This window comes from Apodemus sylvaticus, chromosome 5 (genome assembly GCF_947179515.1).
Source record: "Apodemus sylvaticus chromosome 5, mApoSyl1.1, whole genome shotgun sequence".
NCBI classification, from domain to species: Eukaryota; Metazoa; Chordata; class Mammalia; order Rodentia; family Muridae; genus Apodemus; species Apodemus sylvaticus.
The window spans coordinates 112272-173219 of record NC_067476.1 but is presented as its reverse complement, the minus strand read 5'-3'; the positions used below and the strand labels follow the sequence as shown (position 1 = coordinate 173219).

The 60948-nt window shown below is 38.5% G+C and overlaps 1 long non-coding RNA gene across 1 annotated transcript; it reads left to right on the top strand.

Moving 5' to 3' along the window:
• The first annotated feature begins 1859 nt into the window (after positions 1–1859).
• Positions 1860–27676, top strand: LOC127684065 (uncharacterized). The gene is made up of 3 exons (XR_007977728.1): positions 1860–1918; positions 21187–21422; positions 26816–27676. It is a non-coding gene; the product is annotated as an uncharacterized LOC127684065 (long non-coding RNA).
• Positions 27677–60948: the final 33272 nt, after the last annotated feature.

Here is a 60948-nt window from a genome sequence, read left to right as displayed (position 1 = left end):
TGCCTGTCTCTAGTTCCTAGTTTCCTTCTATATTTATTGATTTGACTTTTCTGAGTATTTCACATAGTAATAAATGAAACTACCTGATGTCAACTTTTTGCCAACTGTCTTAGTCAGAATTTCTTTTCCTGCACAGAACATCATGACCAAGAAGCAAGTTGGGGAGGAAAGGATTTATTCCGCTTACACTTCCATACTGCTATTCACCACCAAAGGAAGTCAGGACTGAAACTCAAGCAGGCCAGGAAGCAGGAGCTGATGCAGAAGCCATGGAGGGATGTTTCTTACTGACTTGATTCCCCTGCCTTGCTCATTCTGCTTTCTTATAGAACCCAAGACTATCAGCCCAGGAATGGCACCACCCACAAGGGGCCCTCCCCACTTGATCACTAATTGAGAAAATACCTTATAGCTGGATCTCATGGAGGCATTTCCTCAGCCGAAGCTCCTTTCCCTGTGATAACTCCAGCTTGTGTCAAGTTGACACACAAAGCCAGCCAGTACACCATCATATACAGATCTTGTCTACTGGCCCTAGTATCTGAGGACCTGAAGAAATAGAGCTGACTCCAGTCTGATACTATCAACAGCCTTACTTCAATTTCAATGTACTTTTATGCATGAATGTACGAACAAAGAAAGCAATGATCCAAAGAAGGTTGTTTGAATTAAGAAAATCATGATTAGAGAAACATGTACATAAACTTCAGTAAGCACATTCAAAATATTAACAGTGCATCCCTTTCCCAGAACTTCCTCAGGACAGACCAATTGAAGCACATGCACCTGGAATGTACTAGAAATTACATCAGAGACGGCACAAAAGAGGTTGGAAGGCCATATCCAGATTCAGGGTATATTAATCATGATGAGTTTTATAGACATGTTCTGACATCCAACAAAAATAAAATAAAATAATCAAAATGATGAGGAATTTTAACATTACTAGTTTTATATCTTAAGAGGGCCTCTTGTGAAAATTTGTTATGATAAAAATGGAAGTGTGAATTCAGAAACTTTTAAAAAAATAATTGTGGTTGTCCTGCTGATAGACAATATGACAGATTTTGTTTGGCTCAGGCTTTTTTTTTTTTTTTTGTATGTTTTTTTCCTGGAGTTGAGTTTATACTCAGACTTTTGTGGTAGCTGAAGGCTATCTCCTAGTCAGTTTGATGGGAGATGGGTTTTGGCAGGGCCCACATCAAATGGGAACTTCTAGGTCTCATATTTTTCCCAATTCTGCTTCCTGGATCTGCCAAAATAATATCAAATACTATAAAATTGGAAAACAAAACTTTTAGCACTAGGTAGATCTAAATGTCAATTATGTCTCTATCTAATTAACTTTTTTCAACCTCAGAATTCCTGGGTATCCTGAAATCTCAGTTATGGCTATACTACAACCTCAAATCAATATAATAAAAAATATGCATACTGCAATATCTAGGGTCTTATAGTCCTCAACATTGGTTGAATTTTACAGTAGAAGAGTTGTTGGTCAATCAGGTATATTTTATGAATTTAATTTTGCCTCATCTCATTTTAAAAGCTTTTAGTATCAAAGCACTGCTTGGAAAAATACTGAAAATTAATAAATATGTTTTGATGCTACCGTCCCAAGTATAAATATGACAAATTAAGAAATATCAGCATTTAAATCTTCACTAATAGGTCCGTAATAGATATTTTAGGCAGAGGCAAAATAAGAAAGAACTCCTTTTTATAGATCTACTTGTCATAACAGTCATATCTGAAGATTCACTTAATGTCTCTAATTATAAATGAAAGCCACACATTAAACAAAGAGACCATGGAGCTCACACTTCCTTAATTAGAGGTTCACAGGGATGCTAGGTTTCTCTACGCTAGCTTCATTTTCATTACTACGCATTGACATTCTCCGGTAACCTCACCATAGGTAAGTTTTCTTCCCAGCCATGTACTTTGTAACAGGTTAGCAACAATTCCAACTTCATGCTCCATTTTCTCTGCCTCCTAACCCTAACCCTAACCCTAACCCTAACCCTAACCCTAACCCTAACCCTAACCCTAACCCTAACCCTGAGGCAATTTCCTACCCATGCACTTTGTTATTTCCTCAACTTTGTGGCTCCGACCTGCAAGGTACTTCATGATGGGAGCTACACTTTGAATATCAACACTTCAATTGCTCTCCTGGCTGAATACTATCTATGTCACTTGCAGGGGAGGATTTTAATATACAGGTCATCTTCTTACATTAAATAGCTGGTCAAGACTATGGACTGAGTTGTTTCAAAAATAAATCTCATCACACCTCACAGGCTTTTATCATCATGAAACTGAAAGTTTCTGATCAGGTTCCAAGTCTCCTCTTCCACCTTGTTAGATGTGATGGGAAATGTTGATCTCTGTGATATGCCCTAAACTGATAATGGCATTTATAGTGCTATGTCTTTCTGCAGAAGCTGTTTTCTCTACTTCTGAGATTCTAGCTTGTCCTGTGCTCTGTACTTCTTTTTTTTTTTTTTTTTTTTTTTTATTATTATTATTCGATATAATTTATTTACATTTCAAATGATTTCCCCTTTTCTAGCCCCCCCACTCCCCGAAAGTCCCGCAAGGCCCCTTCTCTTCCCCTGTCCTCCCACCCACCCCTTCCCACTTCCCCGTTCTGGTTTTGCTGAATACTGTTTCACTGAGTCTTTCCAGAACCAGGGGCCACTCCTCCTTTCTTCTTGTACCTCATTTGATGCTCTGTACTTCTTAAGCAAATGCTGCCTTCTGTGATTCCTTTTGAGAATTACTTCATGCTGATTGGTCTTTGTGATTCACTACATTCTACTCCCTGACCCTCAGCTGTCTTAGAACTCTCCTTGTATCCTTACAGCCCCCTGGTTAAGACTCAGTTATACAGTACAACTCACTTGGCCAAGGCCTTTTTTTTAAATCTTAATTCATTTTACAATTTGACAGTGAACTCCTGTGTCCATGTCGAATCTCTGTGCATCTCCAACACATCTGTGCTTTGAGCCCAGTCAAGATACTAAGTGCTTACTTCACTGGTTGACATATTAGAAAGAAGCAAAGAAAAATAATATTTTTATTATAGATTTCATCTTGTCCCACGTGTTATATTAGCATAGGTTGAACAAAGACAATTATTATTAAGTTTTTCCCTTAGATCTTTAAAATCTAGATGGAATAAGATACAAAAATATAATCATGGTAATTATTTTTAAGAAAAGTTTTTAATATAGATTTAAGCATGAGCATGAAGAGAAATCAAAGGGCTGGGAATGTATGTCAGTTTGAAGAGTGACACAGCATACCCAAGCCTTGGGTTTGATCGCAGAACCATATAAACTGAATGCAATGGTATTAAGTCTGTAGATATAGCTTCGGGGAGCAAGAGGATCAGAAGTTCAAAGCAACCCCTCAGCTATATAGCAGATTCCAAGACAACCAGGGATACAGAAGGAGTAGGAGGAGGAAGGAAGAGGGGGAGGAACAGAAGCAGGAGGAGGAAAAGGAGGAGGAAATTTATGAAACATCTATGAAGCCAGTATCTGTTTTATTTTCTGCCATGCTGTATATTAAAACCAGAGACTAAGCTGGGCCGTGGTGGTGCAGCCTGTAATCCCAGCACTCTGGGAGACAGAGGCAGGCAGATTTCTGAGTTCTAGGCCGGTCTGGTCTACAGAGTGAGTTCCAGGACAGCCAGGGCTACAGAGAGAAATCCTGTCTCGAAAAATCCAAATCCAAAAAACCAAACCAAACCAAAACAAACAAAACAAAACAAAACAAAAAAACAACACAGACTTGCTTTTGGATGAGCAGTGCACTGCAGAACATGTTCCAGCCTCCAAAGCATTGTGATTGTTATTAGTGCACATTGTCACATAGGCTCTTAGAAACACATCAAAATGAAATTTTTACAAGAATGTTTGGAGAGCAATGCAAGCTTCAAGTTGAAGAGTATCCCTAATCTGAAATCTAAAATCCAAGTATTCTAGAATCCAAAACTTGGAGTGATGACCATGAGATTCAAATGGTTTTTGAGTTTTCTACATTTCAGGATTTCAAATTTTAAGATTATAAATTCTCAAAATAGTAAAGGATGAGAAAAGAGACCAAACCTGAAACTACCAAAACTGGAAATTCTTTTAGCTCAAGCCTTTCAGATAAGGTATATTTAACATGTACCATTAGTAATAATAGCTAAGTGAATTTCAACAATTATTATTTTTAATACAGTATTAGCTGCTTACTATACATTGAGGTTTCAACACTGTCTTTCTTATTTTTCACACTTTACTTAGGCGTGAGTACTGTTTTTTTTTGATATAATTTATTTACATTTCAAATGATTTCCCCTTTTCTAGCCCCCCCACTCCCTGAAAGTCCCGTAAGCCCCCTTCTCTTCCCCTGTCCTCCCACCCACCCCTTCCCATTTCCCCGTTATACTGTTTCACTGAGTCTTTCCAGAACCAGGGGCCACTCCTCCTTTCTTCTTGTACCTCATTTGATGTGTGGATTATGTTTTGGGTATTTCAGTTTTCTAGGTTAATATCCACTTATTAGTGAGTGCATACCATGATTCACCTTTTGAGTCACACATCAAAACGATCATCCACCATGATCAAGTAGGCTTTATCCCGGGAATGCAGGGTTGGTTCAATATACGGAAATCCATCAATACAATCCACTACATAAACAAACTCAAAGAACAAAACCACATGGTCATTTCATTGGATGCTGAAAAAGCATTTGACAAAATTCAGCATCCTTTCATGCTTAAAGTCTTGGAGAGAACAGGAATTCAAGGCACATACCTAAACATAGTAAAAGCAATATACAGCAAACCGGTAGCCAGCATCAAACTAAATGGAGAGAAACTTGAAGCAATCCCACTGAAATCAGGGACCAGACAAGGCTGCCCCCTTTCTCCTTATCTTTTCAATAGTGTACTTGAGGTACTAGCTCGGGCAATTCGACAACATAAGGAGGTCAAAGGGATACAAATTGGAAAGGAAGAAGTCAAACTATCATTATTTGCAGACGACATGATCGTCTACCTAAGTGACCCAAAGAACTCCACTAGAGAGCTCCTACAGCTGATAAACAACTTCAGCAAAGTGGCAGGTTATAAAATCAACTCAAGCAAATCAGTGGCCTTCCTATACTCAAAGGATAAGCAGGCTGAGAAAGAAATTAGGGAAATTACCCCCTTCACAATAGCCACAAACAGTATAAAGTATCTTGGAGTGACTCTTACCAAACATGTGAGTACTGTTTTAACTATTCTTTGAAGGAGATACTAAGCCACCAGAGAACAGTATTAACTTGTCCTTGAAAGACAATTCTGTATGTAAGCATTGTGGGGTTGGGAAACAGGATTTTTTTCTAAACAATTGTTTTTACTAATTCTTTAAAGACTTCATACAATGTATTTTGAGCGTATTTGCTCCTATTCCTCCAACTCCTCCCATGTCCTACCTATCCATTTTCCCTTTGAGGGTTCTTCTTCCATACCCATCACATCCCGTTTATGTTACTTGACTAGTCTTAGGTGTGGAGCATTCTTACCATTAAGGAAAACTGATTCCTCCTCTTCTGGCAAGTAGCAAATATCAATAGCACCCCAACTAATAATGAGACCATGTAGACAAAATCCTCTTTCTTTCTTTCTTTCTTTCTTTCTTTCTTTCTTTCTTTCTTTCTTTCTTTCTTTCTTTCTTTCTTTCATTAGGCATATTCTTTATTTACACTTCAAATGTCCCCTTTCCTGGTTCTCCCCTTCCCTGAAAATCCCATAAGCCATCTCCCCTTCCCCAATCAACCTACCCCCGCTTCCCTGTCCTGGTATTCTCTACACTTCAGTATCAAGTATTTCCAGGACTAAGGACTTCTCCCCCATTTGGTGTCCAACAAGGTCATCGTCTGCTGCAGATATGTCTGGGGCCATGGGTCCCTCCATGTGTACTTTTTGGTTGATGGTTTTGTCACTGTTAGCTCTGGGAGTACTTGGTGACTCATATTCTTGTTCCTCCTATGGTGCTGCAAACCCCTTCATCTCCTTTGGTCCTTTCTCTATCTCTTCCATTGGGGACCCTGTGCTCAGTTCAATGGTAATATCCTCTTTCTATACTAAAATTTTTGTCTGATTTGAGCTTGCCAATGTCTTGTGCATGCTATAACAACCATTGTAAGTTCATATGTGCAACTGCCCTGTTGAGTCTGGAAAACATTACTCCCCTCATGCTTTCTACCACCACTGGCTCTCCTAATCTTTCTGCCCTCTCTTCTATGAAGATTTCAGAACCGTGAGTAAGTTGTGTATGTTCTTTCTAGGACTGAGAGCATGCACAGTCTGTTACTCTCGGAATATTGATACAGTTATTCTCTATGTTAATTGTCAGCTACTGTAAAGAGAAGCATCACAGAGGATTTTTGATGTATCTTTTTAATACTAATGTAACTTCCTAAATTATTATGAGTCAAAGATGTCATCTTTGTAATCTTAGTGAAATTGACCAAGAAGAGAACCATAGTCTAGAGTGAAGGAACGATCATAGAGGTGGAAGGCTTGCTGTGTTTTGGAAAGGTCTTAGAAGCACAATTCTTCTAGGGAGTACAGAAACCACTGGGAGTGAAAAAGAGAAAATGAAATGTTTTTGAACAACCAATTCCAACCCTGTACAATCTTCAGCCATACAGGAGGCAGCAGCTTTTGGAATCCTGAGAGTAACAGAATTTAATGGGTAGCACTGAAGAGAATAATTATTGGGTTTCTTGTTTAGAAAGTGCTATAGTGTTTAGAAATATCGGGAGAATGACAAAGTACCTAGATCCTTCATCTTCCTCCTTTGCTGAGGCTAAAAGGAGAGAATAAATAACAGCTTGGAGAAAAGATCAGTGAAGGCCTTGCCTGCAATAACAGATGGACAGTACGAGGCCAAGGGAAATTATAAATGCTACAGAACCTCATTCCTCATCCTTTGAACTGAAGGTCTATTCTGACCAGAGCATTAAAGATCAACTGCAGCTCTTCCCTTGAGCACAGGTGCTTGCTTTACTTATCGTCCTGCTGAGCAAGCTAGCAGGGCACTGAGAGCTTGTCAGCAAACACATTGCAGCCTTTCTCTCAGGGCAAATCTATAAACTTCATAAATGTTACATTTATCTATCAAGACCCACAAAGTTCATATTATCCACAGTAGGGTATTTACTTCTCCTTCTTCCATTAGGAATAGCATCAAGCATAGTGAGCTGGCCAGATCCAAGGTGCTCAGGACACACAGACAATTGTTTCCCTGCCTCTCACTAGTGATGGATAGAAGTAACTGAATTTTTCATCCAGAGCTACCACACTCCTTTAGATTGTGCTGTAAGATGACAGGTCTTCTGCCACTGCAGTTTCTTGAGCATGATGTAGTGAGGTCATTTTCAGCTGAGTCCTGAAGCCCCGTGGAATCCATCTTGGAAAAATCAATCCATAGGTAATGGCAATAAACATGGTGCTGAGGGTTTCAATTTTATGCCTCCGTTCCTGCATGTACTTCTTTATAAAAGAGCTAACTAACATTACATTTGTTTGTGGTGACACAGGCTGTTATGACTGAAGATCTTCCTTAAAATAATAGTGTTGGTTCTTGTGATGGTGGCTAATGTTCACTTTCAACTTTCCTGGTGCTTACATATCCTACATTATACAACACAACATAACTTAACACAACATAACAGAATGCAACATAACGTAATATAAAAATAATGTAACATTGAACCTAACAACACAATATAAACATGATATAACATTATACATTTAAACGTAACATAACATAAACTTATCATAACATAAACATATTCTTAAATGGAAGCAAAGATTTACCACGTAAATCTATGAATGAATAAAAATAATGGAAGGATTAGTAAAGTCCAACAAATATCAACATCCATTACTGATGAGCATCTGTGAACACAGTGTAATGAGATGTCTCAGGCACCCAGTCGTCATGCCTTCCTCACCATGATGGTCTGTTCTTCAAATATGATCTGCAGAGTCCAGCCTGGCATCACAGCGTAAACCACAGTAGGCAATGAAAAAAGGTGGATATGGAGTCAGCTATTGTGGCCAAAGCTTCTTTACCTTTGGCAATTTCTATCTTCAATTGCATGGCCAAAAACTGCTTACTTTTTGCAATTTCTACCTTCTTCAACTCTTTACTCTTCTGTGGCCAAAAGCCACTGGTTTGTGGCAATTAACTCTTGCCCATAGTAGCATGGGTTTAAGAAAATGGTTTAGTTATCTGAGCTCTTTTCTTTCAGACTCAAGTACCCCTCACTGGCGATGAGAAAGATTAGAGTTCATTAACTCTTCATGAGCCAGAGAAAGAAAGGGATTAAAGGGAGAAAGTCAAACACACGTGTGGGCGCGCACGCATGCATGGGCACACACACACACAGACACACAAACACACATACACACACTGTTTGGCCAGGCTATGTATATATATATTCACATATGTACACTTTTGGTGGATGAAACAGGTCCGAAAAGCCACAGTTTATCACTTTATTTCTTTTCTCTGGTGATTAATATTATTTTTGCTGTTGTTATTGTTATTATTGTTATTCAAAAATTTTTTACATAAAATTAACTCATATTTAAAATGTTAGACAAAAAGGGAGCTACAGAAGGATGTGGAAAATAACCTCAAAGTAGTGTTTCATTCTGTAAGCTTATTATAAGTTCAAATTAAGAATTTCACATGGCCTTGCTTTACCATAGTGAACACTTGTGGCTTCATCCTTGCACCTGACTTAGAATGAATGTTTTTCCTTGATCACAAATATGTATCAATCTTGTTTCTTTCCTTAGTGCAACTAATGAAAACTCATCGTGTTCCATATCATGCAGTATTTTTGTTGTTGTTGTTACTATTCTGTGAGGAAGGGGCATATTCTAGTCTTGATTCTAATGTCATCATATCTTTCTGGCAAAAACAACTAAAGCCATATCCTTAAGCTTTCTTCCTAAAATTATTGGAATCAAGTTAGAAATTCTATAAATTCATTAATTCATCTAAATAGCATTAATTCATGAATGATGTGAGAATGTCATTAAAGTCATATCAGCAGGGAGAAGCAGTCCTGGATTCAAGTCATTGGGGCTGTGCCTCTCCAGAGCGCACCCATGGCAGCCATGAAAAACTGGACCATCTCCAGAAAACTCGCTTGTTTCCCATAGTCTAGATGGCTTCTGTCAATGATCAAAATACACTCTTTTTCCTTTAAGCTGCTTTCATTAGCTATTTTAACACCAAAACAAGAAAACTCACTTACTCAATATTTGAACTCTACATTGCTTAACATCTTATTATTAGGGTAATTTTAAAAATGTAGTTTTCTATGTTGTAGACATGCTACAAATAAAAGTACTATGTTAAATATGAAGTGCTGAGTAGTTGTTAGGTCAACTGGCTACTATTCTGGCATACTCTAATTTATAAGTAAAGGTGATCTTATTAGCTATCTCTTAACTGGCTATCACATAAGATGATTTCTATAAACACAGTTTACTTTCTTTGGCCATATTTTATAATTAATTTTATTTTTTAATATTATAATGTAATTACATCATCACCATTTCCCTTTCTTCCCTCCAGTCCATTCTTGTAAGTGGTGATTCTGATGCTCTGATCAGGAATCTGTGTGTGAACCCTGAAGTTCCTATTCCCTGATTGGTTCTTGATTGATCAATGAAGATGCTAGTGGCCAATGACTAGGAAGAAGAGGCAGAACTCCTAGTTTGCCACAGACAGGATAGTAGATGCAGGAGAGGAGAAAAGATTCCTCATACTTCAGAAGAAGGAAGAGCCACAAGTCATGTAAGATCTAGGGTGGGGTGGCCATTGGCTGTTTCCCCTACTGGGCCTCGGGGAGCACAGTCTCAGAGCAAACTCCCTGATTCTCAGGCTCCCATAATCTTTACGTTGCATCTTCTGCAACATTCCCATCTCTTCATGTCCTGCAAAAGATTTTTAAAGGAAATATTTCTAGAGGCAATCACCATGATCTATAAAACACAGAACTAGGAAGAGGGGAATCACTAGGTGGGCATGTCATTTAGGGAAAAATTCTGAGAAGATCAGTTTTATCTTAAAGATATAGATCAAACCTAGGTGTTGTCACTGTTAAAGTAAGATGAGGTTTTGATATTTCATTATAATTTACAGTTAGAACCATGCCCTTGCCCTGTAAATATTAGTAAAATGTATAAATAGAGTAATATTTGTTGAATTGAAAGCCAGGGTTATTCTCTATATGAGCATTGCGAAGTCTGTTTAGAATATTACATTGATCTGAAGCGTTCCCACAAAGAAGCACACACACACACACACAATCACAAGTACCATCAGGATCAGCACTACCACCACCTATGCAGAATCATGTTTGCTGTTCCCTGTCATGGACATTATGATAAAAATTCACAAAATGGGAGTGGAACTGATATGTATAATCCTACCATTCAGGTTTTATTTTGCATTCTGAGTATTCTGTGTAAACTTGAGTCATGGGTTATATCTTCCCAGTAGGAACCGTGGTATCCACCTCTCCAAGTCCAATGGTATCTTTTTGGTCTCATTCCATAAGCCTTGGTTTTGAGTCTGTTGTCATTTCTTCTTTTACTTGAAGAAGGTTATTCATCAGTGTATGGGTTAGATGAACAAAAATCGACAGGGAATTCTTGTGGACCTGGACAAACAGTGGCAGAAGAAAATGAATAGGATTGCCCTAAGGTGACAAGTCAACTGTCAGTAGCAACCTCATCAGAAGTCTGTCCAATGCAATCTGTACCAAAATGTCATGACATGTATGGCCATTAGATACATTTTACAATCACACAGAAAAGTAAAAACAAGATATAAACCTATGCTGTATATGTCATACCACAGCCACTCTCTCCTCACCCCACAAAGATGCAGTAGAATTACTGCAAGTAGGTATTTACATCTTAGATGAGAAGAGAAGCATTGCTATTCTTTTTCAGAGATAGCACATATCTATTGTTGAATGGATGACTATTTGCCACTGTAAGCTCAGTGTTTCCTTTCCTACCTCACCTTCCTATCTTTCCTTTCTTCTTTATTTATATTCCTCTCCATTCCACATTCCCTTCTTCCATATTTTCTTTGTTTTCCCCTGAGTTCTCTGCACACAACATTGGTTACTCAAAAGTACCTGAGGTAAACCTACATATCATCAAGGGAGCAAACTGGCATGCAACTATTACTGTGTGTGAAATTAGAAGTAGTCTGACCACACATGCCTTAGATATCAGACTCATCTAAGTCTGAATCCTGTCACCTGTGTCTCATACTCACATGACTTTCATTGATCTATTTGAACCTGAACTCAACAATAGTGACTGTGTACAAACTTGGTAAACACAGAAAGTCATAAAATCCATGCAAAGTGCGTATAGTTATGAGTTAGAGAAATTGCAAACAATAGATATCACTTATAAAATGTTCCTCAGTGACATGGCAGTGGTAGAGATCATCATTCTGACCTTTTGAGAAGTTTAAAGAAAGCATTGGGGAAACTCAGCCTGAATAATAGAACTAAGGAGTAAAACTGGAGCAGCAAAACAGTAGGTTCATTACAATAACAGCATGGTGTTTCTGAAACTCTAAGCAGGGAACCCTAGATTGTACACAGTGCTAACTGTGCATATTACTGGATTTACAGTACAATTAGGTTGCCACCGTAGCTAATGTTTCCAGTCACTGTGCTAGGTAACTAGTCAGTTCAGCTCTTGACTGATTTACACGTTATGCTACAAATTCAAATTTTTGTTTCTTCTTTTTTAAAAGGGATTCTTTAACTGGAATTTTATACAATGTTGCCTCTTTAGAAAATGTTAATAAGGTTAGGAGTTAAAGAGCCCTAGTTAAACCATCCTTTACAAAATTTGGTGTGGTGGGAAACAACTTTAATCCCAGCACTATGTAGACAGAGGCAGGTAGATATCTGTGAGCTTGAGGCCATAGTGAGTTCTAGAACAGCCAGGGCTATGTAGAAAGATTGTGTCAAAACCAAACCAAATCAAACCAAACCAAACCAAACTAAACCAAACCAAACCAAACCAAACAAAACAAAACAAAACAAAACAAAACAAAACAAAACAAAACAAAACAAAACAAAACAAACCAGGAAAAAAAATTGCTTATAAATCAGTTTCCTTGTGAATAACTAAAATCCAAGCAATTGCATAGAAGTGGAGCATGCTGCATCTGTTCCTAAAGGTAACATGTAAATAGGGATAAGCTATAAAGTACCAAAATAAAGTACAGTAAAGTCTGCACTAACTCGTCCTTCTACACAAGGATCTACTACAGTACCAGTAATTTTATGCTGCTATATTTCAACTGATTTCTTTACATCATGCTGCTCAATTTAAAAACAAAAAGCAGGAAAAAAAAAAGCAAAAACAAAAACAAAATAAAACACCTCAGACCTCTGAGAAAGAGATTTCCCACGTCTAATTCCAACCAAGGCTTCTTTCTTAGTACATTACCTCTTAACATTGCACACTTCTAGCAAGGTTGCCACCTTACGCATGTTCTGGATTTCATGCATGTACTTGCAGTTTTGACCTTTGTTTTTTTCTGTTCTCACTAACTCTGATGTGTGTCATTGTGGGTTAAAATGGTAGCCTGTGTCTGGCCAGAACTCTGGCCGCTGGGTGAGGTGACAGGTTGTGAGAAGCCACAGGACACTGCTTCCGGGTGTGGAAAGACAGTCTGAAGACCTCAAGGAACCTGCAGAGCTAGGCTAGTGGCTCCCCCATGCCCAGCAGGGGCTGGGAACAATAGTTTCTCAGTCTTGGGCACCTCAGAAGCCACTGAATGCATGAATTCATTGCTTTTAATAGCTGAGTAGTATACCACTGTGTAAATATACCACATTTTCAACATCTGTTCCTCTGTTGAGGGACATCTGGGTTCTTTGTGTTTATTGTAGAAAGGCAGAAAGATGGAGAAAGGAGAGAAGTAGAGGCTGGCCATGGCTATGTGGAGAGAGGAGGGAAGGGAATGTGGAAAGGGAAAGCAAGAGAGTGAGAGGCAAGAGTAAGGGAGTCAAGAGAGTAAGAGAGGAGGGGGCAAGCATCCCCTTTTTATAGTGGGCTGGGCCTACCTGGCTGTTGTCAGGTAATTGTGTGAAGGAGCATAACTGGCTATTGCCAGGTAACTGTGGGGGTGGAGTCCAGACAGAATGCCAGGAGCTTGGGTCATTGCTCTACTTGACTGATGGCCACAGAATTATGGAGCTGGGGCCTCATGTCAGGATCCTAGGGTCTGAGAGCATAGCAAATGGCCTTCTGTCCCTTCCAGAATTATCTGGTGGGTCTTTGGGGGTTTAAAGCTAGCTCAACCAGAAAACAGGATGCCTTTCCCACTCCCACATGTCATCAGTCTCAGTCCTCAGCACTATTGCTGGAGTTGTATCTGTCAGTAAAATATTAGATGCCTTCAGCCTCCTGTCTACCAGCTTTTTCTGCCTGACTTTTAACGATGGAGCTCCTTGGGTCTCAATTTTTACTCCCTTAATTTTATCTTTCTTGTCTAGACAGTTTTATTCCTTTTCCAATTTAAATTAGTATCCATTTTGATGACTCAAAAATTTATATGTTCAGCCTAAACATCTCTTTTAACTGTGGAGTCTTACATATGATGACTGCTTTTGGTAATACTATTTTAATATATCTAGGACACATAAAAGTCAGTGTGTGACCAATGGAAATCCCAGAGCAGCCCACACATCAAACCAAATGACCACCAGTGGCCCTAAAGTTATAAAAACCCATTTTTACTCATCTGCTGCCTTGTCCCAAATATGTGAAAGTATTTTTGGTCTTTCTGCATCTAACTTTTCTTAGGTGAACCTTTAGCATATTTCACAATTTCAGCCTCATTTCTCTATGAACAGAATTCAAATACAATTGAACATTACATCTTGTCTTAAACATTTACTGTTCTAATTATATTGCTTCCAACTTTATAATATCAATTTACACAATACAGACTACATAATCTTTGTAAATGCATTTATGACCTCATGGCTTTGAGACTTAAAAACAAATGAAAATAAAACAAACAAACAAACAACAACAACAATAAAACAACCCACCTTTAAGCCAGGTTGCATTGCACTTCAAATACAGTGCAACTTTCAAGTTGTCTTTGTAAACTGTATCATCAAACTGGGTCCTCCTCTCTGTGCACTTCTCATGACACTCTTCCTTCTTGAATATGACACTTCCTCCAGCTTGTAATTCTCTCTAAATGCCTTGATCTCTGTAGGAGTTGCTCCTTCTCTTCGTACATTGCACATCATTATTGTTGCTTCTTCAGAAAAGTTAACTCTGAACCAACTGAGAACACCTCATTAATTTTAAGGGAAGCTTCTGCTCCATCTTTATAAAGCCCTTTTGTAAATTATTCTTCAAATTCTTTACATTCTAGCTTGGTCATTAGCTATAGAGTTTATGAAACATAAACATTACACATAAATGCTGAGAATTCTGTCTTCCATTCTTAGATGTCAAGATAAAATATTTTTTCTCTATTCTTTATAGGTATAGTTGTATCTCACACATCTGTATTCAGACTTCTCCGGTACTTCAGAATATTAACTTATTTGGAAATTAATTAGTTAAGATGATGAGTCATACTTGACTAAGGTGGTTCATAATATAACATAATTTATATTCTTAAAAGAAGGCAAGAGAAGCTACAACAGGAGAGTTTAATGAAGGAAGATACAAAACTAGATGGTCTAGATAAAAGCTGAGATGAAGAAAAATAAAGGGACACCTCTAGAGAAAGATGGTGCTTACCACAGTTTCAGAGGGAACGAGGTTACCCTTTGATTGTTGTTACCCTTTGATTTTGAGTCTTCCACAAGTATGAAAATAACTGCCTTTTACTTAAGTGATGAAGTTTGTAGTCCTGTTTTGTTACAATGCCCTAGAAAATCAATATGCCTTCTATCGAAGTCCTCATGCCTTCATTATTATTATTCTTATTAATTAATTAATTTATTTGTTTGTATTCCAAATATTTCTTCCTTCCCAGTCCCTACTCAAATAGTTCTAATATGCAGTTCATTCTTCCACTCTGTGAGCATAATATATATTTGTTAATAAATGATAGTATATTTATATATTCTGTATAGACACAGAATTTATTACCATTAATGTAAACAAATGAACAAACAAAAAGTTGACATAAAAAATTACCTGACCTCCAAATCTTGCCTTTACATCTTTAAGTGATATTTAAGTACAAATACTTAAAACAGTAGGATGCATCCTAGCCCCAAACCATAGATTCTGCAATCAATGGTGCACTGTTGAATAATAAATTGTAAGCTGATACACAAATAATATATACCAATCTTGAGAGGTCACCTAGGAAATAAAATCCTTGGGAATGGAAAAATTTTGGTTTCCCAGGGAAGCAGACTGGGCTCCTAGGAGAGAACTGCTGGCAATGGGCTTATAATCATTGATGGATCTGACAAAGGAAGGATGAGCTGAGAGCTGAGACAGTTCCTGGGATATTTGGCTCAAGGAAACAATGAGGCTATAGCTGAGTAGGTTCCTCAAAGTCTTACCAAATATAGTGGAACTAAAATGGCAGCCAATCAGAAGCTGACCTATATTACTTTCTCAGCACCCATTAATGGAGTTTTATATTACCTAACCTTTGATCAAATTCCCTTAATTTTCTATAAAAAGGCTTGTGTGCTTTTGTCTGGGGTCTCCATTTTGACGAATGGTAGATCCCTGTATGCTGGATTTCTGTAGAATAGAAGCTCTTTACTTTTGCATACTATTTAAGTCTGGGTTGTTCTTCATTGACTGAATCCTTACAACCTCAAATGCATTACTGTAAATGAAAGAACCTAGCCTCAAACACAGATACCATATATGCCATCCATTAACTTCTAGCCATGACGTTCTAGAAATGATAAAGCTGAAAGAAGGAAGAACACAAAAGTGTCACTGTAGTTTGTAGTGAAAACAGCATTTGAACATGGAAGCTGAACACAATATCTTTTCTTAAACCTTCATTGTTTTGTTTTTTGGGTTTTTTGTTGTTTTTCATTGTTTGTCTTTTTGTTATAACTGTTTTTGTTTTTTTATATTCTGGTTGTAGTTTGTTTATGAAAAGCAAACACTTTGTTTATAGAACTTAAAAATAACTTATAATTTTAAGTTTCATGCAATGAAAGGACACACCACCAAGTTAAATATGTGGGGAGATAACTTTTGAAACTAAAATAATCTACATGTTTTATGTTGTTTTTCTTTGTGAGAAAATGACTCAGTTTTGTTTTTTTTTAAACAGCCATCTATAAGTTACAAAGACATCAATCAGTACTATATCCATTGTAAAATAAAAATATGCTATGTGGAGATATTTTCTACACTCATCTATCACTACATATTTAATGAAGAACATTTTGCTTGGACTTATTTATGTACTTCAGTCCTCTTTCATTCCTTGAGACTAACCCAAAACTAGCCCTGAGCACTAGCAGCTGGAAGTCATTGGTTTATAATAGTGACTTCCCATTCTTAGCAACAGCAAGCAAACAAATGACTAGTTCCAGTCCAGAACGGGTGTCCATGTTGTAAGGATTTTTCTAATTGTCATCCTGCTGTCAGACTTAGTAGATCCCTAAGAGAGAATAAGCCCCAGAGGCTGAAAAATCCCACAGATTGGTGTTTGGTTTAGCAGTTTAAAATGCTTGTTGTGGCTGGTCTCATTAGTTCTCTATGGCACATGGTGAGTACCTGGCCATGGTTGGGGAGCTGGACAGTAGTTTAACAACCTTTATTTTCACTATGCCTTCTGGCCGGCCAGGAAATGTATTTTAGGACCATTGAGCCAGCACCTATCTGTCTCAGAGCAAACACAAAGAAAACAATTTGGGAAAAATCTTTCATATTTAATATTGATTAAAAGTGCAAATTCTGGCTCTAATTTTTCTGCTAGACAATCTGGTGGCATATAGTTGAAGCAAACAAAATCTTAATTATTCTAGAGTGGACCAGTACTCTCTCAGGCAATAACCAGGCTTGGCTTCTAAATCATTCTTCCTTTTAATAAAGTTTGATAGATGCATTTAATAATTTGCCACTACCACTAAGGAAAACAGACTGTATTTTAAGAATTCCAGGGCAACATTATTTTACTTAGGTCACTGTGAACTAATATTTAGTTACCGGCTTGGCATGAAGACTTAACTCAATGCTCTCACAGTCCCTACACTTATAAGTTTCAGAAAGCTAATCCTTTCTAAAATTTTAAATGTAAGACTGCAATAAAATAAAAAAGTCAAATAAAATAACTTGTAAATGTTTGATAGGCACTAATATTGATCGATTTTCTGCTTCCACTAGCTCTTCCGGTGGTAAAGATATTGAAATAGCAGACCCCCTTCCATGGTATAAATGTAACATGAGTGATGTTCCCTTCATGGTTATATCCAGCATCACTCAGTAAGAGTGTAAGAAACAATTCTATTTGAATTTAAACTTCTGCTTTCTTAAAGCTAAACAGAAAGCACAATTAATACTATTTGAATGTGACTCTTCTAAAGAAAGTTACTTAAAAAGTAAATCTTGGCACACAGGAGATGACTTGGTCAGTAGTATATTCACCACATAGCTGTGAAAGCCCAAGTTTTGTCTTCAGTATGCACATGGTAAAGCTGGCTGCGGTAGTGTGTGACATGTGCCTGTAGTGCACTGAAAAGAGTAGAGAGAGGAGCGTGGTGCTGGAGGTGCTGGTGCTGGTTGCTGGTGCTGGTGCTCGTGCTGGTGCTGGTGCTAATGGTGATAATGTCTTCCAGTGTAACGAAAGGAGTTGGACCAGCAGCTTCAGGTTTAGTTGGAAACACTATCTCACAAAATAAGTTGGAGAGAAATTGAAAGACAATTGATATTAACCTATATCCGCCATGAACATAGGAATATCTGTTCTTAAATATGTACACACACACACACACACACACACACACACACACACATATGTACACAGAGAGAAAGAGAGAGCGAAAGAGAGAAAGGGGACATCCATAATACAACAAATTAATACCTTTCTTCCTGCTGTTAAAGTCAACAGTAACAGACCCTGCCAAAGTCTCTACCATGTTACCTTTTAAACATGAATACAACTTCTGATCACATGTGTAACTCTACCAATAAAAAACAGAGGTCAACTAAGTGATAATAATAAAACAGTATTCAGACTGAATATGCATGTATGTATGTGTGTGGTTTGTGTTTATGTATGTATCTGTTTAAAAGTATAGATGGTAAGATATCTAGCAATTAATAACATCTGAGGTTCAGAATTTTAATAGACATCATTCAGAAAGTAAATGCTAATAGTGAACATTTTTACATGTCATTTGAAAAACTCTTGGAAATTAAAACAGGGCAAAATAATTTTAATGTGTTGAAATAAAAGTTGAAGTGGCATTTCAGAAAGTATGAGTGATAGGTGGACACTGATAAAACTTTGAATCACTTAAATTATTAATATGAACATATTGATCCAAGACATTAAATATCTACCTGATAAAGTATCAGATTCGATCCTTTCATCTCTTTCCATAGTTCTTTTCGAAGAATTGGATGTGTGAAAAATATAGCTAAAATTTGGGTACATTGCTTTCATATTAAAAGAGCTCACCATAACAAATATACTAAATGATAAAATATCCTCACAATGAGTTATACTATCACGAAATATTAAAATTTAACTTACAAAACTTCAAAAAATTAAAAAGTGATTCCGTACAACACTAGATTAAATAATAGACCTGAACACCAAATTATCATGAATCCATGTTTTCAAAATACTGAACGTAGGATTTTGATTTTCAAATTAGACTTCAGTGCTTAGACAAACTGTTAATCCAAAGGAGGGTAATAGTGTGTGTGGGGGGGTCTTTGACATGTGCAAAGCCTTCAAATACAATTGCACCTCATGAACCAGGTTTCAAAAAATGTATTCAAATGAAACAAAGGGGTTGATTCCACAAGCAGCAGCAGAAAGAACTGGGAATGAAGGCTGCCCTGCATGAGAAAACCAAAGCAAGTGGCCAAGAGGAGAAGACGGGCCAGGAAGCAGGACAAGAGATAAGTCTTATGTCTAGGGATGGAGTTCAATTGATAGACTACATGATTGGTGTACAGGAAGCCCTAAGTTTTATCTCTTGCATCATATAAAGTCTGCATGGTGATGCAAGCCTCTCATCACAGAATATAGAAGATGGAGGCAGAAATGCCAACAGTTCAATGTCATCCTCAGGGCCATTGTCATCTTGGGTTTCATGAGACCCTACTTCAACAACACGACAAAGAAAGAAACAACAAATGAGCAGAACAAAAGATTAAGAAAAGAATCACTGGAGTATCTGCAGCAGACAAGAACATTAATATGTGTAATTCAGGATGGATAGTAGATGGGAACAAGAGACCAGAAATTTCTTAAGTTACCTAAAAATTCTTTCATGCACATTCAAACACCTGCTGGAGTTTGGAATGACTTGCCTGTAAGTACAAGTCAAATTGCAAATTTTAGAAAGAAGTGAGTGTTCATTATGTGCAATTCAGCATACTAGTGTCTCTTTACAACCATTACATGATTATTACTCTGTAAAGAGAACCAGGAACTGCTTATTATTTAATTCATAATGGTGATAAAAAATTTTGTGGGAGCTCATGTAAGAACACAAAGCATTCTTATTAGGAATTTGATAGTATCTAAAAATCGATGTAATGGAAAACAACAACATAAACCTATTTTTTAAATTAAAGAGACATCTACCAGAACAGAGAGTTAGCACAGTTTGTATTGGGTATGCTGATGAGTAGGACTGATAATTTGTGGAGGAAGCCACTTGTAGTTTAACACATAAAATTTATCTGGATTTCCAGCACAAATTGATTGAACCCTTCACTGAAGATCATCTGGCAATCCTAATGTAAGGGTCCATGATTTGCCAAAGAATGATACCCCAGAGTCAAGTAATAAAAGTGGGGGGGTTGTTTTTGTTTTTGTTTGATTTTGTTTTGTTTTGTTTTTTGTTTTTGATTTTGTTTTTGCAAAAGTCCTGCATGCTGGGGTCTGCCATTCTCAAGATAGATAACCAAGTAAGTTCACAGGCCTGATTTGAAGCACATTAGGGGATTACAGGGTAGGTGACCTTTATCCTACTCCATCTCTAGGGATGGGGAATGGAGTGGAATGCTAGAGGGTGGCTGGAAACTGTTACTAAAGAAGTTGCTGAGGAAGTCTGGAAACTAATGCTGAAACATTGTCCTTGCCTCAGGCCAGGTGGTGAGGCAGGTTCTAAGGCCTGGACTTTCCTGGACTTGCCCAGTTCTTGGAAACAGAAATTTCATCCTGAAGTGCCAGTTTGAAGCCTGCCTTGGAGTCAGTCTGTCTCACTACAAGATGACTTAATTCTAGTGCTATCTATCTTGAAGTAGCATTAGAACCCACACAAGTTAAGGAATTAATCACCAAAGGGCTGTCCCTCATTTCACGTAACAATTCAAGACAAAAACATAGAACATGAATTTTTCTAAGTCTCAACTAATTTGACAGGGCAGCTCATATGATTCAGGGACACACTTACATTGATTATAACAGATAATGTGAAGAGAGAAGAAAAACAGTCAGATGGGAAACAATGTGTGCACCGGCGAGAAAAAAGAGTGGTTTAGGGAGTCTATCTGGGGAAGGTCATCCTCTAGGTATGTCCTCCATGTGTTCCTCAAACCTGTTCTTTTGTATGTATGTACGCATATATGTATGTATGTATGTATGTATGTATGTATGTATGTATGAATGTATGAATGTATTTTTGGTGGGGGTTTCCTTACCTGGGTCTAACTGATTAAATCCTTATGCTGTGTAACTTTTTCTTTAGAGATTAAAAAAAAAAAGTCCATTTTAAAGAGAAGTTCATTAAGACACATATGTTCTAAGGGGAGATGAAACATTCCATCTTGCAAGGAAGCTAGCTAGGCTCAGGAGGTAAATAGTTTGATAGCTTCAGGAAGTCCCTGAAACTAATCAGATTCACTACTTTCTTTCCTTATGGACATATAAGCAACAAAGACTGCTGAGATACACTTCCCAACAATCCTAACTCCCTGGCAGAGGCACAGACAGCTTGAGCTGCCTGGAAGAGACACCCTGCAAACTACTGATCTGCCTCATGCAGGAACACCAGGCTTCTAGCTCTATAAGTCCTCACCAATATCAGGTTGACCTTCTGCTGATGTGACTGTCTTTGCGTCACTCCTGTAAGGAACCCCTCATCTACATTCCTCTAAGTAGCACAAGGTAAGTCTGCGTTACCAAGTTAGACATGCTGGCATCAATACTTTGATCTGTCATTGGTTCCCTATCTGGAATGAGAAAACACTGTTCATGCTCTCCCTATATAGTGAAAATGAGCCAATCACATAAGGTCATAAAAGCAGGTTTGTCATAAAATGCCTCTGATGAACAAGTACAGTTCTGTAGTACAAAAAGTCTTTCAAAGCAGAGTAACCCAGAAACATGGGCATACAGAGCTTGAATTTTATGGTCCATATCAATATTTTACTGTGGTTACAAATCTAACGCAGATGCCAACATAGTTTATGTTGCCAAATGGTTCCTTTATTTTGCAGCACATGGTGTGTGTTCTATTTAGCATCGAACACATTTGCTCAAACATTTTTTCTCTCCTTGCATTTGTGTGTGTGTGTACATGTGTGTTTGCAATTCTAGTTCCTCCAAAGATACAAACGCATACATCAGCCCAATGCATATTTTATGACTTATAAACATTGTTAAGCGATGCCGTTCTAAACATTTGTGGGCTAGGAAATTACTGCTTTGGGAAAGTAAAGTGGCAAAAGTACTTTTCATTAATCTTAATTCTCCAGCTTTAAAACCTAAGCAGAACAAGATGACTCTGAAGGCAGCTGGATTTCAGATTCCTTTGGGATTATGCAAATAGAGCGAGGACAGGAGAAAACAGGTGTTTTGTGCAATACCATTCTACTGGCTTCCCACTTACCCTTCTCTACTGCACCTTAGGATCTTTTGCCAGCTTGGCAGACAGTGCATCAGAGGCGGGGAGGAGAGATGGAAGAGCTGGAGTAATAGCTTTTCGTGCCAATGAAAACTAAGAGGTGTGTTGTTTTCAGGAGCCTCTGCCAGCCCAGCCTGTCTTCCCCACTGAGGTGAATCAACATTTTCTGAAGCGTCACCAAGCCTGTCTTCCCCACTGAGGTGAATCAACATTTTCTGAAGCAGTGATCAATGAGGGGTGTTGCTTGGAGGGGAACTGAATGATTTCACACAGCGGGAAGATGCCAGATCGACAACTGAGAGCAGGATGGAGAAAACAGACTTACCTTGGCGGCTTTTCTAGCCACCCCCACTCGCCCCCTCCCCCCCAATCCGCATGAAGCAAAGTTGCATAATGGGAAGAGTGGAATAGAGGAAGGAAAGATGTGTAGGGCAGAGAGAATCCTACCCTTTTATCAACTTTGATAAAAGTTATTTGCATTTTACATTTGGATAGATTAGCATAATCAGCTGAGCTGACTGGCAAGACACCCCCTCCCCTAATAAAAGAAAAAAATTAATCATCGGACAGGTCTTGTGTCCCACCACCACCTTTTCTCTTTAAATCTGGTTTTAAGTCTCTAGGTTATTTCTACATCTTCTTAATCCACCCCACATCCAGGAACCTAGCAGCCCCTACTGTTTTAACTGACACACTGGAAACTTAGTTTTGTCTTAATTGTGCTCTTTTATTTATGATAGAGAATACCATTAGGAATAAGGCTTTGGCCTGAGATGAAGGCTGAGTTCTTTCTAAATCCAGCTGTTGGCTCTTTGCTGCTGAGTAAGAAAATGTAGATAAGAGTTTAGTTTCTAATAACTGTCAACCATCCGAAGAACAGGGGCAGGTAAGTGGGGATTTTGCAGACCGATTTAATATTGGGATTATTCTAGATCCAGGCACCCAGGCACTGTAGTAGAAGGAAAGGGATCGGCAAGCAGAGAATGAGAACACCTTTTAGACCATAGAAGAAAAAGACCCCTACTGAGTCCATTAACAGCTTCTAGATTATCACTACCTACAATGTGGAACTGTGCATGTGTGCATGTGTGCATATATGTGCCTGTGAGTGCATGTGTGTGTGTGTGTGTGTGTGTGTATTCATTTGAGAGACCAGTTTTTTTGAGTGCCAGTTATACCAAGTGAAGAACTATAGTACAGACTGGAACATACTGGATGGTGTACATTTCTGGGATGTTAGAGTTAGCTGTTATACATTTTTAATATCCAGCTGTGTTATCTCTGCCATGCAAAAAGCTTCCATGGAAGTCAGTGTCATGCAAATAGTGGCAGTCCTGGTCAAAGTGTGTGTCATGGGGCATCTGGTGTGGCGGCACAGCATTCTTTGACTTGAACTTGACTGTGCATGTGAAAAGTCCTTAATGGACCTGCTCCATTTGTGATCTTATGTCAATGATATTCTCTCTTCATTTCCCACTGACAAGGTAACAAACCCGTGCTTGAGAAACTGGTTGGAGAATATTCTTTTTGTAACTGCTTTCAAGTGAGCAGGTGCAAAGTATTGACTCTATCTATCATTTGTAGCTCTTTTGAGTTTGAGTATCCTGGGGTGGCACAAAAGAACAGTACTTTGGAGTGTTTTTCGTAGAATGCCCTTGTTGTCTGTTTCACAGAACACAAGGAAACAGTAGCTTTCTTCCCTGGCATGGTTGAAAGCCTTGTTGAAGCATCACCTAGAGATGGCACAGTTGAACCCCAGAAAGTACTGGCTTGACAAAACAAGTTTAAAATACAGGGAATGAAGTGAAAGAACTAAACAGAGGCCCGGGAGTGGTCTAAGTATTGGAAGGAAACAGGACAGCTATGGCGTTCTTACCATCCAGGAATCTTGATCAGTTATTTTTGCAAGAGAAGAGGGAGGAGGGGGAGAAGGAGCAGAATGAAAAGGAGAAGAAGAAGAAGAAGAAGGTCGCTGGGCATGATGGCACATGCCTGTAATCCCAGCACTCTGGGAGGCAGAAGCAGGCAGATTTCTGAGTTCGAGGCCAGCCTGGTCTACAGAGTGAGTTTCAGGACAGCCAGGACTATACAGAGAAACCCTCTCTCAAAAAACAAACAAACAAAGAGAAGGAGAAGGAAATGGAGGAGGAGGAAGAAGAGGAGGAGGAGAAGGAGGCGGAGGAGGAGGAGGAGGAGGAGGAGGAGGAGGAGGAGGAGGAGAGAGAAGAAGAAGAAGAAGAAGAAGAAGAAGAAGAAGAAGAAGAAGAAGAAGAAGAAGAAGAAGAAGAAGAAGAAGAAGAAGAAGAAGGTCATTCATCTTGGATGTCAGCCATCTTGGAAATTCACAATCTTTATTACCTTGTCATGACCTCTCTCCATATCTGTCTTCCCAGCAGGGAACCTGATTTCTAGTTCCATTACATGGCAATATCGTACATCAATGTTTTACAAATAGATGGTATTGAGGCTGAACAGAGCCTTCAGCCTACAGGCAATACGAGGTAGCTTATTCTGAGGCAAATATGAGTAGCCATAGTCTGGGGACACAGATTCAGTTAGCAACACACAATGGGTTACAACTGTGAGAGTTTAAGAAGCATGTGGTGGGCTGGATCAGTAGGAGGATTACTTTTTGAGACTTTTCAGATATCAATTGCATTCTTTGCTTTGGGAGAGGGTAAAGTTAGTACTTTGATAAGTTGATACCTGTAAAAGTTTTAACCTAGTAGTCAAATGAATGTTAATTCAAAACCAGAAAGGGGTGATAAATGACTGCAAAGAGGACTAAAGAGAACCAAAGATTTGGTCCTGGACCTGTGGCATTCCAACTTGTTTCCAAACATGCAATGTTAATCAGCTGACCAGTAGGGGTCTGTTTGTTTGAGTGCACAATGGATATTTCTTTTCCTTGTCTTCAGGTTTACAAAGTCTCTTCTTAAACAGAATCTATCTTAATATCCAGAACATTTCATTTTTATCCTTTACAAAATAATGCAATGGGAATGGAATATAAGGACAGAGAAAAAGGAGGGAGGTGATTGGAGAAGGGATGGAGAGAAGAAGGTTTATGGGACATATGGGGAGGGGGCATCCAGGAAAGGGGAAATCATTTGGAATGTAAACAAAGAATATAGAAAATAAAAATAAAAAAAAATAATGCAAGTAACCTGCTCTATTTCAAATCTGGGTTACTCTGAGGGTTTTTTTTAAATATAAAATTATTCTTAATTTCTACCAGCTAGCTTTTGATGTTAATATATGTATGCTTATGGAGCCTCGAGTAAGAATTAACTTTAAAGCCATGAAAAGCAATTAATTCATTTGAGTTACCAGCCTTCAGTAACACTTCTAACCTTAAGATTTCATTCCTTAAAAGGGCACATTTACAGTAAACACTGCTTCCTTTGGCAAAAACAAATGTGAGGCTGGAGATAACTTGTTTTATCTAGTTACATTTAAGAAGCTAAGCCTATCAAGGTATTCTTTACATAGTTTACTCATGCAATACTTTCTGGTTTTAATTCTGAGGTCCATAAAACAATATCATAATCTACTGCCCTTAGAATAAGCCTGTAAAAAAAAAACCTGACTTGTTCAGTGTATTTATCTGCATAGTAAACATGGTATAGCATAAAATATCTGTAAAACCTGAGGGTGACAATTAATCATCAGAAGTGACAGCCTAATCCACAGTATCAGAACAGAAGTTTGGCTTCATGCATATTAGAATGACTTTAATAGAGTTTGGCTCCTTGCTGTATGGGGATTTTTAAAAGGAATGTTTCAAAACTCAATCAAGACTTAGGGGTTTCTTAGTATACTCGTGTTTGTGTTCTTCCTTTAGAAAGGTAAACTATAGAATCTTAGATGACATTGAAAGTGGGTATGTGGCTGAATATCATGGATATGATGGTTTACATGAGAGTAGCCAGCATATGCCCCATCTATACCCATCCTCCACCTTCACCATTGGCAGAACTGTTTGGAAAAGATAAGAAGGTGTGGTCTTGTTGGAGGAGTTATGCCACTGGGAGTAGGAGTCAGATTTCCCTGCCTTCTGCTTGTAAACCAAGATGTAAGCTCTCAGTTACTGCTTCAGCACTATGCCTGTCTACCTGTTGCCCTGAGTTCCAACCATCATAGATTCTCTCTAGAGATTGAGCCCCAAATTAAATACTTTCTTGATGTCTTGATCATGGTGTCTTATCACTAGAAAGTGATAAGATAGTGGGCATGCCCAAAATCCCAAGCATACTCTGGGATTTGAAAATATGGAAACTGAGGGAGTAGAAATATGAATTGGAAGTCTATACTAGACAGTAAGATTCTAGTTCTTGCAGTAACAGTGAAAGATATCCACAGTCATTTTCTTCGTCTGATTTCTTTGTTGTTGTTTTCCTGTTCTAATGTATAATCTCTACTCCAGAGGGAGAAAAATCAAATCCCTTCTCTCTGTACAGCTCTCAGGGTAGAGAGAAATCTATTCTGGCTTGCTGACTTATATTTTGAGTAGAAATATGGGGGGGGGGTGCAGTAATCTGTAATCAGTAATGGCTTTATATCAGCTTTGAAGGTATTCTTCTTTAGAGGTTATTAGAACTTGTCGCTGTGGTATTCAAAACTTGAATTTGTTTTGTTTTGTTTGTTTTGGCAGCTGTATGCCAGTGAGCCACCTGCTGGCTTCTACAAAGAAACACATCTCCAATGTTGGTGATTATGAGGAAAAAGAAAATCAAAAGAAACAATAACACCATTAAGATGAACCATTTGAAAAATAAAGTTGTTTTTTAAGGAAGATGAGATGACTGAACAGATAAAGGTTGAGACCTGAGTTCAATTCCCAGAAGCCACATAAAGATGTGGAGAGAACCAATGCTTACCAAGTTGTCTTCTAACCACAAGGATGGCATGGCACACACATGCACATCCATTCTTAATTTAAAGTGATTGCTTGCTGTAATAAGTTATTCTCAGTTAACTCCTGACACTTAAATTGGGTTGTATTAAAAAGTGATTTTGATCCATTAAGCATAAGAAAAGGCATTACTATGGTATTGTAAAGCCATTTTATATTCTCTATACCTTAAAATTATTATTCCTATTTTGTAATTGGGGGACAGGCTAGAAACAGGCTGGCTAAATTTCAGGTGAACAGGAACCTAAGCCACACATACAATAAACCTACAATGTTGAACAAAAGAGAAGTTGTACTTCTAATCTCACCTGGCTGTATTGTACTTGGTTTTTCTTTAAACAATCCTTCTAAACTGCATCTCACCATGCATTTGCAGAGCACACTTACTATCAATGTTTGTGATTTATTTTGATGCTCAGTTAACATTGACTTGCTGAGTCCAGAGACATGAAGTTAAGTTTCTAGTGTTTATTACAGTGATATTTGAAGACCTCCCCTCCCACTGATGCCAAATAAGGCTCCTTCAGCTCCTTCAGTCCTTCCTCAAACTCCTCCATTGGGGTCCACTGCACATTCTGGTGTCTTCCCTTGAGACGGGATCTCACCAGATCTGAAGTCCATTTAGTTTTGGTTACTCTCAGTAGACCCGGGAATCCATCAACCCCTCCCTGAGCTGGGGCTCAGGCAAGCATGACCACATCTGGGGCTTTTCATTTGAGTTCTGGAGTCTGAACTCAGGTTCTGACATTCAGACAGCAAGCCCTTTTATTCCCTGAGACCATATGATTTTGTATATATTCACATATACACAGAGAGTAAAGCTGTGAGACAAAAAAACATTTGATTGAAATGCTTAATATTCAGATATACATATTTTCATTATTCAAATCCTGCTTCTTTGAATATCATCCATAGATGAATTTGAACAAAACCAAGGAGAAAAAAGGTAAATGAATGCTTTTCTACACTAAAATCTAAGCTATTCATAACACTGAATAGGTCTGAAAAATAAAGGAAACATATGTTGAGATATTCTTTAAATTTGATGTAATTTTTTTGAACTTTCAGTTTTGTTTGCAGTTTAATGCATACATAATACACACATTGCAGTATATAAATCACTAAAGATATATGTTAAGAGCACTTATGGCCTCAAACTCTATCCTGTGTATTTTTGATCTCACTTAACCACACAAGCTAAGCTGGTTCTGACTTGGTTAGCTCTTGGAATGGAGACCTCCTGAGTATCAGGTACTGTATTAGATGATAAAAATAAAATGTATACATTCAGGAAGCCATCCTAAATAAATTCATTCTTATATACAGTTCAAGTGTATTTAAAACTTAAAAGGTGCTGAAAGAAGAAGAAGAAGAAGAAGAAGAAGAAGAAGAAGAAGAAGAAGAAGAAGAAGAAGAAGAAGAAGAAGAAGAAGAAGAAGAGTGCCTCTACAGTGCACTCCTAGCCTGTTGAAGGACATTGAATTTCCAGTTGAGTTTGCCTTACTAGGTTTAGAATATGCTTAGTTTTTCTTTTGATTAATGATCACGTGATTGGGCGTTACTTTCTCTGATCCCTTAAAACTTTTTGTCTTCTGTGTTTAGGCACCCCAAAATATTAAATATTTCACTTTTGTGATTTCCTTACCTTCCACAAATAACCAGTAACTTCATGCTCAATGCATGTTCTTTCTACTACTTACATAATCTTCTACTTACAATAGCAAACCAGGGACCTGTGCAGTCTGGTCTGAGATATGTGTAGCAGTGATCTGACTCTTTATTGACAAGCCTGAAGTCACTAGAGAACTTTCGCATTACACTGAGCCATATCATTTTCTTCAATAAGCATCAGGTTAGTGATAATTATTAAGACATTTATAGACTGGGTGTGGCAGTTTGAATAGGGGTTTGAATAGGTATGGCCTGCATAGATTCATTTGAATGCTTGGCCCATAGGGAGTGCCACTAGTAGGAGGTGTGGCCTTGTTGGTGGAGTGTGTCATGGTTAGGACCAACTGTGAGGTCTCATATGCTCAAGTCAGTTCATTTCCTGTTGCCTGCAGATCAAAATGTAGAACTCTCAGCTCCTTCATCAGCACCATGTCCCTATTCATGCTGCCCTGCTTTCCGCCATGACAATAATGGACCAAATTTCTGAAATTGCAGTCCAGCCCTAATTAAATGTCCTTATAAGAGTTACCATGGTCTCGGTGTCTTATCTCACCAGTAGAAACTTAACTAAGACAGTGGGTGTTTAGGAACATTCTAACTTACATGGTTTATAAAATGAGTGTACATATAAAAACATTTGTCTTTTTAAAACATTTAATTTCCCCAACTCTCTATTAAGCACATTCTCTGGGGAATTATGCCATTTAATTCCCTCACCTCCAAGCATTTGCAATAGATATTGCTAACTGATAGATCTACAATATCTGGAGTCTTATATACATTGGGCCATTTCAGGAAATATGACAGTTAACAACGAACTGCCATACTTGATGAACTATATAGCTAAAATAATTTAGCTGTTCCGTCAACATTTGAGGACTAAGAGTTTAGGTATTCCATGGCTCCCAAGTTAGATGCCTGAAGAACTACTGTTATAGAATCTGCATTCAGAACCATCACATCCTAAATAGTCTCATCATTGGTACAAACCTTTCCTCAATGACAATTTGCCATTGTATTTAGAATAAAACCAAGTTCTGGCTCTGGCATCTTAGGTTGTTGACCACTTGCCTTGGTTCTCTCATGATTTTCTGTCTCATATGTTTCTTTCAGATCTTTCTTTCTCTGCATGGGCTCCTCCCCAGGGAGATTCTACCATTCTAAATGAGTATCCCCACTCACCCACTTACTAGTTGTTATAGTGTTTCATTGGAGCTTCTTCATTTGCTTTGTAGAGTTATGCCAGTTTGGAATTGGCTTCTGCACGCCTACATCTTCAATGTTTATCTCCCTTCAAGTTTTCTTTCTATTTCTCTATATCTCTCTCTCCCTTCTTTCTCTCCCCTTCCCTCTGTCTTTCTCTCCACCTCTCACTCTTCCTCTCTTCCTCCCTTCCTCCTCCTCCCCTTCCCCACTCTGTGTGAATGTGTGTGTTTGAGTGTGAGTGTGAGTGTGTGTGTGTGTGTGTGTGTGTGTGTGCCATTCTCTTGGCACCTGGACCCTCTTTGGTTTTCAGTAGATATTTATACATGTAATGAATTAGCTTTGCAATGAAACACATGTCTTCATTTTAGAGAAAAAGAATGGGTACAAATTAAACACATATTAAAAATGTAGACACTAGCCCAACACTAAATGAAATCAAGTCCTTCAGATGACAAGCCTATTGATCTTTCAGATATGAGCTTTAGTATATACCTTCATTCTCATGAAGACACTCTCATGGAGAAAGGCTAAAACAGAGCTGGATGCAGTGGTACAAGTCCATCATCTCAGGAACACAGCAGATCAAACCAGAAGGATTGGAAACCCAAGACTAGAATGGGCTACAGAGTGAGTTGAAGGTTGGCTCAGTCAACCAACATAAGGAATCCTTGTGTCTTAGGATTCTAGTGCTGTGAACAGACACCATGACGAAGGCAAGTCTTATAAAGGATGACATTTAATTGGGGCTGTCTTCCAGGTTCAGATATTCAGTACATTATCATCAAGGCTGGATCCAGAGTCCATGCAGGCATGGTGCAGACAGAGCTGAGAATTCTACATCTTTATCTGAAGGCTGCTAGCAGAATGCTGGCTTCTAGGCAGCTAGGAGGAGGGTCTTAAAACCCACTCCCACAGTAACAAACCTACTCCAACAAGGCCATGCTTACTCCAACAGGACCACACCTTCTAATAGTGCAACTCCCTGAGCTGAGTATATACAAACCTCACACTCTGTCTCACCATTTTAAAAGTAAATGGCTACTACAAAGTTGGGGTCAGGATGTCTAGTGATATGTAGCTCAGTAGTGGAGTGCTAACCTTTCATTAACTAAGCTTTAGGGGCAATGTACAGCACAAGAATAAAATAAACACATGTATAAATAAATAAATAAACAAATAAAAATTGAAACACTGAATTCTGGCCTGTATGTAGCATAAAATAAAGAGAGGGGAAAGGAAGAATTTTAAAAGGAAAAGTTTTCTGCTTGGTGGAAAACCTTTTGGCCTGCTAGTTCTCAGAACGTCAGTCTGGAGGCAGGAGTCGCTAAATAGGATGGACTATTCTGCCTCACTACCTCTGGGAAATGGGGAGGATGGTAATTAGCACTTGAAAGCTGAGGTTGGTGCTAAAGTTGATAGCTCCGCAGTAGGGAGCCCTTAATATAAAGTGCTGCCTTCATTAGTGATTCAGAAAATAAGCTTCCCTGATCTTTCTCAAGATTGAAAAGGGAAAATATGCTTTAGAAATCTACCTTTTTCTTAGTGACAGGGAAAAAGAATTCCCTGGACATCTGTCAGTTTAATCAAACGTCATGGACCTGGCCTGCATACAGAAAGGATTCACTTATAAAAAGATCTTCATAAAAAAAAAAAAAAAAAAAAAAAAAAAACAGACTCCCAGTTTATATGGCAGATCTATTAAGGCTGACTGTCTGAGGTAGACCTGATAGACTGCATTTCAATACATACATTTATCTATTAGTTTCTTAAGCCATAACCATCGTATAGGCAGAGCATATTCAGGAGCCGAATTCTACATCAACACATAATACCTACCACCAACCTATTTGTTTCTCAGATAACTAAAGTGAATATGAATCATCATACTCAGTAAAAGGTAGAGGGAAAAAAATCCCCTCTATCTGATCCTCTCTCCATGAAAGATTGTGTTTCCAGACTTTTAATGCTTTCATCCTGTGCCTAAGTTGAGCTTTATCAAGTGTCAATCAGGCAAAGATTCAGGTGCATAATTTGAAGCTCCCACACCCAGTGTCCCAACCTCGTTGTGGGAGTCAACTTCTTGTCACCCCGACAAAATATCAGAGTAAGCCAACTTAGAGGAGGAGAGATTTACTCCGGCTTTTGATTTCAGACCTATTCCTTTTGATTCTGTTGTGGTGGGCCTGTGGCAAAGGGCAGAATGCTCTGAAAAGGAAGGCAAAGCAGAGCTGACTATATCATAGGGGACAGTGAGATAAAGAGAATGAAACAGGAAGGGACAGGCATCCCAGTATGCCCTTTAAGGTCACCAACTCTAATTACCTTCTTCTTCCCAGTGAACCTCCCCTCCTGAAGGTCCTGTCATTCTCAATAGCACCATCTGCTGGCAGCCAAGCCTTGGACTTGGCCTTTTGAATATCTCAGATCCTAACTTTTGTGTTTTATTAAGCCAAGGATATGTTTTATAGAGCTCAGTATGGTGTGCTGGGAGGTGCTACCTCAGCAGACCCATGCTAAGGCATCCCACACCCCACATCCCACCCCTGCCCCAGATATCAGTCATACAACAAGAGGTCTAGTGTAGAATAGAGTTTATTTCAAAACATGGGGAGTAGAGTTGAGAAGGGAGTGGAGAGAGAGAAAGAGAGAGAGAGAAAGGGAGAGAGAGAGGTCAGGGAAAGTGAAAGGAGTCAGAATCAGATTCAGAAAGAGAGGGAGAGGCCACACAGTCCCTTTCATTGCAACACAGGCCTACCTGGCTGTTGCTAGGTAGCTGATGGGAAGAGCATAGAAGGAATGCCAACACTAACCAGAAGAATGGTCAGAGTACTATTGCCATAGATGACTAAGCAAGATCTTCTTCTTCTTTAACCTTCCAGAAATATGTTGGCCAATGTAAATGTCCAGGGAATGGCCAGATGGTATAAGCAACATGGATTCAAGCTGTATGAATATAGCTCAAGACCTGAGTGCATTTCTTTCATGTTGACAAATCCTCTGAAATTAACATTGTACAAGTGAGGAATGTTCACAGAAAAGAATCAAGAGATCATAAAACGTAGTTTAGAGTTATGACCAAAGAAATATACAAGAGAGTAGTGATAGGCAAAACCAAAAGCCAGTCCACAAGAACTTACATTTCCACAAAGCTATAAATTATTTCCATCATAATAAGCCTGATAAAAAAGACAGGTAACTTAAGGAACACAGGGAAAGATGATCCTTGCCCCAGAGTCTGGTTAAAGTCTCTTGTCTGCTCAGTGCCAAAAATTCCAGAATATTTGTGTGTAAGTTACCTGTATAAAGTCAAAGATTTTAGCATAGATTTCATAAAAGAATTTAGGACAGTAATGAACCATATATAAGATCTAAACATATACAGCCTCTCTATTCTGCCTGCTAGAAAACTTCAGGTTTTTTTTTTAGAAATCTGAAAACACCCCACCTTTTTTTTTTTTAACAGTTAACCTCATGTTTTTATTGCTTTGCACAGACCTTGTAACCTCTGATTTTTTCCTGATCAGATTATAATCCTGCTCAAGGCACATCCAGAATCCCCTTGTTATGTTGTTTACCAGAAAAGAGGAAAAAAAATAGTTGGTTAACTATCCTTTGAGATGTAACTTAGGACCAACAAAATTTTATATGTATATAATATTGAGGCAGCCATCACCATCTTCTCTCCAGCAAACACCCGAGTGTCAGAATAGCCGGGACAGGGTCCACGGGTCCCACATGCACCCAGGAGCTAGGCAGCACCACAGTTGTCTATCTTACCAGGGGAGAACTGCTCTGTAGAGAGTCCTGCATTTAGAGGTGAGGTTACCATCTTCTCTCCAGGGACTGAGCAGGTGGGTACAGCTGGGAACACAGGGAACACCTGAGTGCCAGAACATATGGGACAGGGTCTGCCAGGGCCCCACCTGCACCCAGGAGCTGGGCAGTGCAGCTGCTCTCTGTGTCAGCAGAGAGTTGGTCACCCTGGGTGGCTGAGTCAGGCTTGCAGGCACACAGGAGGGAGAAGCACCAGCCAGAGACAGAAGGACCAACTAACACCAGAAATAACCAAATGGGTGAAAGGCAAACACAGGAATGTTACCAACAGAAATCAAGGCAACACGGCACTATCTGAACCCAATTCTCCCATAGCATCAAGACCTAAATACCTCAACACATCAGAAAAGCAAGAGTTGGATTTAAAATCACAGCTCATGATGCTGATAGAGGACTTCAAGCAGTACATAGATGACTCCCTCAAAGAAATACAGGAGAACACAGGTAAACAGGTAGAAGCCCTTAAACAATTACAGGAAAGCACAATCAAACAGATGAAGGAATTGAACAAAACCATCCAGGATCTAAAAGTAGAGGTAGAAACAATAAAGAAATCCCAAAGGGAAACAACTCTGGATATAGAAAACCTAGGAAAGAAGTCAGGAGTTATGGATCCAAGCATCAACAACAGAATACAAGAGACAGAAGAGAGAATCTCAGATGCAGAAGATGCCATAGAAAGCATTGACACAACAGTCAAAGGAAATGCGAAATGCAAAAAGCTCCTCACCCAAAACATCCAGGAAATCCAGGACAAAATGAGAAGACCAAACCTAAGGATTATAGGTATAGAAGAGAGAGAAGACTTTTAACTCCAGTAAATATCTTCAACAAAATTATAGAAGAAAACTTCCCTAACCTAAATAAAGAGATGCCCATGAACATACAAGAAGCCTACAGAACTCCAAATAGATTTGACCAGAAAATAAATTCCTCCCATCACATAATAATTAAAATGCCAAATGCACTAAACAAAGAAAGAAAATTAAAAGCACTAAGGAAAAAATGTCAAGTAACATATAAAAGCAGATTTATCAGAATTATACCAGACTTCTCATCAGAGACTTTGAAAGCCAGAAGAGCCTGGTCAGATGTCATGCAGATCCTAAAGTAACACAAATGCCAACACAGGCTGCTATACCCAGCAAATCTCTCAATTATCATAGATGGGGAAACCAAGGTATTCCATGTCAAAATCAAATTTATACAACATCTTTCCACAAATCCAGTCCTTTAAAGGATAATTAATGGAAAACACCAACAAAAGGAGGGAAACTACATGCTAGAAAAAGCAAGAAATTATCTTCATTTAATAAACCAAAAAGAAGAGAGCCACACAAACATAACTCTACCTCTAATAACAAAAATAACAGGAAGCAACAACCACTTTTCCTTAATATCTCTTAATTCAATGGACTCAATTCTCCAATAAGAAAGCATAGACTAACAGACTGGATACATAAGCAGGACCCAACATTTTGCTGCATACAAGAAAGCCACCTGAGGTACAAAGACAAACACTACTTCAGAGTAAAAGGCTGGAAAACAATTTTCCAAGCAAATTGTCCCAAGAAACAAGCTGGTATAGCCATTCTAATATCAAATAAAATCAACTTATAACCTAAAGTAATCAAAAAAAGATAAGGAAGGACACTTCATACTCATCAAAGGAAAAATCTGCAAAGATGAACTATCAATTCGGAACATATATTTTCCAAATAGAAGGGGACCAACATACATAAAAGAGACTTTAATAAAGCTCAAAGCACACTTTGTAAACCCAAAAAATAATAGTGGGAGACTTCAATACCCCACTCTCATCAATGGACAGAGCAGGGAAAAAACACAAACTAAACATAGAAAAAGAGTGAAACTAACAGAAGTTATGAACAAAATGGATTTAGCAGATATCTATTTAAAATTTTATCCTAAAACAAAAGAATATACCTTTTTCTCAGCACCTCATGGTATCTTTTCCAAAATTGACCATATGCTTGGTCACAAAACAGACCTCAGCAAATATAAGAAGATTAAAATAATTCCATGAACCCTATCAGATCACCACAGACTAAGGCTAGTCTTCAATAACAACAAAAACAACAGAAAGCCCACATGCACATGGAAATTGAATAACATTCTACTCAACAATAACTTGGTCAAGGAAGAAATAAAGAAAGAAATTAAAGACTTTTTAGAATTTAAAGAAAACAAAGGCACAATATGCCCAAACTTATGGGACACAATGAAAGCAGTGCTAAGAGGAAACCTCATAGCTCTGAGTGCTTCCAAAAAGAAACTGGAAAGAGCATATACTAACAGCTTAACAGCACAGATGAAGACTCTAGTACAAAAAGAAGCAAATACACACAAGAGGAGTGGACAGAAGGAAACAATCAAACTCAGGACTGAAATCAACCAAGTAGTAACAAAAAAGAACTACACAAAGAATCATCAAAATAGGAGCTAGTTCTTTGAAAAAAACCACCAGGATAGATAAACCCTTAGCCAAACTAAACAGAGGCCACAGAAACTGTATCCAAAGTAACAAAATCAGAAATGAAAAGAGAGACCTAATAACAGATACTGAAGAAATCCAAAAAGTCATCAGATCCTACTACAAAAGCCTATACTTAACAAAAGTGGAAAATCTAGATGAAATGGACAATTTTCTAGACAGATACCAGGCACCAAAGTTAACTCAGGATCAGATAAATGATCAAAACACCCCATAACCTCTAAAGAAATAGAAGCAGTCATTAATAGTCTACCAACCAAAAAAAGCCCAGGATCAGATGGATTCAATGCAGAGTTCTACCAGACCTTCAAAGAAGACTTAACACCAATACTTTTCAAACTATTCCACAAAATAGAAGCAGAAAGAGCACTTCTGTTTTAAACCCAACTTGTTTTATGAAGACACAATTACTCTGATACCCAAGCCACACAAAGACTCAACAAAGAAAGAGAACTTTAGAACAATTTCCCTTATTAATATCAATGTAAAAACACTCAGGAAAATTCTTGCCAACTGAATCCAAGAACACATCAAAACAATCATCTGCCATTATCAAGTAGGCTTCATCCCAGGGATGCAAGGATGGTTCAATATATGAAAAGCCATCAGTGTAATCCACTATGTAAATAAACTCTAAGAAAAAAAACATATGATCATTTCATTAGATGCTGAGAAAGCATCTGACAAAATCCAATACCTCTTCATGATAAAAGTCTTGGAAAGTTCAGGAATTCAAGGCCTATATCTAAACATAGCAAAAGCAGTATACAGCAAACCAGTAGCCAACATCAAACTAAAGGGAGAGAAACTTGAAGCATTCCCACTGAAATCAGGGACTAGACAAGGCTATCTACTCTCTCCCTACATGTTCAATATAGTACTTGAAGTCCTAGCCAGAGCAATTAGACAACAAAAGGAGGTTAAATGGATTGAAATTGGAAAGGAAGAAATCACAGTATCACTATTTGCAGATGATATGATAGTATACTTAAGTGACCCCAAAAATTCCACCAGAGAACTCCTAAACCTGTTAAACAACGTCAGCAAAGTGACTGGATATAAAATTAATTCAAATCAGTAGTCTTCCTCTACTCAAAGGATAAAGTGGCTAAGATAGAAATTAGGGAAATGACACCCTTCACACTAGTCACAAATAATATAAAATATTTTGGAGTGACTCTAATCAAGCAAGTGAAAGATCTGTATGACAAGAACTTCAAGTCTCTGAAGAAAGAAATTGAAGAAGATCTCAGAAGATGGAAAGATCTCCCATGCTCATGGATTGGCAGGGTTAATATAGTAAAAATGCCCATCATGCCTAAAGCAATCTATAGATTCAATGCAATCCCCATCAAAATTCCAACTCAATTTTTCATAGAGTTAGAAAGAGCAATTTTCAAATTGATAAGGAATAACAAAAACCTAGGATAGAGAAACGTATTCTCAACAGTAAAAGAACTTCTGAGGGAATCACCATCCCTGACCACAAGCTCTACTACAAAGAAATAGTGATAAAAACTGTATAGTATTGGTATAGAGACAGGCACGAAGATCAATGGAATATAATTGAAGACCCAGAAATGAACGGACACACATATGGTCACTTGATTTTTGACAAAGGTGCTAAAAACATTCAGTGGGGGAAAAACAGCATTTTCCACAAATGGTGCTGGGTCAACTGACAGTCAACATGTAGAAGGATGCAAATTGATCCTTTCTTATTTCCCTGTAGAAAGCTCAAGTCCAAGTGGATCAAGGATCTCCACATAAAACCAGATATACTGAATCTAATTGAAGAGAAAGTGGGGAAGAACCTGGAGCAGATGGGCACAGGGGAAATTTTCCTGAATAGAATACCAATAGCTTATGCTCTAAGATCAAAAATTGACAAATGGGACTTCATACAATTGCAAAGTTTCTGTAAGGCAACAGACACTGTCAAAAGGACAAAATGGCAACCAACAGATTGGGAAAAGATCTTTACCAATCCTGCGTCTGATAGAGGGTTAATATCCAATATACACAAAGAACTCAAGAAGTTATACTCCAGAGATCCAAGTAACCCTATTAAAAATGGGGTACAGAACTAAACAAAGAATTCTCATCTGAGGAATACTGGATGGCTGAGAAACACCTAAAAAAATGTTCAATATCCTTAATCATCAGGGAAGTGCAAATTAAAACAACCCTGAGATTTTACCTCACATTAGTCAGAATGGCCTGGGTAAAAACCTCAGGGGACAGCAAATGCTGGAGAAGATGTGGAGAAAGAGCAACCCTACCATTGCTGGTGGGATTGCAAGCTGGTGCAACCACTCTGGAAATCAGTTTGGCAGTTCCTCAGAAAATTGGATATAGCTCTACCTGAGGACCCAGTTATACCACTCCTGAGCATATACCCAGAAGATGTTCCAACTATGTTCATAGCAGCCTTATTTATAATAGCCAGAAGCTGGAAAGAACCAAAATGTCCCTCAACAGAGGAATGGATACAGAAAATATGGTGCATTTCATAATGGAGTACTATTCAGCTATTAAAAACAATGAATTAATGAAATTCTTAGGCAAATGGATGGAGCTAGAAAATATCTTGAGTGAGGTAACCAAATCACAAAAGAATATATATGATATGCAACCTCTGATAAGTGGATATTAGCTTAAAAGCTTGGAACACCCAAGATACAACTCACAGACCACATGAAGCTCAAGAAGAAGGAAGACCAAAGTGTGGATACTTTGATCCTTATTAGATTCTAAGTGGATCAAAATTCTCATGGTTCACAGTCAGCTAATAGAATGAACTTGGGTTCCCAATGGAGCAGCTAGAGAAAGGACCCAAGGAGCTAAAGAGGTTTGCAGACTTGCAGGCAGAACAAAAATATGAACCAACCAGTAACCCCAGTACTAACCACCAACCGAAGAGTACACATGGAGGGACCCATGGCTCCAGCTACATATGTAGCAGAAGATGGCCATTTCAGAAGTCAATGAGAGGAGAGACCATGGGTGCTATGAAGGCTTGATTCTGCAGAATAGGGGAATGCTAGGAAATTGGGGGATCAGTGAGCAAGGGCAGGGGGGGATGGGATAGGGGATTTTTGTAGAGGTAATGCTGAAAAGGGATACCATTTGAAATGTAAATAAAGCAAATATGTAATAAAAATTAAAAAATATACTGAGACACTTAAGAATAACTCCATTGAGAAGCCCATACTTATTCAAATGTCTCATTCCTTTCTTTCCATTAACACTTTTCTATTCATTCCCATGATTAAACCTGCTCAAGTCACTTCTTAGTGAGCTCTTCTTTATACTGGTTCTTGGTGAAATTTGTTTCTACAGTAAAGAATCTGGTCTTACTTGACTGGAGGTCTCTGAAATTCCTGTGTGCTGTGTCTCTGTTTCCTGCTCTGCTGCCCATAATAGTGAAACCCACAATCTTGCCTACTTGTGAATCCCCAGTGAACAGGAGGTTCTTAAAAAATTTAATAGAAGAATAAATGAATAAGTGGACAAAAACATGAGGGAGAATGGAATAGTATTTTAGTCAGTGGACTAGAGTTAAAGTAAAAAGCAACCCAGAGAGGATGTACGTAGTTAAAGACCAAAATCTACAGATGTTTCCGTATGGGTGGAAGGCAGAGTGCATGATTCTTTAGACATACACATTTTCCTTGTCCAATCATTCTGATAGCTATTGTGTTAATATGGCATCAATGTTCTAAAACTTCACCTATGAATAAGATCCTGTTCCAAACTAAGATCCTGCTTCATACTGGACAATTGAACCAACTATCTTTCCCAGATAGAAGCCAGTTGCCTTTATGATTGGCAACCACTAATACACATCAAGTGGTTTAAAATTGCACATCTATGGATTTGAGACGGATCTGACAAGTGTAATTTACACTGTCTCTGGTTTGGGTCTGCACCTGAAGTTTACATGCTGTGCTGTCATGAAAAAGACACTAGAACATTATTAGCCTCAGTTGCTTAGTTTGCAAAAGAAAATAAAAGATGATTATCGATGAAGAGATTGAATTCAGATTGTTTCTCAATCCACCTTTTATCAGTTTTGAAGGTTGGCAGATACATCATCTTTGGTTTCTTTGAATATCCTGTCAGAAGTTTACTCTCTTGATACCTGGATGGCACTAATCACCACATTGACCTCAAGTGCTTCACATTCTCCTAGAGATAAACTCCTCTGCCCTCACCCAAATTTCTTTACCTTATTGTTGGTTTCGGGCAGCAAATGAACCCAGAGCCTCTCACAAAAAGTATGGGTCTCTAATCTCAATTTCATTCCCAGTCTGTCATAAGTCTTGATGTTAACAGCTTAGGACTGGTAAATTGCAGTGCTAGTCTATAATTTTTATGAATTCTACATGACATTATAGAAGTCTCCAAAGGACTTAGTGGTAATAATGGGAAATCAAATATGATAGAGATGCATTATATGCCTATATAAAATTCTACAAGAATAGATAAAAGTATTATAGATTATTTATTGTTTTTATGTTGCATAATTGTTATTGTGCAAGGACAAGGCAAAGGCTTTGACTCTGGGATTTTACAGACACAGAATGGCATGTGAGGCTAGAGGAGGAAGCACTCATCTGCCTCCTAGTTGGAGAAAGTTGGATGGATAACAGGAAAAGCCTTTGGGGAATAAAGATGAAATATGTTGTTATCAGGATATGGTTGACTGAAAACACTGTCTTTTTCTTCTCATGTCTCTTTTCCTTATTTTTTATGCATACATTATTTTGTTTTTAAATATATTTTTAAATTAAAATATGATCCTGTGGCTTCCTCTTCCCTAGCCTTCTTCTGACCCTTCCCACGTCTCCCCCCCTTGAACCTGCCCTTTGTACCCTCCGTTTACTCTTTTACAGTTTGATTGCCTCTTACAAATGATGTGCACATTTATGGAAATGCAGCATACTGGGTCTGTTCCTGTAAAGCTGTTTGAAAATTATAACAGGACCACTTTAGATAAGAATTTCTGTCTGGATACATGCAGGCCTTAGCCAATCACAAAAATCAATAATTGTATTCCTAATGAGAAAATTGGAAGTTTGGCTCAGAAATAGTTTCCATTGTTAGCAATGTTGTTTTATTTATTTGTTTGATTTATTCAAATGAACTGGAAACAACGATTAACACATCCCATGTACTTTCTTAGAAAGAGAGAAGAGATACAGACACAGACACACATACATATAAACACACACACATACACACACATTCACAGAGACAGACGGACAGAGAGAATTATTTTCGTGTATGTTTTTATTAGGAGTCCTCCTCCTGTCAATTTCTATTGACCCAAATGGCATTCAGATTTATTATACTACAAAGTTGATCTGTGATGAGACAGAGACAGCTTTATTTCACAGTAATTCACTGTTATGTTTTTATATATGCTATTATCTCCTTATATTCCATTATCCATCTTCCTTTCCAAATGCCTGGAGAGTCTCAAAATCATCATAAAGAGGAAAGAAAGTCAAAGAAAGAGACAGGGTTCCTAGAAAGTACCCACCCTGACCAAACTTTCAAGAAGATAAAATAAATCAAATGCCATAAAACAAAGATAGGTTTTATTTCAAACCTCAAATCATGCATTAAAGCCCTTTATTGTAGCCAAAACCAGGGTGCTAATATTTGACTTGGCCCTGAAATTCCCAAGAAGCAAAGAAAAAGAACAAGGCCAGTAACAAAATTTAAATCCCTCTCCATACAAAAGACAAACAAGCCACTGAGCAAATCTACCAGTGGAGTCATTAGGGAGCTCTAATTCCAGTACATCCAGCCTCTGCCAGGAAAGAAAAGGTAAAGCGTTATATTTTTCAGTTTCACATTGATAAATAAAGTTTGTCTCAAACAAGGGATGATCCTTTCTTTTCTTTTTTCTTTTGTCGTAAGACTGAATAAACCAGATTTTCCCCACACCTTCTATGTTTATCAGCATGAGACAGTCTAGGGATCCAGATTATGTTTGCTTTCTCTGTAAGTTAGATAATGAAAAGGCAAAACCTCAAGCCAGACAGGTAGGAGCAGAGAAATCTCCAACATCGAAGACCACAGCAGACAATCAGCAGTTGAAGAAAGGAAGGACACACAAGCAGACATCTACAGAAAGAAAGAACCTCTGCAAAAGCAGATGGGAATTCCAGAAGTTAAAAATTCCAGTCTATTCTCCAAGCCTGTATTTCGTAAAGTCTTCCTTAACTTTTGCCCAACAATTGTTGTATAACTTATTCCCGATCAAAACTTATATTTAGTGAGCTGGTCCATTAGCAGGAGCCCTGCCTGCAGGGGAGAAAAAGGAGTACAAAGTCTTTGTTTTACTGTCAAACTTAGATCTGAAGCCATGGCTCAGTGGTTAAGACCAAAAGACCAGGGTTTATTTCCCAGCATTCACATAGCAGCTCACAACTGTCTGTAACTCCAGTTCTAGGTGACCCAATAGCCTCAAAAGACATATTTGTAGGAAAATCAATAAAAATAAGTTTAGATTTTGGAGCTGGTGAGATGGATCAGCAGTTGGGAGCAATCGTGGCTAGTCCAGAGGACCGGAGTCCATTGCATCTATTCGATAGCTAAGAACTTTCAAGGAATTCCACATCCTCACATAGATATATATGCAAGCAAAACACCAATTATGCCTTAACAATAATTAAGGTTAATTTGCAGAGAGAACATTGGGACATATTTCCTTAAGCTTATTACAGAAAGAAATTAACTTTTACCAAGACAAACTTTTCTGATATTTAATGATGGCACAGGAATTAGCAAAGCTTCATACAGCCAAAGTGATTCTATCGGAGGGTTTTGTGATTGTCTACCCAGATTGAGAGAGAAAATTTACCATATCTGGAGAAATGGATGGATTGCTTATCCTTCAGGCAAGTGAAATCCCTCCTAGTTGATAAAGCCTTGAGTAATCAGGAAATGAAAGAGACTAATAGATTCACCCTTGATGAAAATTGACACCCACATGCAAGTATGGAAGTGAATTTTCCAGACAAAACCTGCTTGGGTAATGTAAATCAGGCCTAGAAGGTGCCATTTGTATGCAAACAGACTTAAGGACTTAGTGTGATTGCTTTTTGTCATCTGGATCACAAACAAGATGAACAGATTTAAAGTGGAAAAGGCTTATCTATAAACCTGGTAGAAAATAGACCCAGATAGCAGCAGAAAAAGAAGTCTTAAAGCGGTGACATCAACATAGCATAGCACAGCTCTGGGAGAAGCAACCCTTGGTTTCTCAGCCAGTTTACTCACCTACTTCATATCATGTTGAGTGAATAATCCTCTGATTTTAGCCCCATGTCTACAAACAGGTAATTAAAAATGCACGCACAAACACACACACACACACACACATCCATGGTTGTTTTCTCATTTGTGTTCATGTTGCTTGGGACATAGTGGGTTTTGTGTGTATATTTGTGTGTGTGTATACACACACTTGCATATGTGTCTTAGAGATTTGTTAACATAGATTTAAAAGAAAATGCACAGTGGCACATTGAATACATTTAATGGATAAACATTTCTTCTTCTCTAATATGATTTACTCGTAAGGTTCCCTAACATATATTACCATACCTACAACTGAACGAGTGAAGATATCCTATCACTTTTTAATACATTAGACTCCAGTTGAGTGAGGGCACATTGAAAAAGTTACTAGGAATTTTGGAATATTCTGTTGGAATTACTATATGCTACAGGGGACCTGAGCATCCTTTCTTGGGAATTTTAGTCTCATCAATAAAAGAAATTAAGAACATATTCAAAAGGAAGCACCAGGGCAACTATATTAGCATTTAAAAGAAAATCTCATGGTAGGCAAACTGGAAATCTCTGCATCTCCCTAGAGGAGAAAGTCAAAGAAAATATTCTCCCCTTTAAGTTAGTTAAACCCTACAGAAACCAGCCACATGGTGAACAAGCAACCACATAGTGCATAGGAAAATCTTTAGAAAAGAATAAAAAACCTAATGTCCATCCCCCATAAAACATACTTAATGCTCCAGCTCGTACCTATAGTCTAGGTCCTAGAAGATGGAGATAGAAGAGAAGAAAAAAGATAATTTCTTATTTTCTGAGTCAGAACTCATGGAAATATGCCTACTTAGTTGATCCTTATCCAACTCTTGGGACTGTTTTCTTGGGATGGAGATTCTAGGAAGGACAGGGACATCAACTCACTGAAGTTGTGATCATCTTCTTATCTCTAAGTAAGGGGTTGACCTGTTCTATAGATTAGCTCTCAATGGAAGAGACAAGTCTTCACTGAGAGACAGGTTCTACACTTTACCATAATAGAAATCAGTTCATTGAGCTGGAGCATTTTGATGAAAATTCTAAAAACAAAGAAAAACCTGGCAGTTTCTGTGATCAAGACAAGGAAGAAAAGGACCAATAATAGAAAATGTATCTTTTGCCTCATATGTAAATGAGGGGATTTTGTTTCTTTATCTGTCTGTTTGGTTGTTGGCAATTGAGACACAATTCAGTCCAACATGGATTAAACTACAGAGAGATTTGATGGCTTTACTAACTGAGAAGACCAGGAGATTCCAGCATTACTGGACTGGAATGGTACTAGGCAACAAACACTGTTCATAAGTTTCCTCCTTGCCTAGTTTTTCAATAAAAGTTTGCCTTTGCTCATTTAAAACCCAGCTATCACATCAGGCAAACATAGTAAATACACCTATAATAGCCCTTCCACTTTCTCAGCTTTGTGCCCAGAGGGGAAGCCAAGAAGCTCAAGCCAAAACCCAAGTTTATTTTTGACTTTTCTGTTTTGTGATCTGTATTCATGTCCAAATCCACAATTAGAGCAAAAGTGCTTAATGATTCAGAAGTTCATAAAGTCATAAACTTTCTTTCTAGATGGAAATCAAAGCAAAGCAAAACAAAAAAACAGCAAAACATTCTGAACTGTCGGGGTAGCAAGTAAGATGTACATTATGAACTTAGAATGATAGAAATGTGAAGCAAAGACTTGGAATGCATCCCAGATGGAATCTAGGATAGCAAGGGATTGCCTAAAAATACTATATAGCATGACTATAATCAATGCTTTACAGGTGTGAGGGTTTGTATATGCTTGGCCCAGGGAATGGCACTATTAGAAGGGGGTGGCCTTTTTGTAGTAGGTGTGTCATTGTGGGTTTGGGCTTTAAGACCCTCATTCTAGCTGCCTGCAAGTGAGTCTTCTCTATTGGTCTTCAGATGAAGATATAGAACTCTCGAACCCAGATGTCCCTCAATGGAGGAATGGATACAAAAAATGTGATATATATATATATACACAATGGAGTACTATTCAGCCATTAGAAACAATGAATTCATGAAATACTTAGACAAATGGATTGAGCTGGAGAACACACCCTAAGTGAGGTAACCCATTCTCAAAAGATCAATCATGGTATGTACTCACTGAGAAGTGGATATTAGCCTAGAAGCTTGGAATACCCAAGACACAATCCACATATCAAATGATGTCCACAAAGAAGGAAGGAGTGGCCTCTGGTTCTAGAAAGGCTCAGTGCAGCAGTGTCGGTGAATACCAGAACAGGGAAGTGGGAAGGGGTGGATGGGGAACAGGGGAAGGGAAGAGGGCTTATAGGAATTGCGAGGAGGGGGGATCAAGGAAAGGGGAAATCATTTGAAATGTAAATAAAGATTAGATTATATTAAATAAATAATAAAAAAAGAACTCTCAGCTCTTACTGCACCAGACCTGCCTGGATGCTGCCATGCTCCTGACTTGATAATGGACTAAATCTCTGAACCTGTAAGCCTGCCTCAATTAAATGTTGTCCTTATAAGCGTTGCCTTGGTCATGGTGTCTGTTGACAGCAGTAAAACCCTAACTAAGGTGGCATGTAGAAACCCATTTAGCCTTTGTTGGTAGGATGTAGTAGCAGAAATACCTTGGTGAGTCAGAGCTGCAAAGAGATCACAGCACATAACACAACAGATCTTACACAAGAGGTTTGTTGCGGGGGTGGGGGGTATGGGGGGTGATGGGGATGGGGGGTGGGAGGGTGGGGGGTTGGTGGGGGGGTGGTGGGGGTGGAGGGGTTGGGGGTGGAACAAAAGTGGAGACATGAAAGAGAGCTATAGACAGACAGACAGACAGACAGACAGACAGACAGACAGACAGACGAAACAGGGTCATTGAGATCTTTGGGGACCCAAGAAAGCTGGGAAGTTGGCCAAGTCCTGGAAGAGCATGCTGTTTCATTGGATATCCAGGCTCTGTAGGACCTCAGGGACTAGGAAAATGCAGGCCTAGTTGAAGCAGTCTTTGGGACTAGACCTCCTAACACTAGTTACTTTGAAGTTTCCTGCAATACAGATTTTGGGGGAACACTTGGACCTGTTAGGCTGCTGGAAGAGATAGGGGAAGAAGATAAAATCAAGGAGTTGAGGGAAAAATACTTGCTGAGATGTTCATTTGAAACCTTTAGGTTTCTGGTCCTGATAGTTGGGGAAGGGAAGTTCCCAAATCAGGGAAATGGGGAGAGATCCCATCCTCAAGTATAAAGAGACTAGGTGGGGAAACAGGTTGGTTCTTGTCAGTGCTTACATGGAGTTTGCAAAACAGGACAAGTCAATGGTAAGTAAGGGAGGAAGCAAAAGGCCATCTCAGAGTGGAGACATGAAAGGAAGCTATAGACAGAAAGACAGAAAGACAAAAGATAGATAGCAGTGTGTGCTATTCTAAACTGCCTAAGGGGTGTTCTGATTTCTCCTTTGGTTCTGTCTCCTCTGCATAGCAGCTTCCATGAACACAACTGCCTGAATGTTATGAGAGAGGGTGTGAATTAAACTCCAGTCAGGACCTGTGGATTGATTCATCAGCTCACCCCATGCCTTATCCCAGTGAAATATTATTAACTCCTAGATGGAGGCCCTGTGGCAAACTGTCTTTGGAAACTGCTCTTGCCACACTTGATCTCCGCTTGCTTCCTCTATCATAATCTGTCATGTGTAACTCACAGTAACTCCTTTCTAAAAGTCATCATCCCACTGTTCATGGGAGTCATCCTCTTAGCAGAAGCAAAAGATCCGAAGCCAATGGCCAAGGATAACTTTCCCAAGGTTAGCTTTCCTGACTGTTGATTTGGTTTTCCTGGATCCAAAGCCCCTAAGTTATTGCTCATCTAAACTGAGAAAGCCTCTTTTGCAATCCAAGGACTCCATCTCCTTCAGCCCTAGCCTTTCCCTGTGTCTGTAAAAATAACTTCCTTTCTTGTTTTCTGCAGATATGGAAATTGGCATAAACAGAGGATAAGTAGGAGCTTAACAAGTTCCTACTACCTCAAATATTAAAGGAAAAGAGTTGTGGTCCAGGTACTTTGTCCTAAGACATCATACTCTATCATCTTTTGCAGACCAATAAAATCCCACTTCTCATCAGAAGAGAGCACTTCATCCCAAGTTTGGGAGGAGGGGGTTGGTTAATCCTTTGTTCTTAGAATTCTGACTTGTGTACATCCAAGTATATTGAATGCTTGCTATTAGAAACATATTTTGGGGTTCTGTAATATGAAAATTAATTTGGTTTAACTACTCATAATAAGTTACAGTATAAGATAAAAATATTTTCATATATCAAGTGAAATCCTCTGAAGTAATTGGAACCTAGAGAAAGTCACTGGTCTCATAGTAGTTATTGGTGTGCCTAATGAACTGTGTTGGGGATTCATGCTGGAATATTATAGCTTTTATCCACAAGGAAACATTGTATTTTCTGATAATATTTATTTCAAAAATGTGATTTGTGCATTGTAAGAGGGACAAAATAAATCACTCTCATGGTGTGGTGTCGATCAACAACATAATGCATTAATACATGCTATGGCTTGCATTTTAAAATTTAGTGTGTGTGTGTGTTTGAGTTATATGCACATGTATGCATATTGTGAGAGCATGCCATCATACATATATGGAGGCCAGAGTTCAATGTCAAGTGTCCTTTACAGCTCTTTACTTTTGAGACACCATCTCTATATAATCCTAGAATTTACTATTTGCATTGACAGTTTACCTGTGTAGCCCCTGAAAAGTTTACCTGCTGAGCCACTTCCCCACCCCTGTGATTTCTTTTAAGGTTATTATTTCCTCTATAATTATACTTCTAAGTTGTTATTCAATCAGTAGTTTCTTTCTTTAATTCCTTTAAGAATTTCTTATCAGGTCCCAGTAGTACACACCTGAAATCCTATTTGTGTTTTGCACTTAAAGTGTATCCTCGCATTGAGAGGCCCAAAGAATGCTGCTAAAATCACACCACACAATAGCCTTCATGCAAGAGACTTATCGGAGAGGAAGTGATCTCAAAAGGCTACTGGGACAAAATGAGAGAGAGAAACTAGGTCATAATGACTTGGACTATAGGTATTATGGGGCATGAATATAGGGGAACTATGCAATCATGGAAAGAATGGAAATGTGTAGAATTGGCTTCTAGTGATGAGTCACTGAAGTTTGGGTGGGGTCTGGGGAGCCCCTGGTTCTGGAACATGGGTGGTTCTTCATTGATCAACATTAGTACCATGGAAGTTATGGCCTGAAGATGCAGAATGCGTAGATAACCTGCACTGAATAGCATGCTCAATAATAGCCTAGCCTACATAGTGAGACTCTTTTAAGAACAAATCAAAACAAAATCTTAGGAATTCTGTAAATATATTTTTACAAAACTGGTTCTGTGTAAGTGTAGGTATATCTCTATATACTTAAACAGAAAGCGTTTTTTAAAAAAAAATCTAAGGGTAACCATGTTAATGGTTTGCCAACATTTAACAGGTAAAATTCAATTTCACATCATAAACTTAATTCATAACACCTATAATCCTGTTTTGTTTGTGCTTCTGTACATAACACTGTAACAAGTGTACCAAAGCAAGAGTGGTTAATGTAGCAAACTTCTATTTCTCATAGTCTTGGAGGGTCTGAAGAAGTTCCTATTTCTGAATTGGCTTTTTCCCCCTCTGTCTCTCTCTGTCTTTCTGTCTCTGTCCCTCCAACTCTGTCTCTCTGTGCCTTCCTTTCTGGCTCTCTTTCTCTCCTTTCATATTTTCATATTACCTCTACAATAGCAAGTAGAGAGACAGAGGAAACAAGCTTTATAATATTTTTATAAAGGCAATAATTCACCATGAAGAGTTGCTCCTAATAGTTTCCTAAAGTTTTCATTCCCAATGCAATTACACTGGAAAATTTACAGGGTCGTATAATTTTGGTAAGCAGGAATATATTCTAAAAGTGGCTTTTTCAGAACTGCTCAACTGAAGTAACACCTAGCCTTCGCTCAGGTGTGGTTTCTCCTAAGATATCCATGCTCTTTTATTTGGTATCTTTACTAACATTCATTTGTTCAATTTCAGCATTTAATTTGGGAGTTATAATTCTTGTTTGATTTGGTATGATGCATGTTTGTGGATGTAATAGTCACAACTGGCTATAAATTGTTTTCTTTCCGTGTACTATCTATTGTACTGGAGTTATGTGGTTGCAGCCCATTCTATTTGCTAATTCCCATTCCATAAGACCCAAACAGCTTCTTTCTTTCTTTCTTTCTTTCTTTCTTTCTTTCTTTCTTTCTTTCTTTCTTTCTTTCTTTCTTTCTTTCTTTCTTTCTTTCTTTTTTTTTTTTTTTTTTTTTTTTTTTGCCTTACTAACTTTTTTTTTTATTTATTTAAACCCAGGGTTGCCTGTTTTTTTTTTTTTAATTTTTTTTTATTCGATATAATTTATTTACATTTCAAATGATTTCCCCTTTTCTAGCCCCCCCACTCCCCGAAAGTCCCGTAAGCCCCCTTCTCTTCCCCTGTCCTCCCATCCACCCCTTCCCACTTCCCCGTTCTGGTTTTGCTGAATACTGTTTCACTGAGTCTTTCCAGAACCAGGGGCCACTCCTCCTTTCTTCTTGTACCTCATTTGATGTGTGGATTATGTTTTGGGTATTCCAGTTTTCTAGGTTAATATCCACTTATTAGTGAGTGCATACCATGATTCACCTTTTGAGTCTGGGTTACCTCACTGAGTATGATATTCTCTAGCTCCATCCATTTGCCTAAGAATGTCACGAATTCATTGTTTCTAATGGCTGAATAGTACTCCATTGTGTAGATATACCACATTTTTTGCATCCACTCTTCTGTTGAGGGATACCTGGGTTCTTTCCAGCATCTGGCAATTATAAATAGGGCTGCTATGAACATAGTTGAACATGTATCCTTATTACATGGTGGGGAGTCTTCTGGGTATACGCCCAGGAGTGGTATAGCAGGATCTTCTGGAAGTGAGGTGCCCAGTTTTCGGAGGAACCGCCAGACTGCTTTCCAGAGTGGTTGTACCAATTTGCAACCCCACCAGCAGTGGAGGAGTGTTCCTCTTTCTCCACACCCTCTCCAACACCTGCTGACTCCTGTATTTTTAATCTTAGCCATTCTGACTGGTGTAAGATGAAATCTTAGGGTTGTTTTGATTTGCATTTCCCTAATGACTAATGAAGTTGAGCATTTTTTAAGATGCTTCTCCGCCATCCGAAGTTCTTCAGGTGAGAAATCTTTGTTTAACTCTGTACCCCATTTTTTAATAGGGTTGTTTGGTTTTCTGGAGTCTAACTTCTTGAGTTCTTTATATATATTGGATATTAGCCCTCTATCTGATATAGGATTGGTGAAGATCTTTTCCCAATTTGTTGGTTGCCGATTTGTCCTCTTGATGGTGTCCTTTGCCTTACAGAAACTGTAATTTTATGAGGTCCCATTTGTCAATTCTTGCTCTTAGAGCATACGCTATTGGTGTTCTGTTCAGAAACTTTCTCCCTGTACCGATGTCCTCAAGGGTCTTCCCCAGTTTCTTTTCTATTAGCTTTCTTTTCTATTAACTTTTCTAGACAGACCTGTAATACCAATTGAGGATAGATTTAAATTTTATTAGGAGGCCTCGGAGTTCACAAGTTTCCTGCTTACATGTACACATTCTATAATGACTGTTATTTTGTATGATGTACCTTGATTTTATTCCTTTTGTTCCAGGGGAACCAATGGCCTAAGGGACCTGTGCAGTTGTTTCCTTTTAAAGTTATTCCTGGACCCACCCTAGAATTGCATGTCATGAAGAGCACAGACTTCTATTGTTAGGAGCCCCAGTACATTTAGTATGGGCATTTAAAGTAATGGCTTGCTCTGGAGATTGAAATTGTAATGATGCTAGTCTATGAAAACCAATATTGATTCTGTAGCTCTACTCTACACTGTCATTCCCAACCAATGGTTTCCAAGTCAATTCTAAGTTAAGCCAACATATTTTATTTATGTAATTCTAGAAGAAGCATTATTATCAAATAACCTTCTTGTAACTCTCTACCTAATGAACATCTTCCAGCTTAACAATCAAGTTTCACTTACTGGCTACATGGATTTCATCTACAATCTTCTTTCTCTTTGCAGGCATATAAAATTGGTTTCAAAGTTAGTTTGAATTTAGTGTTCAAAGATATTAGAAAAGAAGAAAAGCTGTCAGCAAATTGCTGACTCAATTTACAGAGCAGATGCAAATTTCCATCATTATCCCACATTTCCTTAATTGAAGATGTATTCCCTAAACACTTATTAAATTTGCACCTTAAAAAAAAAAACAATTTTTGACTTTTAGTCTCTTAGACATAAATGCTTGCCATTTTCTCCAAAGCAATGTGAATTTTATTAATTCACATAAATTTCCCTCTCTTGAAATTGGTTTGTGAAATTAAAGCATAGAAACACCTTCATATTCAGTTGAATTTAGAAGAGGGAGTGTATTAAATGGAATTATTTGAATTATTTAATAACATACTGCTAAATGGATTTAGTCACAAAATAGTAACCTCATCTAAAAATATATTTCCTGGCTTTCAACCTGCACCTCCCTATTTGACACTCACAATGACAAATGAATATCGCCATTGCTTGATTCACTACTTACCCCTGTGCTCTGGTTCAGCTATTATACATTAGGAAATGAAGAGTCCAGTTCAGTTACTATCCTTGTTTTGCAAACTCTCATCCTGAACTTCAGGGTATGAAGAACACATCTCGAGGTGGCACCACATCAAGCAAGATGTCAGTTGTCACTTGTTGGGGCCATTAACTAGACAGGTCCAAAATAAAACTCCAAACAGAGAGGACATGTCATGCATTCTATAAATTGTGTATTCTGAGAACGTATTAAAGCTGACAGAGAAGGGAGGCAGTGGTTGGAGGGTCCCTGATTGCATTGTGTACTTGATTCTCTGTTGACTTTGGTTATGCCACACTTTTCTATTTCCTGGAGAAATAAATTAAAAGTCAGAAGTAATTTGCCTGACCGAGGGTGCAGGTGGAATTTTGCTCTGAAGAGAGTTTGCACACTGTGAAATCCAATTTAACCCCTTGATGGGGGAATAGCATATTTTCTTTGGCTGACAGCTTTGTGGCAGCTAAAATAGGGACCTGATTAAATAGAGACACTGAGAGATTGAGGTCTTGTTCTAACAGCAGTGGGATCAAGGCCTCTAATCTTATCTCCCACACACTGAGATGAACTGAGAACTGAGGCCTGAGAGATTAGTCTGGCTGCTTTGTGCAAAAGGAGGGCAAAAGAAAGAAAGGCCAAGAACACACAAAGTATTCACAAACCACAACCATTACAGAAAGATACAAATGAGATATGTGGAAACAGGAAAGTTGGAACTGTATGCTAAAACAGAGAAGAAAAAAAAGCTTCCCTAAACTTTAAATGAAATGATGAACTTTGGGAAAACTCTTCCACTGAAAGTGTTTTTGAAAGGCTGAATGCTTTGTGATACAAAAATAGTGATTTTGAGATGAAGTGAGGATATTATAATTCAATTCGTTATAATTTTTATGATCACATATATCAGGGAAAATTACTTCTTTGCATATTTAGTACAATTAATGAAAGCTAGCCAAAGCATACCTGTCTTATAAACTGAAAAATATACTATTTTGTATATTCACTAAGTCTTAGAGACTGTACTACCTAAGAATTGAAATTAATTTTTTATCTCTTTACTCCTCAATCACAGTAAAAATGAAGAAGCTAAAATTTTGACCTACTAATAACATGCATTTTATAATGTCACTGGTTTGGAGTGTAAGCAATTGAAATGGGGTGTCAAATATAAAGCAGATAACCTAAATAGTGTGGCTCTCTCACAATTTTTTCAGTCAGATATCCCAGTGCATGATTTCTATTTTTTTCTGGTACTGAGATGTTTACCTCCAAAGGCACCAAATGGTTCATTCCCTGTAAGACACTTCTGTCTACCATGCAATCTTTTATTAATTCAGGTGTGGAATTTGGAAGTACAAATTGCCATTTTTATACAAAGGTTCTTCCCAATACTTGTAGAATGTAAGAAAATATTATGTAGTTAAGGTATAGATTTAGATAAATGAGATATACATCTATGTACATCTACAAAATTTGTTAAATATATGTGAGCATTTCCATTTTATTATATTTCTTATTTATTATTTATTTACTTACTTAGTGAGTTAGTTGGTACATTACTCAGTTTACAACTGGGATACAATCAGGTACCTGGAATACACAGGACAAGTTTTCTTCTACTGAGCCACTCCCCAGACCTGCATCGTACATTTTCATTTTCAAGGACTTATGAAGTCCCACCCAGACACAACAGGTAGTTCTCTAAGAAACAAGGTGGATTGTTGTTGTATTTCCTCAGCTAATTTTATCACAGAGTCTTCTTTCAGCACTCATTGAGATAGGATATAGTATTAAACCTTAAACATTAACATTCTTCATCATCTGCAATACCCTCTCTGTCTTGATGATGTTTGGTCCTAAAGTGGCCTTGTCTGAGCAGACCTTAGGATAGTCTAACCAACCTTGTAAATCAACTACATGTGTGTGACTGTTGCTTGGGTAATAGGTATTTCCTGACACATTTTATATGTTAGGCTTTGATATTCTTTCTAGTTCCCGAGTCCCTTGGGCAACTCTCCTTTACTTATAGGAGCTGTCAAGCTGCGACACTTCAGCTCCTCTGGTTGCAGTGTTGCTTTTCAACTGTTAATATTCCTGGAATAAGAAAATGATTTCATGGGGAATTTACCTTTCTGAATATTCTTATGGGAGCTCGAAAGTACATGTACATTTCTATATTCCTTTATTTTGTTTAGTCATTTTTTCAAAGGAGCACAATATTTACAATATCTATACCACATGATAAAAAACTATCAAACCTAGCAAAAATAAGTCCCAGAGTCAAAGATAGGGTTTCCAGCTACACTAAATCTCATAGAAGAGAAAGTGGGAGGTAGCTTTAAACACATTGGTACAGGAAACAATTTATCGAACAGAACACTAATTAATGTCTCAGGCTGTAAGATCAACAACTGATAAATGGGACATCATGAAACTCAAAACTTTTATAAACAATGGACATTGTTAATAGGATAAAATAGCAGCCTACAGATTAGGAAGAGATCTTCACCAACCCTACATCTGACAGAAGTCTAATATCCAAGAAATTATAAAGAAATTAGACACCAACAATCCAAATAACCCAATTAAAAATAGGGTACAGAGCTATACAGAAAATTCTCAACAAAAGAATCTCAAATGGCTTAGAAGCACTTCAAGAAATGTCCTTAGTCATCAGGGAAATGCAAATCAAAACAACTCCGAGGTTTGGTCTCATACCAGTCAGCATGACTAAGATAAAAATCTCAAGAGATAGCACATCCTGGTGAGGGTTTGGAGAAAGGTGTATCAGTGAATTTAGCTATGCACTGGATTTGTGGGTTGCACACTTCCAGCCATTAGCCCAGGTGCTCTTTGGATCTGAAAATGAAAGACACGCACTCTCATTAGCTTATTTTTGAAATGCTGTTATTAGCAAAATGGCTGGTCAGTTTGAATCCTCCACCTGCTATACCAACCCCAATCAGGGAAGTATCCAGTGGCCCCTTACCTGAATTCTTACATGGCTTGTTGGCTTCCTCTCTCCTTCAGCATCATGGGAATCTTCTTCCTTCTCTTCCTCCTCCCCTCTGTCCTAGGGGAAGCAAATCTAAAGGTCCTGCTTCATCTCCCTTTGCCCAGCCACTGCCTTTGGCTCTTTATTGGTTGATCAACAGCCAATTGGGAATAAGGACCTTTAGTGTTTGGACACACAGATTCCCAATTAAATCAAAGCATTAGAACCAATCCCAAACAGGAAGGGGAACACTCCTCCGTTGCTGGTAGGAGTGTAAGCTTATACAACTTTGGAAATCAGTTTAAGGGTTTCTCTGAAAACTGGGAATAGTTCTACCTGAAAATGTAGCTATACTACTCCTGAGCATATACCCAAAAGGTGTTCTACCATCCACAAAGACACTTGTCCAACTATGTTCATAGCAACTTTATTCCTAATAGTCAGAATCCAGAAATAACTTAGCTATCGCCTAGTTGATGAATGGATAAAGAAGAATGGATATTTCATTGTGTACATCTACACAATGAAATACTATTCAGCTATTAAAAACAAAGGTGCCATGAATTTTGCAAATAGATGGAACTTGAGAATATCATCCTGAGTGAAGTAACCCAGTCCCAAAAATGCATGGGACTGTACTTATAAGTGGATATTAGTCATAAAGTACAGGATATCTATGTTATACTCCACTGACCCAAAGAAGCTAAACAAAAAGGAAGGCCCAAGGGAGGACACTTGGATCTCACTTAGAAGGGGGACTAAAAGTCATAAGAGGCAGATGGAGGGTGGGAACTTTGTGGGAGAGGGGTTCTGGAGTCGTTCAAGTTCAGGTGTGGGGAGGGACAGGAGAGATGGCCAGATGGTCATGTGAATGAATGTAAATCTGAAACCAATGAGTTAGGAGTGAGGGGGCATCTACAGGAAAAGACTGGGACTTGGAATAAGGGAGGTATTCAAGAATCAAAGGGAGAGAGACCTTAGCTGTAATTCACAGCACTGGGGATATGGAACCTGAAGAGGCCACCTACTGTAGACAGGCAGGAACCCCAGTGGAGCAATAGAGACACAAACCAACCCACAAAACTTTTGACCCAAAATGCAACCTGTCTACAAGAAATTCATGGATGAAAGGTGGGAGAGTTAGGAGGGTAGAGACTGAGGGATTGTCCAAACCATAGCATGCTCAACTTGAGACACATCACATTGGCAAACACCAATCTCTGATAATTTTAATGATATTCTATTATGCCTGTCTGCAGGAGCATAGCATGGCTGTTTTCTGAGAGGCTCTACCCAGCAGCTGACTTAGAGAGATGCAGGCACCCGCAGCCAAACGGTGAATGGAGGGAGCTTGGTGACTCATGGAAGACTAGGAGTAAGGATTGCAAACCCTGAAAGGGATAGGAACTCTACAAGAAGACCAACAGAGTCAACTGACCATGCACCCTCGGGGATCTCAGATTCTGAACTACCAACCAAAGGATATACACAGCCTGAACCTAGGTCTCCATGTTCATATATAGCAGATGTACAGCTCTACTTTCCTATGGTCCTAAACAACTGGAACAGGGGCTATCCCAAAAGCTGTTGCCTGTATGTGGGATATGTTCTAGTAACTGGGCTGCCTTGTTGGCCTCAGTGGGAGAGGATTCTTCTAGCCTTGCATGCTTGATGTGCCAGGGTGGGAGGATATTGAGGGTGTCCCCCACCCATTCAGAGGAGAAGGGGACAGGGTATGGTTGGAAGGATTGGAGGGAGTGGCCGGGAGGGGGGCAGTGAAGGGGATGTAAAGTGTATAAGTAAAAAAAACAAAACAAAAAAAAAACAACAAAAAACAAAAAAACAACAATTAATTAAAAATAAAAAATAACACAACAACAACAAAAACACCAAAAATCCCTACAGGGTTTCTATACATTCTCTAACATAGGTGAGAGAAAGTCCCAGAGAAAAGGATGTCGGACTCTCCTGGAAAAGAATAAGTAATTTAAAAACTCAGCATCATTTTGAATTGTGGACATGACATTTTTCTAAGGGTCATTTACTCCAAAACCCCATGAGGATGGTGAGACCCACTTCACATGCTTGTTGCAAGAATTAAATGAGATGATTCATGCCCTAACCCTAACCCTAACCCTAACCCTAGCCCTAACCCTAACCCTAACCCTAACCCTAACCCTAACCCTAATCCCTAACCCCTAACTGCTGCATACTACAGTGAAAGGAGATGAGGGAGCAAGGTCCTTGAGTGTGGCAGAGGCTTTCTAGCCTCAGGTGAGCTAACTCAGAGGTTGGGTTGCCAGAAAGCTGTGGCTACACAGAACTCCCACCTAGTCAGTGGCCCTGGGTTCTTGTATCAGGAATGAGAAAAATTAATTCCCGGTCTGTCATGTGTGAGATTTTAGAAGTGTTTACCATAGGTTTGTGATTGGGGGGTTAAGATAAAGCAAGCAAAACCACTCAAAGCAGGTTCCCATAGCTTGGGATAGACAAAGCTGATAGTCTAAGGGCTTTTTTGATAACTTGTGGCTGACTATAGATTGAGATCAAGGATGAACTTTTCTATCCAGTTTATCCTCCTATGCGTGTGTTTTTCTATCCTGGTGGTTGGACTAGGGTTTGGGCATCTAGCATTGCCTCTGGCAAGAACATATATGGCATGTCTGTCCGGCCTCTATCCAGGGTAAAACTGAAACCAGAAAGGGAATGATTATCTCTGCCTGGAACACTGCTTGCCGTTCTGGCCATAGACAGGACTCAGAAGTCCTTCATTTTTGAAGTCCTGTACCTATCTGCCTGACTAGCTCCTAGCTCCTCTTCTCGTGGTTTCAGGACTCACTTTTCCTCTTTTATCCCATGTTACTTGCCAATCTAGATTAAAACCCATTGTCCTTTATGCTAAATGATGTCTATGATGAGAATTTAACCTCTAATGTATTTACTATTTGTATATCACCCTCCTGGTTGGGATTAAAAAGGAAGCTAGCTATCCAAACACATTTTGTGTATCTTCATACAGAGTGAGGTGGCCCCTGAGGAAAACCAAAACCGAAAACCTTATTGAACAACAGTTTGCCTTTCCTTAAGGAGAGATAGAAAAGTCATACTACAAGATAGGGTTATTTGTTGACATAAGTTCTGCTAATCCACAATTCCCAAGTTAAGTTTGAGTTTGGAACACATGAAGATGCAAGGTAGGATATGAGCTATCCATTCTCTCCCTTTATGTATTATGATCCAGGGAAGGGTGTGTTTGGGAAGGCAACAGTCACATCAGCAATTCAGCAAATAACTTCCTGAATCTGCAGCTGTCCAGCTTTTCAGGGGCAACAACTTCTTTTGCAGAATAGTTCTCATTGTTGCTTTGGGAGCCATTACTGGAAATTCATCTAGGAATTCTTGTCTTCATGCTGCTAAGCAATTTCAGAGCCAGTTTCCTCCCCTTGATGTGATAAATCTCTTTAATAGAGTATATTCTCTCCACTGTTTTTTGAATGACACAGGAAGTAATAAGAAAACAATAAATCACATGGTGGTGGTTATTCAAATACTCAGAGAAGGTAGAATGTGAAAACACTTCAAAAAGAGCCATGTACGATTCTGACATAAGAAATCTTGAATAGAATGTGAAAATGACTTCGTTATTTGTTTTTTTGTTTTTTGTTTGTTTGTTTGTTTGTTTTTAATCTCAGGGGACTCAGTTTAACCCCATGTGTAAAGGCCATCTTTTTGAAAGACATTTACAAATTCTAGAAAGTAGAATCTTTGGAAAGGAGTTATTTTTCCATTCATTTCTGAATAAGGGAATAAAATTTGAATTTGCTATTGTGTAGACACTTCCTCAGAGCCTGCCTAAGAATTGCTTTGGAAAATTCTAGAAAAGAGTATGAATCTGACCTAAATAGACAAAATTTTGAAAATCATTTACAGCCCTTTCTGCTTTTCACTTAATAACTTGTTTATATAAAATATAAAGACCTCTTGAGACAGAAATTATCTGAGTTGCTTTAACTTCTGGTCATCAGCAAAGACTGAAACACAGTTTTCTGATTCCCAAACCTGAGACCATTATTTTCACAATGGTCTGTCCTGTTACAAAGTCCACCAGAAATGCTTTAACTCAAGTAGTCTGAGATACACTTCTCTGGCACACGTTCTCCCCTCCCATAACCCCGTCTCTTTCATTGAGCATCCTAAGCTAATTTCAAAGTGCATCATCTTCCAGTCATAGACTCTTCATTGCTGGGATTCCAGACAGGGACCAACCACCCAGCTAGGAACACACTCTTGGGATATCAAATCTTTTTCTGTGGAGAAAACACCTCACACTTCAAAGCAGATATTCAGCATAGTTGCTAATTATATATATAAAAAATAACTCCAAGAAAAACTCAGATTTCCTATTGTAAAGCTGACTCTGAACAAAGCAGTCTTTTTATGAGTAGTCAACTTCTTACCTTGCCACTGTTTTCAACTTTCAATAAGTAGAATTTCTTATTGTCTTAGTCAGGGTTTGTCTTCCTGCACAAAACACCATGACCAAGAAGCATGTTGGGGAGGAAAAGGTTTATTCAGCTTACACTTCCACACAGCTGTTCATCATCAAAAGAAGCCAAGACAGAAACTCACACAGGTCAGGAACTTGGAGGAGGGCCATGGGGGGGGGGGTGCTGCTTACTAGATTGCTTCTACTGGCTTGCTCAGCTTGCTTTTTTATAGAACTCAGGACTACCAGCCCAGGGATGTTAGTTCCCACAATGAGCTGAGCCCTCCCCCTTGATCACTAATTGAGAAAATGCCTTACAGCTAGATCTCCTGGAGACATGTCCTCAAGGGAGGCTCCTTTCTCTTGATAACTCCAGCTTGTGTCAAGTTGACAAACTAACCAGCCAGTACACATGTTTATTCTCTGAGTCCAGAAGTATTTACTTTTATGGCCACATGTCTTTATAGTAGAGGAACATTTGCTTTGTCATTATTGGTCATTTTGATAACCATGTGTGCTACTTGTACTGGAGATGATAATGACGTGTGGAAGAAGGCTGTCCTGTAAGAGCTCCTGTCTCATGTTTGGAAATAACATCTATTCACCTGGCACAAGTGTTGTGCAAAGTTTCTACACATGCATGTATTCAGCAAGGTTTCCATAGTGCTTCACTATAAAAGAAAATTTGCATTTCTTTACTCTTTCTTTCTTTCCTTCCTTCATTCTTTCTTTCTTCTTTCTTTCTTTCTTTTTTTCTTTTCTTTTCTTTTTTCTTTTTTGCAGGCACTCTTCTAAAGAAGCTCTCCAAAATGAACCTATTAACTACTTTTTGACTGACCAGTCAGAGTACTAGATGGCTCTAAATGTGAACAGCGTAGATAATTCTAGTTTAGACAGAAACATGTCTTCATGGGAAGGGTTGATGGCACAGAGTCATTAAAGACGGCCTAATGTATAATTTTTATGCCATTCCCTTCCCCAGAATAGCAAAGATCAGACAATAAAAAAATATGTTAAGAGATGCTCACTACTCTCTTTCTGGTTTAAAGTCATAGACTTCTCATATTAGGGTCGCTTATCATCTCTGATCTACAACCTAGCTTCACATTTATCTTTTG